Source organism: Osmerus mordax, chromosome 2 (genome assembly GCF_038355195.1).
Source record: "Osmerus mordax isolate fOsmMor3 chromosome 2, fOsmMor3.pri, whole genome shotgun sequence".
Classification (NCBI taxonomy): Eukaryota; Metazoa; Chordata; class Actinopteri; order Osmeriformes; family Osmeridae; genus Osmerus; species Osmerus mordax.
In genome coordinates, this window is record NC_090051.1 from 9,635,167 (window position 1) to 9,696,114 (window position 60,948).

The following is a 60,948-nucleotide window of genomic DNA, read 5'->3' on the forward strand; positions in this document are numbered from 1 at the left end:
ATTAGAACTCATCCTGAATTGACCTCTCTCTAGAATCTCAGTTAAACACAACTGACAAGAGTCATGCGGGCAACTGGACCACGGTAGAGCTAATGTCTATCTATATGTAAAGATAACATCAACTCTGGAGTTGGGGGTGGGGGCTTCTTATCCAACAAATTACACCCCTGAACATATTAATGGCCTACTACAATTGTAAATATCCTTTGGACCTCTTTTGCAATTGGGCCTTGATACAATCTAACGTAAAATCTAATATTTTCTGGCCATTCTGCAGTTTGTGGGGACTTTCCACACCAGCACACTTTTCCCATTTCCTGTATTCTGCATTATTACACTTTTTCTTTGAAACTTTCATGTAGGCCCATACTATAGCAGTTAAGGATATACATAGAGGAAACTCAGGAGAGTGAATTTGAGATAATGGTAGTGGGAGGATGTTGTACCTTTGTGCTTCTCTTTTTCGCCAGTCCTATGAAACATATCTGGGCACCACTGCTTTTGCCTGTTAGTGTTTGCAATGCTGGGAAGAAAACTACAGTTTTTAGTTGATTATACGTTGCCCTGGAATAAACGCTGCACCAAAAATGAACATTGTGTAATAAATGGCACCCTCGATTAAACGCCTCCCCCCAAAAATCAGAAAACGGTTTAATTGGTTTAAATTAAAACACAGTATTTATTACACAAGTAATTCACAAGTGTAGTGTACTATAATTCCCATGAAGCACTGGCAGGCACAAGTGTCTTACTTGCTAAAGGTTTATTTGAAGCTTCTTCTCCAAATCCAACGTTAAAACTAAACTCACGCTGTAATGAGAAAATAAAGACCACATTAGCTTAATATGAACATACAATGACATGTGCAGCATGTAAATAACGTTCACCAAAGTAAAATACAGACACAAAACAACATACTTTGTTCGCTGGATGCTGTAGTGTACACAAGGGAATAGAGGTTTCCTTAGATTGCTAACAACCTCTATAACAACCTTAACCCTTGAGTTATCTTCGGGTCATTCTGACCCATCAGTCATTGTGACCCACCGTCGTATTGCGACAACTTTACCGCATACAAAAACAAAGAGAAGCATTTTCTTTTAACCGTTGGGCTGTCTCAGACCCCCCACATTGCAAAGGTTAAAAGAAAATTATTTTTATTTGTATTGGGTAAAATTGGGTAAACACAACGATGGTTCGTTATGAACCTTTGGGTCATGTGACCTGAAGGCAGCACAAGGGTTAAACTTATCACTTAGAGTGAATGTGCATAAAGCTCCAGGACCTGACAACATCCCTGGCTGTGTTCTCAAGGCCTGTGCTCCTGATCTGGTAGGGGTGTTCACTGACATCTTTAACCTCTCCCTGTCGCAGTCTGTCGTCCCCAATAGCTTCAAGGGGGCCACCATCATCCCAGTCCCTAAGAAACCATCAGTGAGCTGTCTCAAAGATTACTGCCCTGTTGTACTCACTTCTGTTGTGATGAAATGCTTTGAGAGGTTAGTCAAAGACCACATTACATCCTGCCTGTCACCTGCATTAGACCTACTCCAGTTTGCATATAGGCCGAACAGGTCTACAGATGATGCTGTAGCTTTGGCCTTGAACACTGCTCTCTTTCACCTGGATCAGAACAACATATACGTGCGGATGCTCTTCATCGACTTCAGCTCCGCCTTCAACACCATAGTACCATCCAGGCTCATCATGAAACTACAGGACCTGAACATCAGTCCTTCCATGTGCAGCTGGATATTGAACTTCCTGACAGACAGGCCACAGGCAGTACGGCTAGGTAACATCACCTCAACCAGTCTAACACTCAGCACTGGTGCCCCACAGGGTTGTGTGTTAAGCCCACTGTTGTACTCTCTGTTCACCTATGATTGTGCAGCCACTAACAGCTCCAACACCATCATTAAGTTTGCTGATGACACCACCATTATCGGCTGCATCAAGAATGGTGATGAGTCTGCCTACAGAGCAGAGGTGGCAACAATGACATCCTGGTGTCAGCATAACAGCCTGTTGCTTAATATAGCAAAAACCAAGGAGTTGATAGTGGACTACAGGCGGCTGCAGGGAGAACATGCACCCATTCATATCGAGGGCACAGCTGTGGAGAGAGTCAAGATTTTTTGGTATCAACTTCAGCGAGGATCTGAGCTGGACCACCATATTGGTGTGGTTACAAGGACAGCGAAACAGAGGCTCTTTTTTCTGTGGTGACAGCGGAAATTTGGCACGGACTGCACTATACTGACCAATTTGTACCACTGGACCAATGAGAGCATACTGACTGGTGGCATTACAACATGGTTTGGCAACAGTACTGCCCAGGACAGGAAAACACTACAAGAGTGGTCAAATCTGCACAGCGTATTACAAGGACTGCATTCAGGACCTTTACAGCCAGCACTGCAGGAGAAAGGCCAAGTGAATCATTTTTTGACCCTAGTCATCCCTGCCACTGTCTTTTCTCCCTCCTGCCTTCAGGAAGGCGATAGAAGAGCATAAGGATCCCAGCAGATACAGGGATCGTTTTTACCCACATGCCATCTGGATGCTGAACTGTCCTTGAAATATCTTTTTGCACTACAATTTTTCTTATTTTTTCTACCCTTTTTCTCCACCCTTTTTCTCCATTCTCCAGTATTTATTTATTTTTATTCTCTAAGTTGAACGGACATTGAGCACAAAGAATTTCATTACTTATAAATGATGTTTATGAGTATATGATAATAAACTTGAACTTGAAACTTTTATCAGAGCATTAAATTGTCTGTGCTTCGCTTGCTGTTAGGTTGTCGACTCTCTCACTCATGAGCGTCCCAAAAGGCCTTCAAAATAAAGTCACGTAATAATACTGAATACAATGATATAATTCAAAATTAAGACATTACTTGAAAAAAAATTATACATTATTGTAATGCAATTGCGACAATTGCATTCAGGCCTATAGATATAGTTAAACATATTGTGTACAATATAGCGAGGTAGCTGACTTAACCATTCCTGAATGTGCATTTCATCAACACCAAGTTTGCGTGCTACAGATCAGTTTCTGGTGGTGAGTGCTTTCTGCACAGCTTTCTGTTTAAAAGCTAAAGTGTAAGAATGTTTCGGCATGCTGCGTCAGATTTGTACACAAAGTAGACACACGCACGGCATACAACGTTGACCTTGAATAAACGCCACCCTCGAATAAACGCTGCACCACAAATGATCATTGTGTAAAAACGCTGCAGCGTTTAATCAAAGGAACATGGTATATGACAGCAATAATGTTTAATGTAACTGGCCTTTCTAACATTACAAGTGGCCCCAGCATTGCCCCTTATGGTCAAGGTGCATTGCAAATGTAGACAAGAGCCTTTTCATTTGGCCCAGTGGCAGACTGTCTGAGGTTATCAAATGTCCCATGCAAAGTCACTCAAAACACGGGTTCGATTCCAGGCTCTGGCAAGAGTATTTACCTCTAAACTGGTCAATATATACACATCTGACAAAATACCAGCTCGACCTTTGCCTGTAAACAGTGATTCTGACTGTCAGAGACCTTTAAATAGCCTGACTTACTGAAATTGGCAAAACTAGCCTGGCTAACGTAGGTCGCTTTCTCAGGGTATATGACGAATGAAACAGGCTCGCCTTGAAAAATCAGATATACTGGCTATCTTTAGCAGGCCCTTGTCTACAAAAAGCAGTCCTCCCTGACGTTTTTGGAGTAGAATTGAGTGAAATACAAAATTGTTTACACACTGCCAGTGGGCGAGCCGAGCCTGACTCTGAGGCTAACGTCAAAACAATGTACCCCCGGGACGCAGTATCACTCCAATTGCAAGTCCACAAAACACAAAAATAATCGGAGCATCTGGCTAAAAGCACAATTCCCACATCTCCTAAAGGCTGCCCTCCTCGACCTTTTTCGTGTAGACGTAACTGTAAAATGGTTAACTTATGAACATGACGCGCCCAAGGAATGGCTGCCGCCTAAGCGCCTATGCGGTCTCCCTGCTGCATAGGCTTATTACAAAGACTTTCACGCCCCAAATCAAAATTATGAGCCGAGCGGTCTGTGGGGAATTGCTTGTTCTCCTAAAGGCTGCCCTCCTCGACCTTTTTGATGAACAATTCGCCGAGATGCAAAATGATTCACTCATTGAAGAACGGTCCACCCTTCGGGCAGCCGAGAGGAGATGGCGCAAGTCCAAAGGCGGTCTGGACCTTAATAAGTATCACTCCCTCCTCAAATCCTTCTCTTCTCACATAACTGGTGCTAAAACCCTCTACTTTCTGAACAAAATTAACTCTGCTTCAAACCCCCACAAACTTTTCTCTACCTTCTCCACCCTTCTTAACCCACCTCCCCCACCCCCTCCCTCCACCCTGACAGCAGACGACTTCTCCTCCTTCTTTGAGAAAAAAGTCGCCGACATTAGCAGTCGGTTCCCTAAACCCACCTTTCCTACCCTCTCACCCTCCATGACTGACCCAACTAAATGTCTAAACTCTTTTTCTCCCCTGTCTGAGGCAGAGATCTCTGACCTCATTCTCTCTCATCGCCCCACCTCCTGTCCCCTTGATCCTATACCCTCCCCTCTCTTTCAAACCATCTCCCCCTCCATCATAACTTTTCTTCTCCATGTCCTAAACTCCTCTCTCACCTCTGGCACCTTCCCCTCTGCCTTCAAACAGGCTAGAGTTACCCCTCTACTCAAAAAACCCTCCCTTAACCCTGCCGTTCTCCAGAACTACAGACCGGTATCACTGTTACCCTTCCTTTCAAAAACAATTGAACGTGCTGTATCTAACCAACTGTCTAACTTTCTCTCTCAGAACAACCTGCTTGACCCCAACCAATCGGGCTTCAAGACTGGCCACTCCACAGAGACTGCCCTCCTTTCAGTCACCACTGCCCTCCAGTCTGCCAGAGCGGCTTCCAGGTCATCCGTTATCATTCTGCTGGACCTCTCTGCAGCGTTTGATACGGTTAACCACCAGATCCTGCTCGCCAGACTTTCTGAGATGGGCATCACTGGCACTGCACTCCAGTGGATCTCATCCTACCTGTCGGGAAGATCCTACCAGGTTTCCTGGGGAGGCAAACTGTCGGGCCCTCGCCAGCTCTCCACTGGTGTCCCACAGGGCTCCGTCCTTGGACCCCTCCTCTTCTCTCTGTACACCACCTCACTTGGACCAATCATCACCTCCCATGGCTTCTCCTACCACTGCTACGCTGACGACACGCAGCTGTACCTGTCGTTCCCCCCGACCGATCCGGGGATCTCAGCTAGGATTGAGGCCTGCCTCACAGACATCTCCGCCTGGATGACCGAGCACCACCTCCAGCTGAACCTCGCCAAAACAGAACTTCTCATCATCCCGGCTAAACCCTCCATCTCCCACGATCTCTCAATCACCCTGGGATCTGCGACGGTGACCCCTTCATCCTCTGCCAGGAACCTTGGGGTTACCATGGACGACGAGCTCTCCCTCACGGCCCACATTGCTGCGGTCTCCCGGTCGTGTAGATTCACCCTCTACAACATCCGGAAGATCAGGAGATAACTGTCTGAGCACTCCAACCAGCTGCTAGTCCAAGCACTCGTCCTCTCCAAGTTGGACTATTGCAACTCTCTGCTCGCTGGTCTCCCAGCATGTGCAACCTGCCCTCTTCAGAGGATTCAGAACGCGGCGGCCCGCCTGGTCTACAATCTACCCAGACGCTCCCATGTTACCCCGCTCCTCATCTCTCTCCACTGGCTACCTATCATGGCCCGTATCAGATTCAAGACCCTGGTATTGACCTTCCGAGCAGTGAACGGGACTGCACCCGTCTACATCAAGTCTCTCCTGCAGCCTTACACCCCCACCCGCCACCTACGGTCTTCTTCAGACAACCGCCTGGTGGTCCCACCGCTCAAGACCGCCCGGTCCCAACACAAGCTCTTCTCCTGTCTGGCCCCCCAGTGGTGGAATCAACTCCCCACCTCCATCAGAGACACTGACTGTCTCTCCACCTTCAAGAAAAGGCTCAAGACGCACTTGTTCTGGGAGTACAACGGTACTTAGGAACGGTTCGCTTGACCCAATGTTAGTTTCCTCAAGGATCACAATGACTCTTGCTTAGAGACTTGTTGCTCTTGTGGTTAGTGGTAACTGATTTAAAATGTTGTTCTCGCTGTGATATATTGTTTTATTACTGTTGCTTGCTTTTTTTCCACAGGTACACTTGCACTTATAGCTGTTCATGTTGTTTAATTGTAACTTGTTTAACTACATGCTCTTATGGTTCTTCCCTTTGGCACTTACTTTGGTTGTTCACAATGTGTGCTTCATGTTTTTGGCTACTCGCGATGTTTTTTTCTTGTTGTTATGATCAGTGACCTATGCACTTTGTAAAGCTCTCTCTTGGAAGTCGCTTTGGATAAAAGCGTCTGCTAAATGAATAAATTTAAATGTAAATTAAAAACACAGAGGAAAAAAGCTAGAGCTGGCTACTTTTCGAGTTCGGTTTTCCGTCACTTCAGACTCACGATCTAAAAGGTGTAAAAGTGCTCAAACCTTCACCATAATTGCAGAGTAGTGTACTTTCACAAACCCAATCATTAATTCTAGCTTAAAATGTGTAAAAATAGGACTTTACCGAAAGTGGCTGCCTCCAACACGGCTATCACGCGATTCCAGTTGAAAACAACAATGGCTGAGTGTGTGAGAATTTGGATCACGCACAGGGAGCAATTAGCCAAGCATGCATGTTTCAAATATTCACAAAAAATCGACTTTTCATCTCATAAAGAATATATTGTGCTTATTAAAGTTATGCATTGTGCTTATTAAAGTTATGAACTTAGAAGTGTGCTCAGGCTTAAACATTGGGTCTCACACTGGGTGTGGGAAGCAGGCTGTTCTTTGTGTCTCTATCTCTTCATTTTCAGAAACAACCTTGAAACCGGGTGGAGACGGCACCCGAGCAGGTGGGACGCGTAGGCAAGAACAACTCCCTGATGCACGAGAGAACAAGCTCAACCCTTTTTTGATACTTGTGTTTCAATTGCACTGTATACATATATGCTGGGGAGGGACAGATAGCCAGTTGGACTTCGTGAACCAGCCCAAAACTCTGTTGCGGGTAGGGAAACTTAGACAACCCCAGAGCTCTGTACTTGTTGATTTCCAACTGCTGCATTAAAGCTGATATTATCGGACCTCTGCGACTCCAGACCACTCTTTCTAGAACACAGATTTGTGTCATTGAATACCATCATTACATATTGGAATAGACACATAGATTTTGAATCCTTAAAATGGTGACCCCGACGCTGAAAAGAGGGAGTCCAGAGGGTTCCGGCCCGACCGACAGATCGGTAGAAAGACCCATACACCGGTACGAGGAGGCAGACGTAATCGTCAGAGGCGCCTCAACATAAAAAAAAAAGGTAAGCAGACACCTGTTAATTCAAAGTACTGCTATTCAGAACTGAGAACCAAATTTAGACAATTACTATGTTTCATCGTACCTAATCAAACCAACAGTGGTGGGAAATCAACCGTGTTTACACGTTGTCTTTGTCCAAGGGGAGGTTAGAGTCCTCTCCAAGGGTTAGAGTCCCTGAACTCGTTGTCTTTGTCCAAGGGGAGGTTAGAGTCCTCTCCAAGGGTTAGAGTCCCTGAACTCGTTGTCTTTGTCCAAGGGGAGGTTAGAGTCCTCTCCAAGGGTTAGAGTCCCTGAACACGTTGTCTTTGTCTAAGGGGAGGTTAGAGTCCTCTCCAAGGGTTAGAGTCCCTGAACTCGTTGTCTTTGTCCAAGGGGAGGTTAGAGTCCTCTCCAAGGGTTAGAGTCCCTGAACACGCTGTCTTTGTCCAGAGGGAGGTTAGAGTCCTCTCCAAGGGTTAGAGTCCCTGAACACGTTGTCTTAGTCAAGAGGGAGGTTAGAGTCCTCTCCAAGGGTTAGAATCCCTGAACACTGTCTATTTGTGTGGAGTCAGATTGAGTTTAATAAAAAATAGAGAGGAGTGTGGTGTGTCTTTTCTTTGTCCTCTCCGGTACAAGAGGGTTACAGTCCCTGAAAAAGTAATATTTGTGTGGAGTCGGGTTGAGTTGAACGGTATTTTAAACAGATCTGTCGTTCTTTAAAAAAAAATTAAAAAAATAAAAGATCCACTAGGTGTCCTCCAAGGACCATAATTGCCTTCAGTGCAAAATCTAACAAGTTGTCAAATTGTGAGATCACTCACTTTTATCAATCTTGTGCTTTTTTCTTTGACCAAGAAGTTACAGAAATCCCGAGGAGAGTTGGAGAAAGGTGGGGGCTAAAAGAGTCGAATTACGTTGAGATCTTACAAAGGTGATCCCAGAGGGTATACCCCTGGTTTATAAATTGGTTCTAATACAATTGGAAGAGTTATATTAGAGCAAAATTAAGTGAATAGACGGTAAACGCTAAACAGCTGTGTTGGTCAAAGAATGGTTTGAGGAAATGTATGTGAAAAATTATGAGGAAGCAATTGGAAAGTTACATAAAGGATTGGTTTAGAGAGGATCATGGAAGGTTATGAAATAAAACAAGAACGTTATGTGGATGTGAAGAGATGATTGGTTTAAACACTGATGTTTTGAAGAGGAAACTATGAATATACTTTGAAGGTATATGGGATAACAAGTCAAAATAGTAAAATCTAGGGTTTTTAAGAGTTTTGATAAAGGTATTAGATATAATTTGGTTAAAAATGAGAAAGAGAAAATAACTAAATGTACTTTTATTTGGAGTTTAATTGTAATTTGGTTTTAAGTTTTATTTGAGAGTTTTATCAGAGCCTGGCATACTGTTTGGGATAAACAGTTAGGCTGTGATAATGTTGTATGATGAAGAGGGTTATTATAACATTCAGTTCTGAAATAATTTGGGAAGACTCATCAAGTCTGATAAATTGTGGTTATGATGGTTTGAGCTAATTGGCTCGTTTTGAACTGCAGCAAAACGAGTTATGAAGTTCTACCTATCTGACCTTTATAGAAAATATAGTTGGGAACAATGTTTGGTTAATAGCTACATTAAGAACATTATTTGGTTCATATTTCATTTAAGAAGCATACGGATTCCGGTTTGGCATAATGAAAATTGCTTTGATCAATCTAAAACAATATTGGTCTTAAACTTAACTGTTTTAAAAGACAGAAAATGTTTTTTGGAGTGAAAGAAATTAGACTAACAGTTGATTTTCTAAAGAAGGAAACAAAGAAACAGATTGTCATTTCTAGGCATGAGTAATAGGAGTTGAATATCAAATGATGATGTATGGTCTTATTAGATGCTGTTACATGTGTTTGCTCAACAATAGGAAAACTGAAGGGTCAATACTGCCTGGTAATTATAGATATGTTTACAGTGGATTGAAATCTTTCCCAGTCCTGTACCAGATGCATTAACAACATTTGAATTGAATTATGGAAGATCATAATTCCACAACTTAAACCTAATGCTCACGAGAAAAGAGATGTCTTCTGCTAAATTCTGTTCCAGGTGAAGCAGTAAACCAAAGAGTGGAGGAGTCAAACGAGGAGATTGGGTATTGATTAAAGTTATCAATGAAAGGAGGGATCTTATGAAAACTTTAAAATATCCTGTCTTATTTCTGGTTTTTCTATTTGTTTCGAATTTATTTTATTTTATTACAATTCTAAAAGCTTGGCTAAAGTTGTATGTGGTAAAGGGGGCTTGTGAGCATGTCCAGATCTGGGTTAGGTAGTCAGATAGGTCTGACTACCTAACCCCTGTTCTAAGGCCCCATTCCCCTTGAGACCATGTCCCCCCCCCCCTTTCTCACTGGATGATCTACCCCTTCCCCTTGAAGACCCTGTCCCACCTGCCCCAATACATCATCAGATGTTCGGGAAAGCCTGTTGTACATTTATGGACAGGACCATTCAAGGTCATCGAGAGAACCTTGCACGCCATAAGGGTGCTGGGGAAAGGAAGTACGTGGTACCACTGGAGCATGTGTTGTGCTGCTCCAGAATCCAGTCGTACGTTGCAGGAGTTGGTGGAGAAGGGCCAGTGAACCATTTGCTATTGCTACGAATGTGAGAGTCCGGAAAAGAGGGTTACGACTAGGTCAAGAGTGATACTGCTTGATCACACTAGAATTGTACTGGACTAAGAAGGTTTCCACTATTTTACTTAAGAGTGTGCTATATCAATATCAACATGATTGTTGCTGTATCCCATGTATCAGGTCCCTGTGTAACAGGATCATTGTCTCGGCTGAGGAGAACCCAACGAAGGGGTTCCAAATGCCATTGCTGGGGCTGGCTGACCAGGACGAGGAGGCAGTGGTTGGTCCAGGCTATGTTGATTGATCTCTGGTGTTTTCAGAGATCAAAAGAGGGATTAAAGAATATATTGTGCTTATTAAAGTTATGCATTGTGCTTATTAAAGTTATGAACTTAGAAGTGGTTGCTTTGTTGCAGATTTTGATTGGCTCTACCGGACAAACGGTTTTGAAAATCAGAAATCCCTACACCTACTCTTCTGGCGGCGAATTGTTTTCAGCACCCACAGCCTACGGAGAACCATAAACGCAGTCTATCCGTGCGTATCCGTGCGCCCGCCCATCCGTAAACGGAGACGCAGAAGCATATTGCGGCCTTTAGAGTGGAGGCCTGAGCTTCGGATGTCGTTGAAAAACTATTTCTAGTTTGCCAGCATTGCCACAATTTTCGCTCTTCATGCTTCGTTTTTGGATCAATAGATAGATAATTTTGTGCTGGTCTTAGACAGTTGTCTGTCGAATCCAACAGACGTACACATTTGTTCAGAGCCCCACGAAAGCGAGACAAAGTCCAACTCTCGCCCCATAGAGACCAATGCAAATCTGGAGACAAAATCGTCAGAGAAAGCAAAAAGAACAAGATTATGAAACTGCCGGTAGAGTCGTATTTCTGTATAGTTTTGCGTCTAGGTTAACTTGTTTGAGGTGTGGATTCTAGCTACATTTCTGTTATTCTCTGCCCTCAGCGCGTTAGCAATCATAGCTGCACCATCACCGTGGCAACGACAGACCACTCAGTCTCACGCAGGTGATTGGTATTAGCTGATTAGTGTAGTCACAAGACAGAGTTTGATAGTATTTCAACCTAATACTATTTACAAGAGGTGACTCTGCAGGTGCTGCTAATATCTCTTTTACTACTATTGCTAATGGAACTGCTTTATTCTACTACGCCACTGAGTGCGTTTACTTGACCATGAGAAACCCGATTACTAGCAATTGTCGGTTTATGCCATACGATTACAGTTCAGCTTCTCCCACATTGTATTTCAGCTCTTAGCGTTGTTAGATGATGCAGTTCAGTTTCCACACTGCCTCTTTAGTGTGACTCACACATTTTTGACATTCATTTCAGCTTTCAGCTTGCGGGTACTTTCTAATTTCTGTAGCCTATTTTCAGCAATTTAAAACAAATAATTCATCTTTCAGCATTCCAACGCATTTTCTGGAGGAAATGCACTTTCTAGTTATTTAACTCCTCCCACGCCCGGGTTTTTGCCTCCGTGACCGCCAAAGCCGCATTCCGCTTGGCCTGCCGGTACACATCAGCTGCCTCTGGAGTCCTACCAGCCAAGAAAGTCCGATAGGCCTCCTTCTTCAGCTTGACGGCTTCCCTCACCTCCGGCGTCCACCACCGGGTCCGAGGGTTGCCGCCGCGACATGCACCGACCGCCTTGCGTCCGCAGTTCCGGTCAGCCGCCTCAACAATGGAGGCCCGGAACATGGCCCATTCGGACTCAATGTCCCCGGCCTCCCCCGAGACATGATTGAAGCTCTCCCGGAGGTGGGTGACATTGAGTCCGCATTTATTGCCAAATGCAATAAATGCGTAATGTGACCCTCACATTACGTTTGGGCCTGCCAGGCCTGACCGGCGTCTTCCCCCACCATCGTAGCCAACTCACCACCAGGTGGTGATCAGTTGACAGCTCCGCCCCTCTCCTCACCCGAGTGTCCAAGACATTCTGCCTCAGATCCGACAACACGACTACAAAGTCTATCATCGAACTGAGACCTCGGGTGTCCTGGTGCCAAGTGCACATATGGACACCCTTATGCTTGAACATGGTGTTCGTTATGGACAAGCCGTGTCTAGCACAGAAGTCCAACAACAAAACACCGCTCGGGTTCAGATTGGGGGGGCCGTTCCTCCCAATCACGCCCCTCCAGGTCTCACTGTCATTGCCCACATGAGCATTGAAGTCCCCCAGGAGGACGAGGGAATCTCCGGGAGGAGCGCTTTCCAGCACCCCTCCCAGAGAATCGAAAAAGGGTGGGTACTCTGCACTGCCATTTGGTGCATAAGCACAAACAACAGTGAGGACCCGTCCCCCCACCCGAAGGCGGACGGAGGCTACCCTCTCTTCCACCGGGGTGAACCCCAACGTACAGACGCCGAACCGAGGGGAAACAAGTATTCCCACCCCAGCTCGACGCCTCTCACCGAGGGCAACTCCAGAGTGGAAGAGAGTCCAGCCCCTCTCAAGGAGACTGGTTCCGGAGCCGATGCTGTGCGTCGAGGTGAGGCCGACTATATCTAGCCGGAACTTCTCTACCTCGCGCACCAGCTCCGGCTCCTTTCCCGCCAGCGAGGTGACGTTCCACGTCCGTAGAGCTCGCTTCTGCAGCCGAGGATCGGATTGCCAAGGCCCCCGCCTTCGGCCGCCGCCCGTCTCGCACTGCACCCGACCCCCATGACCCCTCCTGCGGATGGTGAGCCCACTGGAAGGGGGTCCCACGTTGTCTCTTCGGGCTGTGCCCGACCGGGCTCCATGGGAAAAGGCCCGGCCACCAGGCGCTCGCCATCGAGCCCCACCCCCGGGCCTGGCTCCAGGGGGGGGCCCCGGTGACCCGCTTCCGGGCAGGGGCAACTGAGAACCATTGTTAATTTTCTTCATGGTAGTTTTTTTGAGCCACGCTTTGTCTGATCCTTCGCTATGCAAAACCCTCTGGGTCAATAGTGCCTTTGAGACTTACCCATTTCCAAAATAAAAAGTTGAGATTTTCCATTGAACTTCATATTAATTTTATTAAGTAGATGTTATGCTGTTAGAAATGCATGTTGGTCAAGCTCCAACAATTTTATAAATTAACTGCAAGCAGACAATGTACATGCAAATGGCAAAATATGTCCACCCTGTCATGGACAAATTCAAAGTAGAGTAAATACATTGTAATTACATAGTGATTATAAAATGTACATTTGCAGAAAGCTATTTAGTCCCTTTCTCAACAGTATATTTTAGTTAATGAGAAAAGTATTTGGATAATAATGAAATTATGGCAAACTATTTGTTTCTCTATAAAATCTGCAAGAGTTGCACTTTCTTTTCTAAATAAAATCTAACAACAAAGATATCTGGTCAAACTTTCAAACAATACTATTTGGCCCTCATTTGTTTATAAAGGAATCACACAAAAGGCTTTGCTAATTGTGAAAATAATGTTTATTTTCATAAAACATGAAAATGACATGACAGGGTGGACCTTGGGCATGACAGGGTGGACATGTTGTGAAATGTCATTGAATGGCCTCATAAATGCAATAAATGATGTAAAAAAATGTCAGAGGTCCTTTTCCCATGTAGGGGTAAATTACCAGTTGGACAGACTGGTTTTGATTTACTCTACCTGCATGCGGCCACTGAATTAAGATTCCCCAAATTGAGCCATTAATGTGGCCTTCTAGTGTTAAAATCTGTACATCATTTTGCACAGTGAAAGTCAAACATTCAACTGTAGAAGAATACAAATGTTTTTAAGTGGACAACGGTTGAACATTGAAAACAGCATGTTACAGAGAGATCACTTGGACGCGCCTTTCTGCAGAGACATGGCTCAATTCTGCAGTTGCTGTTTACATTTACATTTACATTTAGTCATTTAGCAGACGCTCTTATCCAGAGCGACTTACAGTAGGTACAGGGACATTCCCCCGAGGCAAGTAGGGTGAAGTGCCTTGCCCAAGGACACAACGTCAGTTTGCATGACCGGGAATCAAACTGGCAACCTTCGGATTACTAGCCCGACTCCCTCACCGCTCAGCCAACTGACTCCCGACTGACTGCTGTTCCACATACTTCCAAGCAGACGCTTCAATCTGTACAGAGCGCTTGTTCAGAGCCTGTGGTTCTGGTATTAGGCAAAGTATCTGCCAGTCATGGTACCAACAGACGTCCTCCCGGAGACTTGGCCAATGGAACTTGTTAATGCCATTGCGGTGCATACACTTAACTTTCACACTGTGACCTTCTGCATCCATGATGACATCTGGGTATGCTTCACTGTCGTAATTAACGACGCACCACTCTCCAATGTGCTTTAACTCAATCATTTCTGGTCTCCTAGAGTTATCTGTCTTTCACATGCTGGGGACTCATCAGATGAAACAGGAACATCCGCTAGAGTGACCTCTTGAAGGTTAAAGCAGGAGCAGTCCAAAACACCTTCCTCCCTTTTACACAGACATGAAATGTCTCGGTATTTCATCTGGCCGGGTGTCAGACTGATAGCTTGGTGGATTCTCACAGTGCCTTTTACAGCAGCTATTGCAGGTACCTATAGTGGGGGGGGGGGGGGGGGGGGAACATTAATACACTTTACTTAACCCTTGTTTTATCTTCGGGTCGTTCTGACCCATCAGTCATTGTGACCCACCGTCGTATTGCGACAACTTTACCGCATACAAAAACAAAGTGAAGCATTTTCTTTTAACCGTTGGGCTGTCTCAGACCCCCCACATTGCGAAGGTTAAAATAAAAAAAAATAAAAAAAAATTGTATTGGGTAAACACAACGATGGTTCGTTATGAACCTTTGGGTTCAAAATGCACAGATTGTATTTCTTTGCTGTACTTGCATGTGTAATTTTCGCTAAAATCTATATGCAAGAGGGACTCGTTGTGCTTCAGGCTCCTCCTGAGCTCCCTGTAGGCATTAAACTGCCATTTAATGTTGAAGACATGGCACCTAATATGGAGAAGCCTCTCCTGGAAATCTTTGTTAAGGTCATGCTCCGTTGTTGTCGTCTCCCTTTTCACTGTAATTGTTGACACCTTCTCATCCTTCGTGATCTTCTCTGTCATCCACTGATATAAACAAATATTCTCTTCCCCAGGAGTTTTCAGCATTGGGTGACAAGTTAGGAGGCATTCACTGCACTCACCGTAAGCACAGACCTTGGATTTCGGGTCACAGATGGTTGCATCAGACATGTCCTCAATGTTTCTTGAGGACAGCAACCCTTGGCTCTGCAAGGCATTGGCCATGAATTCCAAGTTCTCATGTTTTTTGCAGAGACATGTGTCACGGTCAGAGGAAGAGGGGGTTACCACCCAAAAGGGTCTGAGACAGCAAAAGGAGGTATATGACACATGGCCAATGTGCTCAGAGAGAAACCTCCTATGCACGTTTTTCATTGTATCGGTAAGCAACCTCTTCTGCATCTTTTTCTTCAGCCGTGTGAGTGTTTGTTTGCGGCCAGTTGTCATTCGACTAACATTATCTCGAAGAAAAAACGATGTGACGTTCTTCTTAATTTAATTTTGGCTGACGCACCTCCTCCCACGGTAGGTCAGATCCACAGAATACTTTGCTCTCTTCTTAGAGTAGCCAAAAGCTGTCTGGGCATGCTTTTGGAGCTTGTACTTCTTTAGAATGTTTCCACTGAGCACTTTTGCTATCAACTGCTTCTCTCTGTTTGTTTTAGCATTTTTATATTTATAAGTTTATTTATATGTCTTCAATCAGGGATGTATGGAACAGAAGAGCTCTTTTGATGGGTGAATTCACTCTTTGACGTCCCAACAAAGAATTGACTTTTGCACGTGGTGATTTGGACGCACTTTCTTTCTTGATCCTATGGAACCTTTTCTTATATTTCTCAGTTTTGGTTTTCTCTTTCGCGAGCTGTGCCTCCAATATTTCGATCTGTTTTTTCAGTTTCCTCTTCGAACGCTTTCCCCTTGACGCCGTTGCCTGAAACACAAAATATTTGTAAGGATTTTTAGTATGATTTTAACGAATTAGTTATCAATATGTCATTTTATGGGGACATAAACAGTTGATAATTGTCCTTCAAATAAATCTAAACTTTCTAATAAGTCATCAGCTAAACTTCCAATGATCTAACCTGGAGGGCCCTGGCTGAGGCTGATTTTCAGGAGTTTCAGGAGCTGCAGGGGAGTTGGGTGGTGTCTCTGACTGTAGCAAAGCACTGGCCCTGTTTCTGGCTCTCGCTTGACTTTTTGCCTCTCTCCATTTCTTTCTTTTTGCCCTCTTCTCTCTCTCACTGAGCTCACTGACACCCTTCTTCTTTCTAGTCTCTCTGTCTTTATTACATTTGTCCCTCTCTTTCTCAAGGTAATTTCTTCTTCTGTCCGGGTCAGCATCACGACGTTCCCGATATCTCCTTGCTATCTCAGCTCCTTTCTAAAAGACAATTCAAAATCTTCCCTACACACTTTAATTGGCTGTTAAAGTGTTTACAACAGCTATTACCCACATTTATCAGCATGTGGCATAAACTATGTGCATGTCCTTCCTGTCACGAACCATGTCCACCCTGTCATGGAAGGCTTGCTGACAGGGTGGACAATGACGGTGGACATTTTTGGCTAATGTTAGCATTTAATGAGCACATGGTGGACCTTCAGTTAGCAACATGATTCAGTTAGCAAGGTGACAGTGTACTGTTTTACAAATATATTTCGAATTTCTGAAAAGTTTTTATATTAATTGATATTTCACTATGAGAGTGAACATGTTAAGCTTGACAACATCCGACTACACACATAATACGATGAAAATTAAGAAATATAAGTGTAAATACTTACTGTGCAACTGTTTCAGCCTTGATTGAAGAAAGACAAAATGATGGTAGTGATGTCACTGAAGACATCAGGGGGTGTCTTAAAGGGTCAGTTACCCCATAATGACAGGGTGGACAGTAATTTCAGGGACACACGCAAAATTTTCAATATAATTATGAAAATAGAATATATATGATCAAAATGACTCATTTGATCAAATAACTTGTTGTGGACAATACAACCATATATATATATATTTTTATTTTAGTCTCATTTAAATTTACACATATTGTAGTTAGCAGAGCAGTGTGTGGGACATGCCAAAATCACGTACATCCAATGAAATTTTTTTGGAAACACATTTCAAGAGACTAATCATTGTACTGATGTGTGTAAATGTTTGGTCATTTATAATACATTTACATTTAGTCATTTAGCAGACACTCTTATCCAGAGCGACTTACAGTAAGTACAGGGACATTCCCCCCAAGGCAAGTAGGGTGAAGTGCCTTGCCCAAGGACACGTCCTTTTGCATGGCCAGAATCGAACTGGCAACCTTCAGATTACTAGCCCGATTCCCTAACCTCTCAGCCACCTGACTCCCATAATAAGACCTCAGAGTTTCATTAGTCTGCTACATTTTCATGCTTATTGAGTGATTCTGATGAGGACACCAAAGGCACCTTATGGTGATATTGACCCCTCTGGTATACACCTAGTTGGTCAGGAATGTGTCTTTCTGCAAGATAATGACCAAAAACATACCTCCAGGCTATGTCAGAACTACTTTAGAAGAAAAGAACAAATCATAGAATGGCCAGCAGTCTCCAAACTTAAACCCAGTCAAGCTGGTTTGGGATGAATTGGACACAATGTTGAAAGCTACAAGTCCAACAGATTTGTGAGAACTTCTGCAACAGTTTTGGGAAGATTTGTAAAAGGTAGCTGCTTTGATGAGTCAAACATTTAGAAATGTTTTTGTTAAACAAAACAATTTCATGATTTCTTAAAAATAAAACTCGAATAGTTTGTGTTCTATGCTTTCATTTAAGAGTACATTGAGACATTAAACTGTGTAAATGTAAATAAAAAATTGAAAAATGAGGGCGTTCTAAAACCTTTGACCGGTAGTATACATCAATCGCTAGGGAGGAGATCGCCCACCATCTCTCCATTGCTTACAGGCAGAGATTAGGCTTTCAAGCTCCCTGAGAGCTCTGCATATTCCAGGTCTGCTCAACAGGGGAGCGGACCGGATGTTGCAGGGCTGTCCACGAGACGATGAGTGGCTACACCACTCCATCATCGCTCCGATTTGGGCATGTTTCGGCAAGGCAGAGGTGGACCTGTTTGCATCCTGGGACAACATGCATGCCGCCTATGGTTTTCCCTGCACACACAGGATGAACCGCCTTTGGGGGTCGATGCCTTTGCACACCACCCTTGGCCGAGAGTCCTACTCTATGCTTTCCCTCCACTATCTGCAATCCTCCCATTACTGGCTCGGGTGAGTTTGGCCGTTAATTCTAATAGCCCCTGACCGTCCTGGAGCCCCATGGTTCCCAGAGCTAATGAGTCTGGTGTAGGAGGGGCCTTGGCCTCTTCCTCAATGCCAGGAACGCATTCTCCAAAGCTGGAGAGCTCTTCCAATTCAGGGGTCGTCATGGCTTGGCTACTTAAAGTGACCTTTCAGGATGCATTGGTCTGTCTGACATTGTCATCCAGACTGAACAGAGCGCACACACAATCCACTGTGAGACAATACTCAACGCGCTGCCCAATTTTCTCTCAGTGGTGTGAAAGTCGAAGCGTCGACCCAGTCTCATGCCGGGTTGAAACATTTAGATGTTTCTTACAATCTATGTTTGACAAAAGTGGCCTTGGGTACTATTAAGGTATATGTAACAGCCGTCTCAACATGTTATGAAGGTTTTGCCAGATTTACTCTGTCCATCCACCCAGGTTAAACATCTCCTTAGAGAGCGTCTATATATTTTAGATTATCATAGATGTCATCTATGTTCTGTGTACTTATATGTTATGTTATGCCAGGTTGCTTTGCGTTGTCTTGTCCTAAGAATTTCAGTGCCCAGTCTGACCCTGTGCATCTGACAATAAAAGACTTGAACTTAAACTACCGTATTTTACAGTAAATAAGCTGCATTGTGTACAAGATATGTTATAAGTTTAGCTAGCTTGCAAATCCTGAGGATAGCCTACTGTAGCAGACCTTTCTATGTGACAACGGACAAGGGTGTTTTGTCCCTCGGGAGTTGCCGTAGGCTTGATGCTGAAAGCATTACATGAAATCTGAGGGATGTTCGAATGGCGATGTCAAGAAGAGCGGTGGTAAAATACAAGTTATGAAAAGAGACCGCGTCCGTGTCTTATTGTCCACACTATCATATACAATTATATCTCGGTTAGACTACAAAAGTTGAATAAGTAATGTTGTTAGCGATGCTAGCGTTATTTGGCTAGCTAGCCTATTTCACTGGGTTTGCAGCTGTTTGATTAACTTGAATTATTATGCCTACTTTATTATTATTGCCTACTTTAGCAAGTCACTGTATTTCAAAGCCCTGATGACGAAATTACTCCTTGCTCTGACAACGGCTAAGCGAGTGAGTAACTTGTGCGCCTTGTCCACACATGCGGACTGCCTAATTATCTTGGGTTGATAGTCAAGAGCGGTGTTACGCCCTAATCCACAGTTGTGCCCAAAGCCATCAGTCGTACTGTACAGACATCCCAAGTCTCCCGGAAGGTCCGGGAGTCTCCCGCATTTCAATAGCGGCTCCTTGACGCCCGCAAATGCTGTACAATCTCCCAGAAATCGGGGATTTTGTATTTCGAGCGAGCGAGAGACTGTCTAATGGTCATTTCTTATAGAGATAGGTGCATATCGCGCGTCCTGAGTGCGTCGGGGGGGGACGGGACGTGCAGGTTGAGGGGGTACATCATGCGTCCGGATTGCGTCCCGGGGGGGGGGGGGGGGGGGGGGGGGATGTCTGTATGTTCAGGGCACAGAGCTGCGAGCATTCTTTCCCCTTCTCCATAGCGGATAAGAGGAAGAACAGTTGCATAGGTTATAGGTTACGTACACTGCTGCAGCCAGCTGCGCTCTGCATGAAGTCGAACACACCTAATCATATTGTAGCATCAGCACCCTCAGGTACCTAGCATGCAGTGCGGCATGCCAAAAAATTGAAGAGTTGTGGAAAATAGTTCGATTACAAAAGCCGTGCGAGGGATTTTAGTTGTTGTGTTCGTTCAGTTAAATGTGTGTAATGTTATTGTTTGTTAGTTAATATAATCCTGTTGGTCACCCTGATTGTGCATGTTGTGTACTTTAATGGGACCGGAGAGTCTAAGGCTGAAATTGTATTTTGAGTTTGCTGTACTCAGGGCCGGATTCACAAGTTCTGGGCCCCTGGGCACGAAGGCATTCGCGTTCTGACCCCCCAGATTAAGGCTCGGACCCCCCCAAAAGAGGTAAAAACCACGGGTCGGGGGGGGGGGGGGGTATATTTTCTTTCGGGGTGGCAATGGTGTGGCAGAAGGAAGTTGTTGGGTGGCCTCCTGGAGGCAAATCAAAATCCAAAGTAGGGGGGTACAGTACTCCCTATGGTAAGTGATTAGGCTATAACATTGTAGTGTAAATTAAACAGTAACATTATTTATTGAAATGTTCTGTAATGTACAAATAATATTTTCCATGGGAAGATTGAGGTTCATGTTGTTTAATTGTAACTTGTTTCACTACATGTTCTTATGGTTCTTCCCTTTGGTTTTTTTTCACAATGTATGCTTCATGTTTTGGCTTCTCTTGGAAGTCGCTTTGGATAAAAGCATCTGCTAAATGCATATATATATTTTTTTTAAGATTGGGGTGGCATTATTTTTTATTGGGGTGGCAGCTGCCAAAAAAACAGGCAGGCAGTGACCAGGCAGTGTGCAATACAGAAGCTTGTTGAATCACCTCAGTGTAGCGGTGCGTTCTGCATCGTGAGAAAGTGCAAGAAAGGCAAGTTTGCTATCTAATACCCCAAAAATCTGTCGCGAATGTATTTGTAATGGCAATTAGCTGTAGAATATTTAGGGCTGTCCCCGACTAAGATTTTCTTTGGTCGACCAAGACTCGACTAAAACGTCTGAAAATCGACTAATCGAAATTTGAAACGCTTTTTTTTTTTTTACAAAAAATAAAACGTACAAACATTTTCCCGATCTGACTCAATGGCTGCTGGACATTGCAGATTCAGCCGCTAATAGCCTACTAATAATAAGACTCGTATCACCAGTCCTGTTGCCGAATGCCGATGGTATTTAGTATATCTTACAATGTACTACAAATTACAAATATTGTTTGTTTAACATGCAAATCATCAGAGCGCGCTTATCACTGCCTGAACTTACACCGTTCACCTGATTTGGATGTAAATACCCTGAAATTAAAGCTGAAAGTCTGCACTTAAAGCACATCTTGATTGTTTCATTTCAAATCCATTGTGGTGGTATACAGAGCCAAAATGATGAAAATTGTGTCAATGTCCAAATACTTATGGACCTAACTGTAAATACTTGTGTAAACCCTAAATAAAGACTGAACCTTTTCCAAAGTCCGTGGTGCAGCTTCGTTTTGTATGCATTCTCCTTGCCGAAATGATCTGGCTACATTCTAGGTTTATTACAATATGTCTCCCAGAGGCCTTTTCCATGTCTCATAAGACGTATATAAGATATCTGAATTTTGTATTTTTTGGGGCTCTTAATGTCTGGATTGATTCTCCTAAACCCCCCCCTTAGGCGCAATCAGTAGACACCAAAGAGAAAAGCTTCCGTGACTGATAAGACAGAGGAGCTTGAAATTAGATATTAGGTGAGCAGTACTTAAGAAGAATAAGAAATACTTCTTTCAACTTAACCAGAGCTAATTTATTTCTGAGCTATTTCTCCTTTAACACTACTAGAAGCATTAAAAAGACACAATGGAGAAATAATAGTTTTTAGACTAATCTAAGAACAATCTGAGATGCACAATATTGCAGTAAGATCTCAATATGATCTACATTGAACATCAGTCATGTCTAATAATTGTCTTACAGCATTGCTTTGGAGCCCGATTTTAAGAAATACATAAGAATCTAAATAGAGAAATAAATAAGACATAAATCAGATATAGTTGTAAAAAATATATTTTTTTTATTTTGGCAATTAACCTTTTAATATTACAAATGAAAATAAGAAAAATTTAGATTCTTCTGAATAACATAGGTTGTTGATGCCAACATATACACAAACAGTAAGGCAGCATGTCTCCAATGAATTCCTTAAACAAAATAAACGTTTCACCCATTGATCAACATACATTTCCCAATTCTCAAAAAGTCCCATACTCCAATTTAACTGCTTAACAAAAATCCATAAATGTCACTGCCAAATGCAAAATTTGCAAGGCAGTACATAAAATAAGTTTTAATGCCAGAACATTTTAAACTTAAGCTCAAGCAATTAAACCAAAAAGAACAATCAGTATATGTAAGGGTTGTACTGACTAAAATAAATGGTGACCGACATGTGCAAACACCATGCAACTGAAGAAAACACATGCAAATAGACAAAACACAAGCAAATAAAGAAAACATCTTCATTAATTTGACAACACATGCACAGCATTCAGCAAACGCACTGCAAATATAGAAACATGCTTTTCGATCCAGAGAGAGAGCAGATAAGAGGTTTATTTTGGAAATGGGACCAAAAGTGAAGTAAAGAGGCGACATAAAAAGGTTAGTATTCAGTTTTACACTCCTCTTTTATAGTATTTTAAAAGAACGTTTCCAAAAAAAACTAATCTGCTATCTCTGGATCGAAAAGCACATTGTTCCACTTAGCGCTCCCCCTGGAGGCCTGGAGCACCTCTGTTGTGTAATCTGGGTGCAGCCTTTTTTTTTGTCAAATTTTTGGGGAGGTTTGTGTTTCCTTTTTGCAGCGAGTTTCTATATTTGCAGCGCGTTTGCTGAATGCTGCGCATGTGTTGTCAATTAATGAAGATGTTTTCTTAATTTGCTTGTGTTTTGTCTATTACCATGTGTTTTCTTAAGTTGCAGGGCGTTTGCACATGTCGGCCACCATAGACATAGCCTGTTGAGAACAATATTTAAAACAAATCAACAAGCATTATCTTAACAATGTTGATGTACCAGGGCTGTCAGTTCCCTGAGGTCTACAGTCCTGTAGGTTCTCTCCAACCACATTTTTGAGTAACCAAAATTAAAATGGTAATTATTAGAATCAGGTGTGAAGAATCAGGGTTACAGAGAACCTTTAGCAGTGGTTCTCAAGCCATGCCTAGGGCCTCCCCCGACATGCCATTTTCTGTGCTTAGGTGCGCTGCCTCTTTGGCAACTCTCTGAGTACCTTCTGACTTTTTCATTCTGTGATAGTTGAAATAAAAGAAACATTTTAACAAAACAAAATTAGGAAACTTGAAACTGAACATTGTTATGGCATTGGCAGCATCATCTAAGGATACAGTTAGTGTATCCTTAGATCCTTTGCTAATATCTAAGCTATTAGATGAACTACAGTACAGTACCTCAGTCATGCCTATTAATGAGCAGTGTTGGGAGTAACACGTTACAAAGTAACGCATTACTGTAATTCCACTACTTTTAGCGGTAACGAGCATGTAACAAAGTATTTTTTTAAATCAATTAACGCAGTTACAATTACTGAAATTTAAATGAGTTTGTTACTCGCGTTACTCTCTTTTGTGAAAAGTGAACACTTGCAGAAAGAAGACAAGATAGGCCTACTTTAGCTGCTTCTGATCTGACATCGCAGGACCTTGGTGGCGCAATGATACACCAATCGAATCAATCAATGAGCATTAAACCACATCATGGCCGACAGTGCGGATAGAATGAGCTTTCGCTCCTGGAAGTATGGACATTACTTTTCGCTCGTCGAAATTAAAGACAAAAATGTAGTGGTGAGTTGTACATTATGTGCAGGTGCAAAGAAACTATCCACATCTAGGAGTAGCAATTCCAATCTTCTGAAGCACCTGTTGAAACAACACGCTTCGACAAAGCTAGTAGCGAAAGACCCCAGCCCTACGGATGCTGAATGCGCCACTCCATGCAAACAACCAAGGCTAGACTTTACACGGACTGCAGTGCAGCCGATAAGCCAGGCAGAGCTGAATAAATTGATTGCTAGGTATGTTGTCGATGACATGCATCCCCTGTCAACTGTCGAGTCAGTTGCCTTCAGGCAACTAATAAGCAAAATTCCAGTGATAAATGGAGGCTCGGGGGAAATGTGCAGGAAGACGTTTTCCAGCTATTTAGACAGAGAATATGCAAAAATGCAGGTCGAGCTAAAAGAAACATTTGAGGGTTTACTGTAGGCCAATCACTTTTATTTCATTGGGCCTAATGTGGTAAAAAAACACTGTTAAATGACTGAGACAGTTATTTTGTATTAAGTTAAGTATTAAAAGGGACTTTTGTACTACTGCTTGATTTGAAGGACTGTTGCCCTGTTGATTACAATAAATAGGTCTAAAAAATATGTTTATTGTGTTTGACTGTTCAGTACTGTTCATTACATTAAAAAAGCAGACATAAAAGTAACTTAAAAGTTACTTTCCCTAGTAACTAATTACTTTTGATATACAGTAACTGGTAAAGTAATTCAATTACCTTTAAAAGAAGTAACTAGTAACTGTAACTAATTACTAATTTTCAGTGACTTGCCCAACACTGTTAATGAGCTACTTAGCCAGTACAGTATTAGCTGATTTACTAGTCAGATAACTGCTGTTTACTTTGCCCAAAATTATGATGGACTGTGGGAGACTGCTCAGTCTAACTGGTCCACACTATTTGTTAGAGCGAGGACGAAAGCACACAACCCATCCAGCCATCTTTCTCTGGCATGACTGAGTAACTGTAAACTAGCTAGCTAACTTTAGCAGATGTGGCTAGCTAATATTACTCTACTGCTGAGCTAAAGTTAGCTAACTGTAATCCAAATATTATAACTGCTTAACTCAATGTAATGTAAATGTATCAGTCAATAATAATCTCAGCTATTAATTATTAAAAGACAGCTAATACGGTAACAAATGTTACATAACTTTGTTAGTTAGCTAGCAAGCTACTGTAAGCCAATACTGTAACCTAGATAACAAATCCAATATTACTCTTTAGGTTTAGCTAACGAGGTGAGCTAGAAAGATAGCTACATCTAGCAAAACATAATGACTGGAGAACTGAAATTAGATAACGTCACTGTGTCCAATCCCGACCGCTGTAAACTACTATTGTCCAAACCCGAATGGGGTTTGGACACTCAGTTTCCGGTCTTTTTGCCAGCATTTTCTTTTGCTATCGCCAGCAACGTGTAAGTAGTATTATTTCAGGCATACCAAACAATCTACGTTAAAATTTCATGAACATATATGGACGTTTACATGTCTAAATAATATAGGAAAGTTACTTTGGCCGAAAGACCACTCGGCGACACTCGGGCGACGATCTTTACTCTGACAAGTGTCTGTGTTGTCATCGTACTGCTACTATGGGTTAGCATATGAGTGTATTTCAATGCTAGCTTAACACTACTTTGTCTTGCCAATGAAAATACACGATCATGTGTGACGTGATCTGTAGTCGAGGGGAGGAAGGGATGGGGGCTAGCAAACTTTGAGAAGAGTTCAACAAAACATCCAGCAGGTGGTGGTATACAGTCAAATAGAGATTTTATCGCATAGTTTGGAGATGTTGAAGCGTGATATCTTATTGTGGAGGACATAACTACGTCCCCGGATATGTTGACAGGATTGATGGTCAGTTTGGTGACCCTGGATCAAGTTAATATCCCCAGAAAAACAGCAGCGGCCAGTGTTTAGAAGTGCGGTCGGGTCAGAATGTTAGCTAAAAACCGGTCGGGATTGGACACAGTAACGCTACATATTTCGGTTAAACTTATATAATATGACAAATAAACATAATTGTTCTGCTCACCTGCTTGGTACAGTATGCTGTTATCTTAAAATGAACAGATCAAATTTAACGTCTGTAAATCCTCTCGTGCGTTCATCTCCAACTACCAATCACAAAAGGCGAATGAGAACGTGACCAATAGAGGGCATAGAATTTGCCGCTTCGTTTTCATTCCATCCTGAGACAAATAAGTTAATTTGTATTTCTTATTTTTAACTTGCTCATAGCAAATCTTAAGAAATATTGTGAGAATTATTATGAGACTTACTTCAGAAATGTAATAGATCTTACATTTTTCTTAAATATAGCTAAACCTGAGGTTGTTTCTTAGGAGCTACATTTCAGAAACATAAGACAATAAATTATATCTGAAATTGGTGTTAAGTAGAGACTTAATTCAGAAATGTAATAGATCATTCATTTTTGACACATTTGTGTCTAGGAGAAGAACATCAATTTGCCGCTTCGTTTTCAGTCAATCCTGAGACAAATAAGTTCATTTTTATTTCTTATTTTTTAACTTGCTCATAGCAAATCTTAAGAAATATAGTGAGAATTATCATGAGACTTACTTCAGAAATGTAATAGATCTTACATTTTTCTTAAATATAGCTAAACCTGAGGTTGTTTCTTAGGAGCTACATTTCAGAAACATAAGAAAATAAATTTAATCTGAAATTGGTGTTAAGTAGAACTCATTTGTGTCTAGGAGAAGAACATCAGATAAAAAAAAGAACTTAACTTAACTTTTCCTCTCTGACGAGCAACTAGCAACCTCCTTTTAAAAAAAAACTGCCGATAGAAGGCACACTTTGTAAAAGAGCTTTTCCTCTCGCTTCTTCTTTTGCTTTCGCTTAACGTACCCGCTAGCGCTAGGAGTGCGTCGATCCATTCTTTTATTCGCTGCCTGTCTAGCTAGGCTACGTTTTTTTCTTAATTTTGTCAGCCTTTACATGAAACCCACCCTCCCTTACCATTGTACCAATCGTAAAGGGTCTTCTGGTAGAAAATATTCACACAATTGAATGGGTCAATTTGTCGCGCTTTAAACAGTGAGTGTGTAGGACAGTTGACTTGCTCATTTTTATTTATTTCAGTTACACAACATGTCATCGGGGGCCCCCTGATGGCTGGGGGCCCCTGGGCAACTGCCCCAGTTGCCCGTATTATAATCCGGCCCTGTTGATGGCAGCTACAGTGACACACAAGTAGTCCACAGAGCTACGGTGTCAAACACCTTCATCCATGCTCCTTCAGAGCAAAGTTTTCTCCACCTACAAGTCCCACTGCACCTTTAAGGCCATCGTGGGCATGTCCCCTCACGGAGCCCTGAGTTTTGTATCGGCACTCTTTGAGGGTTCCATGAGTGACAAGGTGTTTCGTCAGTCAGGGATTACACCACTCTTAACGCCTGACATGGCCATCATGGTTGACAAGGGATTCTTGGTGGATGACCTTGTACCTGGGACTGTTCACCATCCTGCCTTCCTCTCCAAGAGGACCCAAATGCCAGAGGTGGATGTTCTGAAGACGCAGTCCATTGCCCGTTTGAGGGTGCTGTTGTGGAAGTTTTTGAGAGAATCAATCGTTTAAGCTGAAGTCGGGTGAAGTACAGAGTTAATGTTTATTTGACGTAAACATAATAATGTTATCAACATAACATCATCGACACACAAACATAAGACAATAAAGCGCAATGGAGCGCTAAATGGAACAGCTTGATTTTCGGCCCCACGGAGCGAGAGAGAGAGAGAGCATATGAGAAGTTTGTTTTGGAAATGGGACCAAAATCGAAGTTGCTCTTTTGAAAACTGTAAAAGAGGAGGACCACATGTAAAAATGAATACTAACCCTTTTATGTCGCCTCTTTACTTCGATGTTGGTCCAAACTTCTCATATTTACATTTAGTCATTTAGCAGACGCTCTTATCCAGAGCGACTTACAGTAAGTACAGGGACATTCCCCCGAGGCAAGTAGGGTGAAGTGCCTTGCCCAAGGACACAACGTCAGTTGGCATGACCGGGAATCGAACTGGCAACCTTCGGAATACTAGCCCGACTCCCTCACCGCTCAGCCAACCGACTCATATGCTCTCTCTCGCTGCGTGGGGCCGAAAATCAAGCTGTTCCACTTAGCGCTCCCCCTAGAGGCCTGGAAAACTTCCATTGTGAAAACCGGATGCGTTTTTGGTTTGCGTGCTTTCGTTTTTGCAATGCGTTTATGTATTTGGTTGTGTTGTGTGTATTTGCAGCGCGTTTGCTGAATGCTGCGCATGTGTTGTCAAATTAATTAAGATGTTTTCTTAATTTGCTTGTGTTTTGTGTATTTGCATGTGTTTTCTTAATTTGCAGCGCGTTTGCACATGTCGGCCATCGTAGAATTGCGATTCAAACAGTACCATCTGCCATCTGAAAATATGCCCCCAAAACGTAAATAATCTTGACATTTATTTAGTAATGTTAATTTCACCCACAAATCGTTTACTTGTAATCTAATGTCATAATAAATCCTACAACGAAAATGTATTTGTGAGGAATGTTTATTTTAACGATTGAAAACAGATGCATCATAGACCACTGTAGTATGTGTTGCCCGGGCAACAGAGGCTAATGTCATGATGCTAATACTTCAGTGAAATAGTAGACGACTGTTTCCGAAAGTAGATGTGCTTCCTTAATAATATCAGCTTATATTGTACATTACACATCACAATTGTGTGTCATATCACAAAGTAAAATTGGTAAATAGTTATCACCCTGGCCTCTTTGCTTGTGGCGTTTCTGCAGCTGCCTTGCAGTAAAGCAGTTAGCTTAGCTATCTCCCAGAAGTTAACGAGCTGCTAAACTAATGTTCTGCTAGAGGTAGTCACGTGAGTTTTCGTGACGTTAGTAGCGTCATTGACTGTGGCTAGCAAGTTAGCCACCGTTAGATTCACTTTCCGCCACTAAAACTTAATTTCTACTTAAACCGTGCAACGGAATGTAAATCCCAATAGAAGCAACTCAATCGCTACCAAGACAAAACTTTTGACACCTAGGTTGTCTATGTAGGCCAAATATTGACGAAGACTTAGGGGGGCAAAAAGAATAATAATAATATATATGTGAGAGAACAAAGGTTGTGCCCTTGCCGAAGGCAAAGCACACCCAATAATAATAATATATATGTGAGAGAACAATGGTTGTGCCTCGCCGAAGGCATGAGCACACCCGATGATTACGTTAGTTGTTTCCACTTCTGTGGGTAATGTTAGCACTACAGCTTAGCAAACAAACTATCGTGATTCAACTCAGCTTCAGTTAGCTCTAGCTATCTTGCTGAAAAATAGATCTGGACAAACATGCATCTTGAATTGTAGATTTACATGACAACACAGGTTATTTATTTGAATGAAACACAGTCAGGAACATGAAATCTACCGATGCTAGATACAGGCAGGATACGTTAGCATTGCTAACAACTTAAGGCCGATATATGCTTCTGCGTTTTCGAAAAACGGACACATGGGAATGCCCTCGTCTCCGTGGAACGCCCTCTACGAGCTGTCCGTCAGCCCTCGGACACCTTGACGTGCACCTTCTGAATTTTCTAACTGTCCGTCGTAATTTCGGAGAGCTACGGAGACCCCCTTGGCTGTGATTGGTCAGTATTAAGAACCGCTTGCGTCAGGGGCGGGGTTGCCGTGATAAACAGGACCAACAGAATCCTTTGACCGCCATTGCTGTAAGTTTTTAGAATTCATATTTCAGCTAAACAGTACATGTAAATTTCTGAAAGTTAAGTTTCTGAAAATGTGCGTATTTTATTAATTTGTAAATTTGCTCCGACTTCTCGATAACCTAGATACATAAACACTCGACGACGACTTACAAAAAAACGTTACGCCACCTACTCTTCTGGCGGTTAACTGTTTTCAGCACCCACAGACTACGGAGAACCATAAACGAAGTCTATCCGTCCGTATCCATCAGAAGCATATTTCGGCCTTTAACGACAACATAATACTACAGCTTGCAGTTGTGATGAACATAAGGCCGGAACAGCACCTCTTTTCAGCAACAGCTTCATAGCAAATCATGCTTTACATTGTCCCAGGTTTTCAAAACTGTCCTCGGTTAAATAGTTAGAGCAAATGTGTAATTGAGGGTCGAACTGCACAGGGATCTTCTCATAGACAAACATCACAGCCCGTCGAGTGTTTGGTGCCTCACGGTGCGCATTCACACTGCAGCGGAGCGGGCGGCGCGGGGGGTCGGCTTCCAATTCATTTTCAATTAAACCAGGCGTTGACGCTCGCGTAGGGCATTGTGGGAAGGCGAGCGGAGCGTTGCAAGTTGGATTTTCTCAACTTTATGTAAATGAGGAGCGTGAAAACGCTAGCGTTGGCCAATCGGATTGGTTTCTTGTAACGTAGCAACTGTTGGTCATGGTAAACATTTCTAGGTTTTACAATTTCAAGATGGAGGAGAAACTTATCGTATGTGTCTGCACACCCAGTTCTGTTCAGAACAAAGTTACGTAATGTGTCGAGCCTGAATTTAAAGATTACATTAAACTAATAATGCATGGTGCAGGGTTGCCGACGTTGTCAGTGTCCCTAGTGTGTTTTTATACTTTTAAATTCAGTCTGGTCACATTACGTGACTGTTTTGTGCCACTGCTAGCTTGCTAGCCCAGCCTACAAACGACTGGTTGAGTGACCGGTGGCGTAACATGTATTTTACTGTAATCTTACACTAGTAAAAATTCTGTATTTTTACACAAATGTTGTGCAAAAGTGGTATTTTGATCGATATTGTGAGTACATGAACCCAAGTCCGCACACTTGGTCATGACTACAACAGTGACCTTAGAGAACTACAAGTTGTAGTACAACTCTGTATTAACTTTTCTAACATGCCCCCGAGCGTGGTGTACTGTGGGAAGGCAAGCGATGCAGAGCGTTAAAAAACGCTGCAGTGCGAAAGCACTGTTAGGAAGACTCTGAAAAGTGTCAGCATTCCCTGTACAGCCTGGAACACAGCATTTACCACCGTAGTCCATTTTCACTATGCTAGAAAAACGTTCTTCTTTGTAATTCTGTGGAAGTACACAGAACAGCGCGCAGCAAATTTTGGGGCGTGACAGGTACAGACCAGAGCCAAAAAAGGTGGAGCCACCTTGTAACTGTTTTACAGCAACATTTTTTAATGGTGAGATTTGCATAGGAAAGAGGTGTCAATGGACTTTGGGGTTCACTGTATGTCCATTTTACCCACTGAACTGTCGTTATTCAACTGTGACAAGGTAAATTCGGTTCTGCAATCAATGACCCCTTTAAAGGGGGTTCTTAATGAATGAATGCAATATGAGTAGGCCAAATGCTTGAAAATATCACTAGAAGGGAAAAACTTAAGGTGACGTTTAAGTCATAGAGGTTAGGACAATTTTTACACCGGATTGCCCAATAGCTTCTCACTATTCCCTCTTGCAGGGGACATGAGAAGACAACCGTTTCATTCTGCAATTCACTTTTTGTATTTTGAATTGTAAATGAGCAGCAAAAAATGTATGCTTTTAAATCTATGCAATCTTCATAAATAAAAAGTACACAATTTTATATAAAATATACAGAAATATCAGTTGTAAAAATAAGTTAATAAACGGAGCCATCTGCAACAAACCCAAACAAGCACACCCTACAATTTCCCCAGAAATTGTACCCTCTCTAGTTGTTTGTTTTCCTCCAGGTACACTCTAGCACTTTCGAGGTTCATGTTGTTTAATTGTAATTTGTTTAACTACATGCTCTTCTGGTTCTTCCTATTGGCACTTATTTGCTTTTCACTTATGTATGCTTCATGTTTTGGCTACCCGCAATGTTTTTCTCGTTGTTTATGATCATTGACCTATGCACTTTTTGTAAAGCTCTCTCTGGAAGTCGCTTTGGATAAAAGCGTCTGCTAAATGAATAAATGTAAATGGAATGTAATGTTTACGGTCACGTTCTTATTTTCTTTAAATGTATTTGTTTATTTATGATTTATGATGCTTTCTTAATATTTAATTAACAGCTATGGAAGATAAGTGGGAAGCACTGTATAATCTCCTTTCAGCGAGATTGTACCCATCAGAGTATGATAAATCCAAAAGGCAGAACATTCGCAGATATGCACCCAAATGCAACCTAAAGGGTAGTTATTTTAACTTTGAATTTCAATTATGTTAATTTTATAATTCATTTGTTGCCATCTTGATCTTTCTTTACCAACAATGGCAAATGTCCTTTCAGTCTACTTCTGTTAGTCATGTTTTCACTTTAATGTAGGTGGAGACCTTTTTTATGGTACAATAACAGTGATCAAAACCAAAGAGAAAGCCAGGATGCTCTTTGCACAAAGGGATTGGGAAAACACGTGCTGCAATCTGTGCCAGATTTTACTGGCATGGCATGTCAGTTGACATTGAAAATGGTCAAATTGTATTTTATAGTCATTAACTAACTGTGTAAGACTTTGAGCTGATATATATAAACTCTTTCTGAAGGTATTGGAATGTGATCAATGTCAAAAAGTTGGAAAACCTTTGACAGCTGTGCAGACATTACAGTGCATCAAGGTAAATGAGTGCAGTAACATTTTGAAAGAATTGTATATATCTAAACATACTAAAACTACATTTTGTTTACTTGATAGGTTTCTGCTGTTTGGGAGCTAGTTGGCATAGATTTAACAGGACCATTGCCTGAAACTGCGGATGGCGTTCAATACGTCCTCACAGCCACATATTACTTCTCAAAGTGGGTTTAGGGCCTTCCCTAAACAAACACAACAGCTGAAGTTGGAAGGCACCTCTGTTCCATTATTTATAGACATGACTGTCCCCAGAGAATTCTTTCAGATCAGGGAAGAACATTTGTAAATTAAGTGCATTGAAAAATGATCAGTAAACAAGTGCTTAAGGTTTAGCCTCAATGTATTCAATTATTGTATGCTTTAATGAGCTTTTCATCCATATGCTCAATTAATTGTTTCTTTCTTTTTAAAGCTTAACCACAGCTTTGCTAAATGTTGTGCATCAAAAGGAGTATGACAGCACCGTATCATCGTCAAATGAATGGCCTCGATGAAAAGACTAATGACGGCATTAAACGGTAGGCTTTAATATTGTATGTAACTAGTAATTCAGGAAAAATTAAGGCACAACAAGCCCTCCCATGTTACCTTAAATAGACTGTTAACCAAATACATTTTCCCCAAAAGAAAGATGAACTTCCACTTCAAGGCACCGAATAAGTTATAAATGCATTCTTTTAAAAGGCTGTCATACACAAAAACCTTTTCCCTTTCATTTTAGAGCCCTCAAGAAATTGGCTAATGACCAACAGAATGACTGGGATTTCTATCTGGATGCCACCTTGTTTTCTTTAAGATCCAAGGTCCACACCATCACACTCACCGTTTCTTCTGATGTATGGGAGAGAGGCAGTGTTCCCGGCAGAGGTTCCTGTTGAAATGCCGGTGAGTGTGCTTATGGAGTAATTTGAGAAATGTATCATACTAGCCTATGACAGAAGGATTGTATTTCATTTAGTTGAAAAGCACTTTGACAATTTCTGAAATAAACTTCACATCCAGGTGACCTTGGGTGACTTGAAAAGGCGCCTCCAAATAAAATGTATTATTATTATTATTATCCTGATAGCAACCAATAAATCTAAAGGTTTGAATGCAATGATTGGACAGGCTACTTGTCTGTCTACCTCCCGGCAGTATTCAGGCAGCGCATTCATGTGTTTTAGAGGAGTGACTTTTATGGGAGGGGGTGGGATATTTTGGTTTGAATTTAAGTTAAACTTTTTTTTCTCATCATACAGTAAATATCATGTTTATGTTTGGCTGGTAGGACAATCTGATAGGGTAATTTGCACATTAAAATCATACTAACGTTGCCTAATAAGAATATTCGGAAAAGTTCAAATGTATTATTCTATGTAGTTACAGACACGAAGCAGAAACCTGCAGTAGGATTTTTCGATGTGGTAGGATGGATTGATATAACTAATTTTGCGCTACAGTAGGAAAATCTGACAAGGTAGGACAACTCGACAGAACACAGGAACCACATGTCTATACACCTACTCAGCCAGTGATAGTACAGAGACCCCTTAGTCTCGAACACTTGCATACATTTAGTCATTTAGCAGACGCTCTTATCCAGAGCGACTTACAGTAAGTACAGGGACAGTCTCCCCGAGGCAAGTAGGGTGAAGTGCCTTGCCCAAGGACACAACGTCATTTTTGCACGGCCAGAATCGAACCAGCAACCTTTTGATGAATAGCCCGCTTCCCTAACCGCTCAGTTGGTGTCTGTGCATAAGCACAGAGACCAACTGTATTGGGGTCAGGGACTAAGATCCTTTTGCTGACTTAATTGTCAAAGGCAGGATAGTGTTACTATAGTCCCCTACGAGGTGGTGGCATAATCCCCCCTGCTACATCATTTTATAGTCAGTTGACTGATTGCGTTGTTGTCCCCAGTCAAAGGAATGAATACACAGGAACATCAAAAACATTCAATGGTCTAATTAGATCCAGTTATCCTGGCCAAACATGTAATGTTCTTCATTTGTCAAGACACTGTCCAAGTGCTCTTTTCACATATCATGGTGACACTTTGCACAGTACTGCATAGTCATGTAATCTTGAAGCCTGTTACATTTGAAAACCACTGGTTAAGATGGCATTTCATTTATGGGCACAGATATTGAGACAAGGTGTACATTTACATAAAAAGGGCTCAAATCAGCCATTTAGTACTATATTCCTTATTGCTAAATAACAAATAGAAGACATGTAACCTACACATATTTCAAGAGTGTCAAGTCATTTAGGGCTATGGTTCACCCAAAACATTTTTAGACTTTTTTTGTTCCCCATGAGAAATAAGGCAAGTGTAAAATCTGTGTGGGCCATTTAGGGTGTGACAGTTACTCGTGGCCTGTAGTATCAATGTGCAACATTTTTACTCAGGAGATATTGAGTTATTAAGCACTTTAGGGAGATACGAATAATAGTAAGAACTACACACTAATACATTTACATTTAGCAGACGCTCTTATCCAGGGCAACTTACAGTAAGTACAGGGACATTCCCCCGAGGCAAGTAGGGTGAAGTGCCTTGCCCAAGGACACAACATCATTTTGGCACAAACTGGCAACCTTCAGATTACTAGCCTGATTCCCTAACCGCTCAGCCACCTGACTCCAATAATTACTATAGCAAATCACTCAACATTAATTTATCATTACATGTCATTACATGTCATTACATATTATATAATGTACTGCATATAAAGGTACAAAAGTGAATAGAAATTTGGAGTCTGGCTAAAAAGCTATTTCTATGACAAAAATAATAATAATAATTAGAGTTATGACAACTGAAAACATGTTTTCATTTGCATCAACTGTACCATGAAAGTTTCAATTCCACAAGTCAGCAACATGCGATACAGTTCTATATATGCAATTATAATTAACTTTCTTACTCCATAAAAGTACAGTGGTGAAACATTAATTAGAGAGCAATTAACATACCCACAGCACATAGATTTCATGTGACATTTGCAGCTGAATTTACACAAAAATAACATTGCAGAACTTCATTTGCGCTCCAGATGTGCAACACAACTCTTTCCTGGCATTGTGTTCCAAAGTAAGCTAGATTTATTATAACCCTACCAAGAGAGGGATTTAGTACTTATGTTATTTATTATTATTATTATTATTATTATTATTATTATTATTATTATTATTATTATTATGTTTTGTACACAAACTGGTGTGTGACTGGTGAGAGGTCTTTGTATTTGCACTAATGATATCACCAACATGCTAAATTTGATTCTAAATATCAAGAAATGGGTGTGATCTCCATTGCTCTATATGTTGACTGGTATTCAATGTTAGACAGGAAATTCTGTCACTTTGCAACATTGCATCATGTCTCTACCAGAATGTCTGAAAAAGCTAAGATTGGTGTGAGTGCAGCACTTCTTTAGGATAATGTAGCATAATGGCTTCGGTCCAATTAAGTATATTTTCTACATTTAGCCTAATGCCTAAAAAATACCTAATCGAAAGTATTTTCAGGCAGTCATTTTTTTTAAGATGATTTAAAGGTTTTTTATGCGTAGCATAGGGTTAGGATTTCCGATGAGACTGCTTGGTATCGGTCTGGAGTCCTCTGCCTCCTTATGCAGCTTTTCCCAGATTTTCACTTGAGAGCAGGACCTGTGAAGGCAGGCTTGACTCCTCTAACTCATCATCTTGAGGGGAGATGATAGAGATATGATCAAAGCAGTCCTCTCTGTGACTAACAGTCTGGGGCGGAAGGGAACATGGCCTCTTTAGGAACTAGAGAAGAAACAAATATTGTTGGATGAGGAAATGGATGGAAAAGAGACAACTGTAGTATATTACAGATGTTTTCTGGTTTTACACACAGGCTGGAATGTTGCACCTTTATGCCACCTCACAGTTCAGTATAAAAGGTACCAACACGGAATGTGGGGGTCATTGTTGTACTGGCAATTTGCCGGCAGCGAAGGTTGTCACAGAGCTGAATCAACGTCTGTGTAAAAGGGACAGCTGGCATTGCGGGACCACACACACACACACACACACACACACACACACACACACACACACACACACACACACACACACACACACACACACACACACACACACACACACACACACACACACACACACACACACACACACACACACACACACACACACACACACACACACACACACACACACACACACACACACACACACACACACACACACACACACACACACACACACACACACACACACACACACACACACACACACACACACACACACACACACACACACACACACACACACACACGGCACTGATGTCACACCTGAGTCCAAAACACTGCCATGTTATTTCAAAGCACAGACGATATTGCATTATGCCAGCTTTGTTTGGTTAAGTGTATACAAGCAAAACTGGCATAATGACAGGTCATCTTTACAGCAATATTGCAGGATCTCTGTATAAAAGGGGCTAATATAACTAATCCCACAAGAAGATCCTGCCTGCCAAACTTTAAATTAGATAAGAAGGGCTGTAACGGTTCTGAAAACAGACTAAAAACACAATATAAGCGTCCACGAAACCGCGATGCCCCCACTACCTCAACCCACTACAGGTGCAGCCAGTTGAGCTGTTATGGTTATGACTGTAACCAAATATATATATATATACAGTTAGGTCCATAAGTATTTGGACATTGACACAATTTTCATCATTTTGGCTCTGTATACCACCACAATGGATTTGAAATGAACCAATCAAGATGTGCTTTAAGTGCAGACTTTCAGCTTTAATTTCAGGGTATTTACATCCAAATCAGGTGAACGTTGTAGGAATTACAACACATTTGATATGTGGCCCCCCCCTTTTTAAGGGACCAAAAGTAATTGGACAATTGGCTGCTCAGCTGTTCCATGGCCAGGTGTATGTTATTCCCTCATAAAGGGAGTTCGTTATTTCATTGACAAGGAGCAGATAAAAGGTCTAGAGTTCATTTCAAGTATGGTATTTGTGTTTGGAATCTGTTGCTGTCAACTCTCAATATGAAGTCCAAAGAGCTGTCACCATCAGTGAAGCAAGCCATCGTTAGGTTTGTTTTGATTTTTCAGCCTATCAGAGAGATGGCAAAAACATTAGGTGTGGCCAAATCAACTGTTTGGTACATTCTTAAAAAGAAAGAACGCACTGGTGAGCTCAGCAACACCAAAAGACCCGGAAGACCACGGAAAATAACTGTGGTGGATGACAGAAGAATTCTTTCCCTGGTGAAGAAAAACCACTTCACAACAGTTGGCTAGATCAAGAACACTCTCCAGGAGGTAGGCGTATCTGTGTCAAAGTCAACAATTAAGAGATGACTTCACCAGAGTAAATACAGAGGGTTCACCACAAGATGTAAACCATTGGTGAGTCTCAAAAATAGGAAGACCAGATTACAGTTTGCCAAAAAACATCTAAAAGAGCCTGTACAGTTCTGGAACAACATCCTATGGACAGATGAGACCAAGATCAACTTGTACCAGAATGCTGGGAAGAGAAGAGTATGGAGAAGGGAAGGAACTTCTCATGATCCAAAGCATACCACCTCATCAGTGAAGCATGGTGGAGGTAGTGTTATGGCGTGGGCATGTATGGCTGCCAATACCAACTGGTTCTCTTGTATTTATCGATGATGTGACTGCTGACAAAAGCAGTAGGATGAATTCTGAAGTGTTTCGGGCAATATTATCTGCTCAGATTCAGCCAAATGCTTCAGAACTCATAGGACGGTGCTTCACAGTGCAGATGGACAATGACCCGAAGCATACTGCGAAAGCAACCAAAGAGTTTTTTAAGGCAAAGAAGTGGAATGTTCTGCAATGGCCAAGTCAATCACCTGACCTAAATCCAATTGAGCATGCATTTCACTTGCTAAAGACAAAACTGAAGGGAAAATGCCCCAAGAACAAGCAGGAACTTAAGACAGTTGCAGTAGAGGCCTGGCAGAGCATCACCAGGGACGAAACCCAGCGTCTGGTGATGTCTATGGGTTCCAGACTTCAGGCTGTCATTGACTGCAAAGGATTTGCAACCAAGTATTAAAAGTGACAATTAGATTTATGATTATGTTAGTTTGTCCAATTATTTTGGTCCCTTAAAAAGGGGGGGGCCACATATAAAATGTTTTGTAATTCCTACACCGTTCACCTGATTTGGATGTAAATACCCTGAAATTAAAGCTGAAAGTCTGCACTTAAAGCACATCTTGATTGTTTCATTTCAAATCCATTGTGGTGGTATACAGAGCCAAAATGATGAAAATTGTGTCAATGTCCAAATACTTATGGACCTAACTGTATATATAATATTATAGTTTCACAATTAAGACTTGTAAATCTTAAAAACTCATGTCAATCACATATGCATAATTCTATTTAAAGTTAGGGCAAGCTGTATAGTTCATAAATATTACACATTACACCTTATTTTGTGGTCTTCTAACCACCGTGATTAGTTTGGTCCAATCATGATCGAGTGACTAAGACTGTGGTAAAAGTTAGGATAGTTTAATTGGCTCAAGATGGATTATAACCAGGAGACTGCAGACTACCCATTCAAGTCGGCAGTGTATTAACGTTTTGGTTATCCAGTGCAGAAGGGATGGCAATTGTATCAGACAACACACATACAATTTAATGTAATATCAAGAGTTGGAGGATGCGTATGGGTCATAGACAAGTCAATGCCTATGAGAAATATTTTCATATGGGGTGATTGTCAATATGGGATATTGTGTATGGGCAGGGGGAACAAATTATTGTTAAATTAGGCTTAGGTTTGAAAAGGGTGAAATTGTGTAAAAGGGTGTACATAGTTCAGCAAGGCAATGTACTGCATAGGGCAATGGTGTATGCAACCAAAATATTGGTACCAACCTCTTTTAAGTGTGGTGGCATCCTTACAGGGGGCTGAAGACACTGTTTCATCTTCTCATAATTCTTGACGACAACAAATGCAATCCCTAGTATTACACCAGCTGATAGGAATACAAATGGTACAGAGAGACCAACAACCATGTTTCTTCTGTCTTTTTCTGTTCATAAAGAGAGAAGCATATACATACATACAATTGTAGTTTACTGTCATAATTTTTACCTTAAATTGCTGTGTCTTAGTGTAGAAGACTGGGTGGATGGAAAAGGGATGGAATAATGTACAGATTTTGTTATTGGCCTAAAATTTGCCTTTTTATTCACCAAAGTTGCATTCAACTGATCACAATGTATAGTCAGAACATAAATAACGTTATTGTACTGCACAATTGGAAAGTACTGTTACAATTGGAAATAAATGTTTAGAACGTATTAAACAAACTTCAAACAACTTCAAAGACTTCTTATTAAAAAATCATCCACATGCAGCAATGACAGCTTTGCAGATCCTTGGCATTCTAGCTGTCAGTTTGTCCAGGTACTAAGGTACATTTCGCCCCTTGCTTCCTGGTGCACTTATGTGGGTGGCTTGTTGGACACTTCTCACTCACTTTACAGTCTAGCTGATCACACAAAAGCTTAATGCGGTCAAGACCAGCGGTCAAATGTATCAAACTGATAAAAGTAAGCGTACAGAGAAAACTGGAAAACTCCATACACAAAGTTTTTTGTAGATTTCTGAACACTGTACACGACCGATAAGTTTGTCTTCAAAGATTTCATCTAAAGGCAGGGTAGGCAATGTTGTTGAGAAGCACTTTGTCATATTTGCCGAAAGTAACTTCACGTCTTGATAGCAACCAATATATCTAAAGGTTTGACAGTAATATGAAATCATTCTGACATCTGTGGGCGTCGCAATACTGTAATAAACACTGGTTGTGTTTATTACAGTGGAGTGGGGGGGGGCAGAGTGTGCGCAGTTAGGTAGGTAGGTAGACAGGTACCCCGTCCATTGGACAGGCTTTCCCTCGAAGAAAACTGTAATTTGTTATGCATGAACTTGATCTCTTCCCCTTCCAGTCACGCAGTGTCACCATATCACACAAACTCAAAGCATAGGCATGGGTTCTAAGGCACGCAGATTCTCAAAGCAAGTGTTATTTTTTACACATTTTGTAAATAAACAAATAAAATAGTTCAATGAATACGAGTTAGGCCTAAATAAAGTAAATTGCACTATCAATTTATTAAAAATGGCAAAGACAATTGCTTTTCTGCATCTTCAGACTTTTAAACCGTGTGCAATAACGCTAAGCCTATTACTGTGTTAAATAAAAAGTTACAAGACACATGATACATTTGTTTGATTATCCTTGGTAAAAAAATAATAATTTGGGAAGTGATTTTCTAGGACCAAATTAGCAATTTAGCATGGCTTCTCAAGGATAATGACTTACAATAAAATACATTTTAATAGCAGTGTTTCCCTCTGAGTTAGATTCGATTTGTGGTGGTAGGCAGGGGCGGAGCCAGACTTTGTCAACATTAGGGGTAAGGATAGGTATCGAGAACCGGTTCTTGTTTAGAACCGGTTCCCAGTGAATCGATTCCTTGGAATCGTTAGCAAAATTCCTTAATGATTCTGTTAACGATTCTCTGTGCCGTTAAACAATTAAAATGCTAAATTTAATAATGGATACAAAAATCGATATGCTCAGTTTAATAATGGGACACGCGAACGTCTGTCTGAATAAACTATAAAAGTTCACACACGCATGCGCGAAGACAGACTGCAGCAAACATGGCAAATAGGAAGAAGCGTTCTAAAGTTTGGTTGTATTTCACACAACAAAATGACAACAACGCCACTTGTAACGCGTGTAAAAAGTCTATTTCGTCGAAGGGAGGAAATACTACAAATATGAAGAAGCATTTGAACACACAGCAGCGCAGCTAACGTTCGCGCTTCATCTCTAACTATCTAAGGTAGAGCTAAACTGCTAAAAAGTGATCACAACCACTTGTTACTGTGTGAAGCAATTTGCCTTTATTGTGTGTAGTCGATCTAGTTAGAAATAGTTTAAGCTTTATGTAATTTAAACATTACGCTGGACTCATTGTTAAATTTGATTGATGTATGTTACTATGAACATTATTACATTTAACTTGAATGTATCAGTTTTAGACAAATTCGTGCAGAGAATTATGATACTAAGGCACAATCCCAATGTCCCCCCTAATCCCGATGCCCTGAACCCTCACAGATTTACTTGATGTCACCTAGTGATTGAATGCAAGAGGCTGCAAGGGCTCGAAATGCTATAAATTGGAATGGGAGAGCACTTTGCTGCATTATTGGCAAATTAGTAATGTTGTTGGATCAAATCTGATGAATGCATATTTAGAACAACCTACACACAGTTCTGGCTATATTAACCATCAGTGTCAAACTATGTTTACGTCAGGGTTGGTTGCTCCTTCCATGCATGCTTGTTTGTTTACCGTTGTTCTTTCTTGTCTTATGAGGCGGGTTTGCCATGATTTTTTATTCTTACTTCCGGGCTTCCCCTGGTAACCCTGGTGTTTCATGTCACAACGCTGTGAAATGTGGGCAATTCCCTTAGCTAAAGTCTGCAAAAATGCGAACTAACGAAAAGGGTGCATAAAGGGCTCAAAATGTCTGCGATATAGCCCTTGTGCACTTGACGAAATGGGGGGACAGTGGGACAGCCCTTAACCCTCACAGACTTAGCGAGAACGGCCTCAAAGTCCATAAATCTGTGAGGGTAGACATTGGGATTGGGGCTAACCGTTCATAAACTCTGGATTGATTCTCCGGAAGTCTTTTCTGAGGGAAAAAGCTGTTTGTCCCGTGCATTCATTCAGAGCGTGCACGGAGAGAGGGGGCTATTCAGTCGGTTGTAGTGAAAGGGAGATGGAACGCAGGGCATCTTGCGGGGCAAGAAGGGGCTGAGAATCAATGCGCTGTGCGCAAATCTACAACAAATGTTTTTGCCATGTTATACAGTAAAAACTTTGATCAATTTGTGGCGGTCTATTTTTTTATTGTGGTGGGCCGCCACAAATAAATCAATGTATGGGAAACACTGAATAATGATGGTGCTGTTTACACTACATCGGTAATGTCCTGACTATACTTTGTGATCAGTTGAATACATCACCTGCCCCCCAATGTATGTCTGAATGCACGTTTCTCACCTGATGTTGGGATGACCACACACTGTGGCTGGCTTGGGTATCCATATGGCTGTAGGTATAAAGTGTACTGGACCTCCACACAGTAGCGCTCCTCTACATCCAGATCCTCTATTATCAAGGATGACAGTGTGACTGTCTCCTGTGGTGCATGGCCATCTCTGCTGTAGCTGATTAAATAACCGGCATTGTCAGCATATTTGTAGAACAAGCTGTTGTTCCGCATGTAGACTGTCAGGGAACCTGGTCGGGGGGCTAGTGTAAACACTGGGCTGCAGGGGTTGTCTGGAGAGAACAGAGAAAGATTGACTGGGCTGGGGTTAAACACTAGAAGCACCGAGCCATTTACTAGAAGCGCCGAGCCCTACTAGAAGCGTCAAATTGACCCATGAGTCTACAGACAGGGACGTCGTTACTGACATGTAATGATCACTAGATGGCGCTTGTTGCACGGAGCAAAGGCACGGTTTTAAAATTAACGTGTCTTCGGCAATCTGTCATTTATTTACGTGTTGTTAGTCGGTGATTATTTCATTGGAACGTTTATTGTCTAGCCCTTCAATCATTCAGCAATATTGTATTTATTGGCTAAAGAATGTCAAACAAGTTGCGGGTTTGGCTAGACTGCAGTTGGTCTAGTACAACCCCAATTCCAAAAAAGTTGGGACGTTGTGTAAAATAAAATAAAAAACTGAATACAATGATTTACAAATCTCATAAACACATTATGTTATTCACAATAGAACATATAAAACATGTCAAATGTTTAAACTGATGAAATGTACAATTTTAAGGAAAAAAATAAGGAATTTGAATTGGATGGCAGCAACACGTCTCAAAACAGTTGGGACGGGGGAAATAAAAGGCTGGAAAAGTATGTGTTACAAAAAAAAACAGCTGGAGGAACAGGTCAGTAACATGATTGGGTGTAAAAAAAAAAAAAAAAAACTTAGAGGCAGAGTCTCTCAGAAGTAATGATGAGCAGAGGTTCACCAATCTGCGAAAACCTGCATCTACATACCATGGAACCATTTCAGAATAAAGTTCCTCATCGTAAAATTGTGAAGACTTTGAATATATCATCATCTACAGTACATAATATAATACAATTATTCAGAGAATTTGGAGAAATCTCTATGTGTAAGGGACAAGGGGGAAAATAAATTCTGCATGCCTGTGATCTTCAGGCACTCAGGCGGCACTGATAAAAAAACAGGCATGATTCTGTAATGGAAATCATTGCATGGGCTCAGAAACACCCTCCAGAACTCATTGTCTGTGAACACAGTTTGCCGTGCCATCCACAAATGCAGGTTAAAGGTCTCATGCAAAGAAGCCACATGTGAACATGATCCAGAAACACTGCCATTTTCTCTGGACTAAAGCTAATTTAAAATGGACTGCCAAAGTGGGAAAACTGTTCTGTGGTCAGACAAATTGAAATGTGAAATTCTTTTTGGAAACCTTGGACGCTGCGTACTCCAGACTAAAGAGGAGAGGGACCAACCGGCTTGTTTTTGGAGCTCTGTTCAAAAACCTGCTTTTCTGATGGTATGGGGGTGCATTAGTGCCTAGTGGTCAGCTTGCACATCTGGAAAGGCAACATCAATGCTGAAAGGTATATACAGGTTTTAGAGCAACATTGCATTTGCTTGCATTCAGGCATCATCTTTTTCAGGGAAGGCCTTGCATATTTTAGGAAGACAATGTTAAACCACATCCTGCATCTGTTACAATTGCATGAGTTCGTAATAGAAGAGTCCGGGTGCTGAACTGGCCTGCCTGCAGTCCAGACCTTTCACCAGTTAAAACCATTTGGTGGATCATGAAACGAAAAATATGACGATGAAGACCCAGGATCGTTGAGCAGCAAGAATCCTGTATCAGACACAAAAGGGACAACAGTCCTCTCCCACAACTACAGCAACTGGTTTCCTCAGTTCCCAGACAGATGCAGACTGTTGTTAAAAGAAGAGGGGATGCTACACAGTGGTGAACATGGCCTTGTCCCAACTTTTTTGAGACGTGTTGCTGCCATCAAATTCAAAATGACCTTATTTTTTCCTTAAAATTGTACATTTCATCAGTTTAAACATTTGAAATGTTGTATGTGTTCTAATGTGAATAACATAATGGGTTTATAAGATTTGTTAATCATTGTATTCTGTTTTTTTTTTACACAACGTCCCAACTTATCTGGAATTGGGGTTGTAGTTCGACATCAGAATGTTATAGTCGGCTGACAAGATCACGTTGTTGTCCCCAGTTAAAAGTATAAACAAACACACAGGGACATCATAAACATTCAATGGTCTATTTAGATCCAGTTATACTGGCAAAACATGTAATGGTCTTAATTTATTGACCTAACATAGTCCAAGTATTGCAAAAATTAGAACACTGTTTGGAAATTCAAGGCTATAGACTTGATATTCTGTTGATGCTTAGCCTATTCAATTTAACACCTTTTGGAATGACAACGCAGTGGATAATATGTCCAAAATAATATTATACTATAAGGCTGGGTGTCAACCTGCCTCCACCTCTCATATGCTAAAATCTGGAATTGCTGGACAGACTCTCTACTTGATGGCTCTCACACCTCATTGTGTAACTTACTGTAGCATTGCTAGTCATATGTTGATAAGTAAGGGTTAAGATGTGCTGTGATTGGTTGTTCTTGGGTAAAAAAGGAATTGTGAAGCATTGTTCTGTGTATTCTTGATCTCCTGAGACCTTCTCCTAAGCTCTGGCTTGTCCTTCTCCTTCCTCACCTCTTGCCTTCTCTCTCTGGTGTACAATTATCATGTTAGAGTAGGTAAGAGTTAACCTTCATTTTGTAACATGTCTTGCCTTGTAAATGATTTCATTCATTTGAAATGTTATTAAATGTTTATTTCATTTAACCTTTGACCATTCTTGCTCTGATTTAACCCATAGTCAAATAACTGTAATTCCATTGGTATTGACATAATTTGGTTCATGTTGATACACTTCAGTTTCCCATCTTCCTTTCAAACATAGGGGAATAGTTTTGGTTGTTTGGCCAATATGTAACCTCCTACAATACCGTTTGAGAATGTGTATTTTGGTTTTATAAAGACCATTACTGAAACATTGGGATTCCAGTTTCCAGTGTAGATGGCAGGTTACGCAAGGCCATTAGCGCATGTAAAACGAGAGTTGTATTTGATAAATCAATAGGCGGCCTATCTACTACAGCTAGCCTGACAGATCATTTAGAATAGCCTGTTTTTTTTCCCTTTGCATCTATGGACAATATAGAATAAATAGGGTAATCTTGGGTAGCTTCTGCATTGTGCACAGGACTTTTTCTTTCTTTTGAGCTGGTAACCTGTGGATTGTACCAGAGTCAAACCTTCAACACGGCCATTTCTGACCACCTCAGTAAGACACAGCACTGACGACATTATGACGACTGATTGCATTATATGACGCCTCATACAATGCCATTATCTTTCTGGATGAGCCTCAAAGGGCTGATACCAGACCTGGCGTCTCCTTCTCCCCAGAGGAGGGAGAAGCTCCAGCCAAATGGCCCACCTTTCTCAACCTCTCCCTACTCCAGAAAACTCTGGATTAAACAAAGGATTTATCCAAAACAGACATTTAACGTTAACTATTATCTTATTAACAGATATCCCACTCTGTTTCATAAATTGTGAATTATATTTCAAAAACTAAAATTTTGCGATGTTGTGAATGATAATTAAAAGGTTAGCCGAAAATGACAACCCAAAGTTTAACCAAACAAATTCAGGGCTAATGAAAAAACATTCAGGCCTCAAGCACCAGAAGCAACCCGCCCGCTCTGCCCGCTCCGCCCGTGGCCGATAATGATACTTTACTTAAAAGTGAACAACAGTGTTGTTCACTTTTCTCTCTCTGGGTCCGGACCCGGACCGCGGTCCGCCAATTAGTGACCCCTGCTGTACAGGTTTAAAAGGCTACCTCTGCCTAGACTGACATGCACCAATTCAGAGCATTGAGTTTCACATCCTCCTTATTGCACTCACTCTTATTCCCATAGCTATTGTGGTCTCAAACAAGCATAACTACATGTGGCCTACACATCAAACCACATTTGTCAATTGGAGTCATGGTTCATACGAAGATATTTGTACATTTTCAAAATGTTCACTGTACATGGTGGACTGTATGGGTCACCACTGTATAGATTCCCATGATAAATAAGGCATGTATAGTTTCGGGCATTTTAGAATGATGGGGTGGAAATGCCATCACTTTGAAAATGGACAATTGGGGCGTGGCCGTAGCGCCTCCTATGGGTAATGGTGGGTCATTTGTGGTGTGGTAGTTACTCATGGCCTATACTATCAATGAAAAGAACTTTTTCTAAAATGCATTACCATCAAGATCCACAAGGGCCTTCACTTCAAGCCCAGGAATGAGTGGGGGCTTGGTCAGCCCACAATTGCCTGAAATGTTGTGTATGCGTCTCGCCAAGCTTGCGCGTGTGTAAAGGGGAAAGGCTGAGTGTGTGAGAATGCGGAGCAGAGGGAGACATTACATTGGAAATTTCCTTAACAATTAGCCAAGCATGCATTTTTCAAATATTCACCAAAATTCAACTTTTCATCTTACAGTCAACTTTTTCTGAGATTTGTGTACTAAACATTCTCAAGAGTCTTCATGAACTTGTAATTGAATCAGAGTATCAGTTTTTGACTGGCGGATGTGTAAAGCATTATTTTAGCGTTAGCGATAAATTCGATTTGCTTTATATCAACCATTTTTGGAAATATGAAATAGCCTTTGCAGATGGTAACATGTTGTAGTGTCTTCCTTGTGACATACCAAGTTACGTGTTGATATCTCAAAGATTTGCTGAGATTTGACCCAACTTCCTGTTTGGTTGCTTTTTTGCTGATTTTGATTGGCTGTGCCGGACAAACGGTTTAGAAAATCAAAACGCCATGGGATAACTTTTGTGAGGCTTGGTCTGAAGATCATCTCTGGTCATTGTGAAGAAGATATGACAAAAATTGTAGGAGGAGTAGGCTTTCAAAGGTTGTTGATACAACCAGAAATAGCGTCATAGGGTGCGTTGAACTCGTCTTGATCCAGGGAATTCAACGGTACCTCATTTTAGAAAATCGGTCATACGGTTCAAAAGTTACATGTGTAAACACAAGTCCAACTTTGACCGGTTGGTGGCGCTAGAGTGCTCCAATGGGTGACATGAAAATTGGTGAATATAAAGAGGGGACTGCGCCGGAAATTAGAACGTTTCTTTTGACATGAAGTTTAGCTGTGGCATTGACGACAGTACTACACACTGCGAGCCGAGTCTGACTGAAGCTAACGTCAAAACCAGCCGCGCTGTCACTCAAATTCCAAGTTTTACACATATCACAAAAATATGCTGACCCTCTGGCTGTCTTCGCAATCGCCATATCTTTAAAACACTACCCTCCTTCTGATTTTTGATGTAGAATTGACCCTGGTACGAAATTAAGAAAATACTCATCAGAGATCGACAGCTGACGCAATCGTCAACGCAGGCTGACGGGGCTCTCACGTAGCAAACCAATCAAAGTTTTTACAGCAACCTACATTAAAATCTCACCATCTGGCTGTCTTCACAATAGTCATATTGTCATAACATTGCCCTCCTTCTGTTTTTTGGTGTAAAATTGACCGAACTATAAAATTATGAAAATACTACACTACTATGACGCTTGCATGGCTGCCGCCTAGGCACTCTCACGGGCGACCCGCACTCGCTCAAATTACAAAGACTTTCACGACCCAAATCAAAAATCCGAGATGGCAGTTCCACTCGAAATTGCTTTCTCAACAAAGCCCAATGGTTGGTAATTTTGAGGGTTGGCATTTTTCACTCATAATCCAAGCTAGAACGTCTCTATCACGTTGTATCCATGCGTCGTTGCTAACGTGTGCTGACGTAGTGACGTAGGCTAGCACTGAGTACTCTTCGTTGACAGAAGGCACTTTTTGGCACAGAAACCCTATTTCTACTTAAACTGTGCAACGGAACGCAAATAAAAATACAAGCAACTCGATCGCTACCAAGACGAAACTTTTGACACATAGGTTGTCTATGTAGTCCAAATATTGACTGATCCTTAGGGGGGCGAAAAGAAATAATAAGAAATATATATGATAGAGAACAAAGGTTGTGCCCTTGCCGAAGGCAAAGCACACCCAATAATAATAATAATAAAAGGTAGAAACACTTAAGTGGCTTCGCGGCTTGGCCACCAATAATAACTAGAGAGGGTACAATTTCTGGGGAAATTGTAGGGTGTGCTTGCTTGCGTCGGTTGCACAGGGGTCAGTTTTTTAATGACATTTTTACAACTGATATTTCTGTATATTTTATATAAAAATGCATACTTGTTATTTATAAAGATTACATAGATTTAAAAGCATCTTTTTTTTGCTGCTCATTTACAACTCAAAATACGAGTGACGTGTAGAATGAAATAGATGTCTTCTCATTTCCCCTGCAAGAGGCAGCCTCATAGCTGAATCAAAACGAATACATTTGGCAGACCGGTGTAAAAATTGACCTAATCTCTATGATTTAAACATCCTTTTAAGTTTTTACCTTCTCGTGATATTTTCAGGCATTTAGCCTACTCATATTGCATTCATTCATAATACAGAACCCCCTTTGGAGATTATTCTACAACGTTACCGGCAGTAGAAGATGGAATTGCGATTCAAACAGTACCATCTGCTAACAGAAAATATTCCCCCAAAAACGAAAATAAGCTTGACATTTATTTAGTGGAAAATCGCTCATTCATAAAAAGCTCACTGGTAGCGATCATTATCAGTAACAACGCAAAATGCGATATAGCCCTGGGTGGAGAAGCTGCCCCGGTAAATTGTACTACTACGGTACAGTACTAGACTACTGCTGTGTTCGTCTTGGTAGCGATTGCGTTGGTTGAATTCGATGTAACATTCCGTTGTACGGTTTAGGCTGAAATTAATTATTTTCATGAACAGATTGACAAAGTTTAGGCTGTGGCAATGAAGTTCAGGTTAGTAGTCAGATAGTTTCACCTATTGAAAGATTTTTGATTTAAGTAAGGGGAGTGCCGAACATGTTCTGTCGCAGTTTGACTTCCTAAACAGCTGTGTAGATGTTTTTGTAGTGCGTCTCGCGTAGGCTACAGCGTTGCAGTGAGCAACACTGGTTTAAAACCACAAAATTATCAGTAATGATAATTTCACCAACAAATCGTTTACTTGTAATGTAATATCATAATAAATCCTACAACGAAAATGTATTTGTGAGGAATGTTTATTTTAACGATTGAAAACAGATGCATCATAGACCACTGTAGTATGTGTTGCCCGGGCAACAGAGGGTAATGTCATGATGCTAATTCTTCAGTGAAATAGTAGACTACCGTTTCCGAAAGTAGATGTGGGCCTACTTCTTTAATAATATCAGCTAATATTGTACATTACACAATAGTGTTTCACATCACAAAGTAAAATGAGTAAATAGTTATCACGCTGGCCTCTTTGCTTGTGGCGTTTCTGCAGCTGCCTTGCAGTAAAGCTATAGTTAGCCTAGCTATCCCCCAAGTTAACAGATGCGAAACGAACGTTCTGCTACAGGTAGTCACGCGTGTTTTCGTGACGTTCGTTACGTAGTGACGTTAGTAACGTCAGTGACTGTGGCTAGCAAATTAGCCACCGTTAGCTTCACTTTTCGCCACAAAAACGTAACTTACATTTACATTTAGTCATTTAGCAGACGCTCTTATCCAGAGCGACTTACGAAAGTAGGGTGAAGTGCCTTGCCCAAGGAAACAACGTCAGTTCGCATGACCGGGAATCGAACTGGCAACCTTCGGATTACTAGCCCGATTCCCTCACCACTCAGCCACCTGACTCCCTGAACTTGAGCCTAAACCGTGCAACGAAGGGTAAATACAAATACAAGCAACTCAATCGCTACCAATACGAAACTTTTGACCCCTAGGTTGTCTATGTAGTCCAAATATTGACTGAGACTTAGGGGGGCAAAAATAAATAATAACTAGAAAAGGCTGTTCCTGCGAAACAGCAGTGAGAATGCTGAAAACCTGAATGGGGATAGCTGACCATGTTAAAAAAGCTGAAAATAGTGAAGATTTTGTCGAAAGTTAGAAGCTGAAGCTTCCAAGCAACCGAAAGGTATTTTTGAAAGGGGCTGGAGCTGGACGAAGGCATAAAATTACAGAAAAGAGAAGAAGAGAAATGCAAAAAGAGAAATAATTCGGAAGAATTAGAAAATTTAGTAGAAAGTCATTTGGTCAGGTTTCAAAAGGTCTGAAATGTATTTTTGAGAGGACCTGGAGCTAACTCTGATTAAAATGCTGCTGCAAAAAAAGCTGAACTATTGTGGGTAGCAAATAAGATCATGCTTCATCTAACCAGCGGATCAACTTGCAAGTGTGTAATGTGGTATTTTTACAGACTGTATTAACACCGTAGGCGTGAATAATGCATGCATCGTCATTGTCGTCCATCTGTAGCCGAAGCGAAGCTAGAGAGGATGCAATGGGAGAATTTCTACAGTAAGCTATATCTACTGCTTCAAATTGAAAACGGAGACCATCTTTTGATTAAAGACAAGTTCCTTAACCTCTGTTGTCAATATCGCCAATACAAAGTAAATACTCTTCAGTTACGAAGCATTTGTTTGTAGCTAGGTAACGAATATTATGTCTGGAAAAACGTAGTTAGCTATGTGACCTGGTTTCGCCGTATGATGACAGTCGTAGCGTCACTAGAATGGAGGCTAGATTATGTACACTTTAAGATCAATGTTCATACCTTGTTTGGCCAATTTGGTCGATTGTGGAAAAAAAGTCTAACCGTTTTTAGTTATGGAGAGCCATCGCGCTAGCTCGATTATAAGAGAGAACTAGAAAGTGCATTTCCTGCAGAAAATGCGTTGGAATGCTGAAAGATGAATTTATTTATTTTTAATTGCTGAAAATACAGAAATTAGAAAATACCCGCAAGCTGAAAGCTGAAATGAATTTCAAAAATGTGTGAGTCACACAAAAGAGGCAGTGTGGAAGTTGAACTGCATCATCTAACAAAGCTAAGTGCTTAAATACAATGCGGGAGAATACGTTTGAACGTTGTGAAGCAAACAAAGAAATAGTTGAATTTCAAGAGGCAGTGTGGAAGCTGAACTGCATCATCTAACAAAGCTAAGAGCTTAAATAGCCTACAATGCGGGAGAAGCTGAAAGCTGAACTGTTAAACAGAAGAAGAAGTAGGCTAGCTAGTCGTAACAAGAATATTATAGTTTTAACAGCTGAAATTATAGTTGGAATCGTAATAGCAGTAGCAGATGTAGCCTATCATTGAGTGCGTTTACTCGGCTTTCTCAGTAAGATTCAATGTGTTGATTGAATGAAACATACAGCAGTAGGGCCGATAGGCCTACAGGAAGACACGGCGACACTTTGTTGTAGAAAGATGATGGTGCAAGTTTTGTTCGTGGAGCATACAACGATTAATAAAAAGACACATGTAAACGGAGTAGCCTAATCGTATTATTGGCATAAAACGACAATTGCTAGTGTAGGAGCCATTTCGGTTCATGTTTTAATCTTGTTTGGGACACTAGATGGCACTCCACCTTAATTGGGCTCACACAATAAAGGTGTGAACATTCATGCAGGTGTCAGGTGTTGCTTGATGGAGGGAGAGCACATATAGCTTTTTGACCGCTTCATTTGTATAACCAAAGGTCTGTTACATGTAAATTAGATGCAAGTTTGGATTTATGGATTGGATTTTACCGTGAGAAATAAAGTTTTCCTTACCAAGAACAAGAACGCAAGGTTGGAACGTTATTTTACATCTAACAAGCGCGTCAATCAAGTGCTCAGTCGGCAATCCCTCTGGGCTTTAAGTGTAGACTTAGCCCATACAGCTAGTAATCGGGTTTCTCATGGTCAAGTGAACGCACTCAATGGCGTAGTAGAACAAAACAGTTCCATTAGCAATAGTAGTAAAAGAGATATTAGCAGCACCTGCAGAGCCACCTCTTGTAAATTGTATTAGGTTGAAATACTATCAAACTCTGTCTTGTGACTCCACTCAGTGAGAGACTGAGTGGTGCGTGTCTGTCGTTGCCACGGTGATGGTTCAGCTATGATTGCTAACGCGCTGAGGGTAGAGAATAACAGAAATGTAGCTAGAATCCACACCTCAAACAAGTTAACCTAGACGCAAAACTATACGTCCAATCCAAAAAATAAGGATATTTTCCAAGACCCAAGACTCTGCCGAAACCAGAGATGTCCTTTATATTTATGTGCGGTCAGAAATACGACTACCGGCAGTTGCAAACAAATCAGTGATATTGAAAAAAGATGAATAGATATCAAAAAGCTGAATTATTTAAAAATAGTTTAGGGTTTTGTCAAAAATTTTACGTTTAAATGGTGGCTCTAGCTGAAAGATTGAGGAAGAAGAAGGATTTGGAAGTTGAATAAGTTTAAAGAAGTTTTAGAGGATTTGAAAGAAAATTCCATTGGAAACCCATGTTAAAAATATTATGAATATTGATTTATATTAATTCAAGCATAAGAGGTACAAAGCTGAAAAGATATAGCAGTCATAGCCTGAAACGGAATTGTTGGAATGCATTCCAACAATAACAGAAATGTAGCTAGACTCCACACCTCAAACAAGTTAACCTAGACGCAAAACTGTACGTCCAATCCAAAAATTATATATATATATTTTTTTTTTTCCAAGACCCAAGACTCTATGGAGGACTAAAAGTGCCACAATGAATTAAATAAATACACCATTAAATCATTACTTAAATGTGTCATTAATGAATTAAAATAGACATTAAATACATAAATGTGTCTTAAATGTGTCATGAATTAATTAAAATACCAATTCATTTAATGTAAAATACATATAATTATTTCACTATTTAAGTATTTCATGCTACATTTCATGCTACATTTCATGGTATATTTCACAACGAGTTGTGTTGCAGTGTTTCATTAATTGTGTTATCTGTCAAACTCGCCCATCAAAGTCAGTGGGTGGGGCTAGCGCGAATCTAGTCTGATCCATTGCGTTGGTCTGAAGTAGATTGCCTGGATAGAGACGATGGAGGATCTTCATGAACTTTCTAGGGAGTTGGTGAGAGACATTTTAGACTTAGCTGACGATGTGGAAGCAGGACCTGCTGACCCAGAGCATGTAGCGAGTAAAGCAGAGGAACTTCTTGAAGTTATTGGGTTACATTTATGTATTTGGGGAGTCAGGTGGCTGAGCGGTAAGGGAGTCGGGCTAGTAATCTGAAGGTTACCGGTTCGATTCCCGGCTGTGCAAAATGACGTTGTGTCCTTGGGCAAGGCACTTCACCCTACTTGCCTCGGGGGGAATGTTCCTGTACTTACTGTAAGTCGCTCTGGATAAGAGCGTCTGCTAAATGACTAAATGTAATGTAAAATGTATTTAATGTCTATTTTAATTAATTCATGACACATTTAAGTAATTATTTAATGGTGTATTTATTTATTTAATGGTGTATTTATTTAATTCATTGTGGCACTTTTAGTCCTCCATAAGACTCTGCCGAAACCAGAGATATCCTTTATGTCTGTGCGGTCAGAAATACAACTCTACTGGCAGATACTGGTAGTTTCAAAAACGTGTACCCAATTCTGCTTTCATGGCGCGTGTCTGTTTGGTTGCCACGGTGATGGCAACCAAACAGGCTGTAAATGTGAGCTCTTTAGTAGTTACATTGCCTGAAAGAGGACAATTCTTCCTACATTTTAAGGTATAACTTGTTTCTGTAAGTTAAACTATATGAACGTTAGAAGAATTTGTTTGACAATTTAGTTGAATATCAGAAAAATAACAGCCAGCAGTGTGCCACTCTGCTTGCTGCTCATTCATAAAAATCAAGAAGGAGCAACATTTTAATGTATTTCAAACTGTCATAATTCAAAATTGGCTGAATATTTGAAAAAGCTGAATCATTTGGGAATAGCTGAATGTCTTGTGAACATTTTAAAGGTTGAATGGTGTCTCTAGATGAAAGTATGCTGAAGTAGTTACGTTTGAAAGAGGAGGAAGCTGTAATGATTTGAAAGGATTTACCATTACTTTTAAATGGGAGAATAATTTGCACAAAAACCTTAATATATTAAAAAGTATAAAAGTGAGAAATGAGAAGAGTCATAGCACACATCTCCTGAAGGAGCTGAAAGTTTTGATTGCAAAACGGAATCGGTGAAAGTATGCAGGACTAGTTAAAGGACACGGAAGAACTAAGACGTTGGAATAATAATAAAGAGAAACAGGAAAGCAATAATAAATATATATGTGAGAGAACAAAGGTTGTGCTCTTGCCAAAGGCAAGCACACCCAACTAACAATAACAATAGGTTTCCTCCTCACAGAGGAATCCTAATAAGAAAAGGTAGAAACACTTAAGTGGCTTCGCCGCTTGGCGGCTTGGCCACCAATTAGCCATTTCCCCCTAAATTAATTTCAAACTTATTTAAGTTTTTGGGGGAATATTTTCAGTTAGCAGACGGTACTGTTTGAATCGCGATTCCATCTGAAATATACTGCCAGTGACAACGTTGTTACAGTAGCTTGTTTCAAAGGGGGTTCGCAGCTGTTTCAAAGGGTGTTCTTAATGAAATATGCAATAAATGCTTGAAAATATCACTAGAAGGGAAAAACTTAGAGGACGGACCCACCTGCAACCGACGCAAGCAAGCACACCCTACAATTTCCCCTGAAATTGTACCCTCTCTAGTTAAATTTTAGATTCCTATGTTTAATGTTTGCACCTTCCTGCCAAAGCAAATTCCTTATCTGTGCAAAGTTTCATGGCGAATAAAACCCATTCTGATTTCTGTTTACTTTTGAATGTAATGTTGAAATGCAAGCTGCATTGGTTATTGCATTGTTGATAGAAAGTCATATGTGACAAAGATTTTTTTTTGTCTTATAAAAAATTTGGGAAGGTAATTCATCTATTGATTTTCTTTAATTATCAAACAAAGTAGGAAGTGATTAGCAACCTCTGAGTAGCAAACTCAAATGTAAAAAAAAATCGAGATGCATCGATAATTGTTTTATTGGTTCAGAATTGATAATCGGTTTAGAATCCATAATCGGTTTTGAATCGAATCGTTGACCTCGGAATCGAATCGTGAGGTGCCAAGAGATTCCCACCCCTAGTTCTCATGATCATTGCAACTCCACGAGATCTTGCAATGTAATGAACGATGAAGAATCTCGCTCCTGACTCCTTAGCCTCTCTCCTCTCGCTTTCTACTCCTCACTCCTTTCTCCTCCCTCCCACCCTAATTCTATTCCTCACTCCTTTCTCCTCCCACCCTCATTCCACTTCTTCCTCCTGTCTCCTATCTTGTAAGCATTTTTATCTTGAACTGCACTTGAGATCTACAAAATATAGACACACTGTCACTCACATAATGGAACTAATCTCCCCCCAATCTTTTTTTCACAAACTGCACATAACATAAAACAATTGATAACAGCCCAAAAGGTTACTGCAGATTAATGTATTTTGAAGAACAACAAAGTATCAGTAATAGAATGAATTGTAGTTGAAATAAAACCAGCGACGCATGATTTCCAATTTAGTGGACAGATGATCAATTGTCATTTCCTCACTAAATAAAAGCAATATTTTTTTTTTTACAAAATTTCTTGTTACAATGGCCGTTTTTGACAATCCATAGGCCATTTTGGATTTTCAAAATTTTGTTTGGCCAATGGCTGGCAATGTACGGGATGATGCAAAAGCGTCCACTGGAGTGGCTGATGTGCAACTAGACCACCAAAACCCATGCATGTACAAGAAAATGAGTTTTGAATAGTCCAGTGTAGTGACCACTATGCGTAAAAGGGTTAACATTACTTTCGGTAGATATTTTAGTTACATTACCATAGCTGTAGGCCTGGACTGCGGCAGACTTTCTCCATCCATCCAATGCATAGACACGCAGCATCACACAGTCACTCAACTTCAAAACTGAGGAGATATTGCAGAACGTGAGCTCTGTCTGCACACAGCCTGGTACTTCCTGCCACTCCTCGCTATGTGTGGGGGAGAGGACAAATGTGGGAGGGGGAAGGACAAATGTGTCAACAGTAGGGTTGCAAATTGCTGGAAAAGTTTCAAATGCAAAACTGTCTTTTCTTTATTTCATTCAAGACACACATAGCAATAGGTGTAATAAAAGGTGTATTGTTAAAGTTGCAAAGGGGTTGAAGGGGAATTTTCAGGACAGTTTCCATGAGAATTCTTTGAAAAATGTCCTGGGAATTTTCATTCGCAAAAATGTTCCTTCAAAAACTTTTGTTTTTATTTAATCATGATATTGTACATTAACCAGGGTTCGTACAGATACTGTATAATGAAATTCCAGGACTTTTCAAGCACTATTTTGTGGGATTTCAAGGACTACAATCAGAGATCTCATTTATCAAACATACACTTTATTTACTTTAAGTTAATCCTTATCAAATCTACAAATGTTATTCAATCAAGAGCAGCGAGTGATTTTCTCTTTTTCCTTTGTTCTTTGATTAACATTAATGAGACGGACAGCAGTGGGTTTATTAGATGGCTGTCCTGACGACGCACATATGACACAAATAAAGTTCTTCCAGCTCTTCACCTTCATTTAAGACTTTGAAACTCATTTAAGACTGTGCTTACGAGGATACTCGGCAAAACATTTCTTCCTCAAGTAGGGGTAATCCATACGGTACTGGTGCGCACTGTCTGAGAAGAAGCGGCTTTTCTCTCGGTGTGTGTGTGAGTCGGGCGTGTGTGCAAAGAATGCCACTTCAGACAGAGCTTCTTCAAGACCTAAATGATTTATACTTTGGATCTTATCGTGCTTGAAAAACACTTAAATGAGCATGATCATATGCTATAATGCAAACCAATGCCAGAAAAAACGTTTGGTGCTTTAATTAAATTAGCAGGAGGGGGGATGGGCTGAGGCATAATTTTGAGCGAAAGACTGTATTTATGTTTTATAGGAAATAAATATTATATTGTCTTTAAATAATTCAATCACTTTTCAAGTACCTCATCATTAATATGACTTTAAGGGTTTTCCAGGACTTAAATTTCAAAAAGTCAAATTCAAGTACTTCAAGCACTTTAAGCACCTTGTACGAACCATGATTAACTCAAGAAGCTAAATATAGCTTCTTGAGTTGAATATCATGTTGTTTTTATGTTGCTTATTAATACAAATACGTATATGTTAGTGTTGTCACAAAACCGGTACCACGGTACCAAGTCAGTAATAAAAAATAAACAGTGCAATAACAGAATTTCTGAAGTACCAGGTTGCAGACAAGCACAGCCTTTAGCCCAAGGATGTGTTAAATTTTGTTTATTTTTACTGAGGTTAATAATTGACCACTAAGTAGAGTAAAATTAGCTAATATTAAAAAGATAAATGGTCTAGTGTATGTCTTGCTAGCGAGCTAGTGCCAAATGCCTAGTCAGCTAGTTTTTTCTTGTAGTACTAGAATTTTAGGTTTAGAAGCTTGCTCTTTGAGGAGGTGTTCATAATGCAAAAGCCCTGCTTTTATCAAACTATAATACATGTTTTATGCTTGGAAAATGACACCTTATTAATTCCTGAAATGTATCTAAAAAAACAAATATCATAATTTCAGGAAATGGCAGTTATTTCCCCAAAATTTTATCTTGAAAAATTACAGAAAAAAGTATATTCTATTCAAGAGTTCAAAAGCCAGTTTCACAAACTTAGATTAAGGCTAGGTCTTCGACATTTGAAATTAGTTTCTACCAAGTAAAATAATTTTTCAGTGAGGGTCTCATTATTTCACTGCAATTCAACTGAACTCAACAGGACTCATCAGGACTCATCAGCCCAGGTATGATACTGTAGCAGATAGCTACATAGTATAAGACAACTCACATAAGGTACATAGCTGTGTACTTGACATGATGTAGGTGCTCATTGCCTCGTCTCCAACGTAGCGCTGAATCCACATGAACATCTTGTGGTGGTGCAAGTTCATCTGACATTACTGAGGACAAAGAAAGGAAGAAAGAAATTAAACTTTGGAATGTTTTTTTAAAAGCTCAACACATGCGTAGTCTGACTCTACATAATGCGGCGTTGATCTATATCTAAAATGGAAGATACATTTGGGTAAGTGGGCCCTACAGCCCTAGGCAATATCAGTTAATCGGTTAAATCACACCACTCAAATGACATCTGATATGTGACACTTTCATCCAAGCAAATTCAGTCTCCCCTTGTGTACTAGGTGTCATGTAATGTTTTAAAATTTTTAAATGCATGAAGTAAATGTTATAGCATGTGTGAGGTGGAAACAACACCTTTCAGGCAAAAAAAACCTCTGCGTTATACATAGGGGTGTGGGGGAAATTCGATTAACATTTGAATCGCGATTCAGTCTGCTAGTGATTCAGATAGATTCACAAATGTATCGATTTGTTATTTTAATTTATATATGTGATTTTTTTTGTGGATTTTTTACAAAAAATCTCAAAAATCGTGAATCGATTTTTTATCAAATCGTGAACCCAAGAATCGAATCGTGAGGTACCAAAAGTTTCCCACCCCTAGTTATACATGTCCCATACATCTAACATCAGGTGTCATTTGAATAGCACAAACTATAATGTGTAATTCCAAAAGAATGAACTGAACCTGTGAGATATGAAGAAATAGTGGAATTATGGCATGTCAGAGGTTGAGGACACAATTCATCGCGAAACACATTACGTCAGACTCAACAAAAACATTGACAACAATGTGCCCACATTGTCTCATATCTAGCTCGTTTACAAGGTGACATTAACTGTGGAGCTGGGCGAAAATGGACCTCCCCAAAAGTCAAGCTTTGTGAGAAACTGGCGAGACAGAGAATTTCTGACTTCAGATTAGTAGCTAAATCTAACGCTTGAATTAATATTAGACCTATATTAGGTCATATGACCGAAAAGGCAACAAGAACTATTGTAATGGTGTCCACCCTTCAAACTGCACCTGCAACTCCCAAAGACACTCAGTTCTGCTGAATATTAATATTAAGTCTAGCTACGGCAGAATTAGACAAGATTGAGCTAGCTAGCTACCCTACATGTATTTTAACAAAAATCTGCTTGCTAAATCATTGGTCAGGTTCGAACTAGTTCCAGTGGCAGTGTTGAGATTAAAGCCACGGTGGACAACCCTTCTTACTAAGGAACTAATTTCAGTTTCGTAGATTCAGATAGCTAGCTGAGATTTTTAGCTATAACATTTACCAGCTTGTTAATTTACTACCTAAAGTCGGAGGAAAAATACGTCAAAAACGGCCAGGATAACTAGCCATCCTGGCTAAATCAGTAGCTGTGTGACTGGACGTCAGCCACAGCTAGCTAGCAACATTTTGTGCTCAATGTAGTACTAGTAGCTCAATCCGTACAGTACTACATGTCCAGAACTAGCCAGCTAGAACTGTAAGATCTGTAACGTTACCTTGGCTGATGGACATTAAAATCACTGTCAGTGAAAGGCCACTTGGATAAAGCAACCTTAATTTCATTCCTGTAGATCAGTCAAACGTCATCAGTTAACTAGCCAAATTTCTCCAAGCAAACTATACCTAATCCCCAAATCTAACAATTTTGGTCCACACTGACAACCAATATTCTTCTTGGAACTAGATCTAGCACGACTTAATACCAAACGGATTTAATGCAAGAGTGCCTGTGATAGGAGGCCTAATGTTAGCACGCTGCCCAGAGAATGTTTAATATAAGTGCCACTCTCGGGAAACTTCCGGGTTCTGAACTGGTTGCAGTTCCACTCTAGTTCCATATGAGAGCTCTAACGCCCGGGCGAGTGCAGAATGAATGGAGGTCTATGGAGCTATAGCAGTGGATGGAAATTAAATTTTTTGTCCACCGGCCATGTTTTTACCAGCCACTTTCTTGTTTTTAACCGACAATGTGTAACTGCATGTGAAAATTAATACTACAAGATCTACAATACTTAAGAAGTTTATTTGATCTCAGTCTCAATGAAACACTCACACTTTCTCTTTTATACATACACAAACCACGAACTGATATACATTTCATTAAATGAGTAGGGCAGATTAAACAACAAACTAACATTCCCCCACTCATCCTCCCCAATCCCAGTACAGTTTACTCCTGCTCATCAGAATCAGATTCTGAAGTTTCAGAGATGCTTTC

The 60,948-nt window shown here is 40.9% G+C and overlaps 1 protein-coding gene across 1 annotated transcript; it reads right to left on the minus strand.

The window, feature by feature from the left end:
* Positions 1-34,450: 34,450 nt before the first annotated feature.
* Positions 34,451-60,473, minus strand: LOC136957467 (interleukin-10 receptor subunit beta-like). Its single transcript, XM_067251417.1, has 6 exons — positions 60,227-60,473; positions 58,652-58,763; positions 56,629-56,780; positions 42,639-42,920; positions 39,420-39,577; positions 34,451-36,281 (listed from the first exon to the last, which is right to left on the minus strand). Exons 1-6 carry the CDS (start codon positions 60,291-60,293, stop codon positions 36,120-36,122), a joined length of 933 nt encoding a protein of 310 aa, XP_067107518.1. The 5' UTR covers positions 60,294-60,473; the 3' UTR covers positions 34,451-36,119.
* Between the last annotated feature and the right edge of the window lie 475 nt (positions 60,474-60,948).

Bases quoted from the DNA above. Each gene is read 5' to 3' on its own strand.
- LOC136957467 (XM_067251417.1), bottom strand. From the start codon at position 60,293: ATGAAATTAAGGTTGCTTTATCCAAGTGGCCTTTCACTGACAGTGATT. The intron at 56,781-58,651 runs GTGAGTTGTCTT...CCCCACACATAG, and splicing joins TACACAGCTATGTACCTTAT to CGAGGAGTGGCAGGAAGTAC. The intron at 42,921-56,628 runs GTAATGTAACTA...TGTTCTCTCCAG, and splicing joins AGTCCAGGCCTACAGCTATG to ACAACCCCTGCAGCCCAGTG.